This window comes from Ammospiza caudacuta, chromosome 15, assembly GCF_027887145.1.
Source record: "Ammospiza caudacuta isolate bAmmCau1 chromosome 15, bAmmCau1.pri, whole genome shotgun sequence".
Taxonomy (NCBI): Eukaryota; Metazoa; Chordata; class Aves; order Passeriformes; family Passerellidae; genus Ammospiza; species Ammospiza caudacuta.
Genome location: NC_080607.1, coordinates 5732495 through 5785104, shown reverse-complemented (window position 1 = coordinate 5785104; position 52610 = coordinate 5732495). Strand labels below are relative to the sequence as shown.

At 47.7% G+C, this 52610-nt stretch overlaps 1 protein-coding gene across 1 annotated transcript; it reads right to left on the bottom strand.

Moving 5' to 3' along the window:
• Positions 1 to 944: 944 nt before the first annotated feature.
• On the bottom strand, positions 945 to 41544 carry MMP24 (matrix metallopeptidase 24). The gene is made up of 9 exons (XM_058814646.1): positions 41370 to 41544; positions 38847 to 38995; positions 32846 to 32962; positions 30540 to 30844; positions 13625 to 13786; positions 5551 to 5765; positions 4113 to 4251; positions 2939 to 3205; positions 945 to 1664 (listed from the first exon to the last, which is right to left on the bottom strand). The coding sequence occupies exons 1-9, from the start codon at positions 41466 to 41468 to the stop codon at positions 1327 to 1329; spliced, it is 1791 nt and encodes a 596-aa protein (XP_058670629.1). The 5' UTR covers positions 41469 to 41544; the 3' UTR covers positions 945 to 1326.
• Between the last annotated feature and the right edge of the window lie 11066 nt (positions 41545 to 52610).

The window sequence follows — 52610 nt, the reverse complement described above, 5'->3', positions numbered from 1 at the left end:
ATGTCCTGAACCACTCACAACTAAGAGGGACAAGCAGAAGCTACTGTTGTAGGAAGAGATCTGTGGAAAGTCACTAGCTGAAAGTTAAGGTATTTTTCTTGCCTTTACCTGATTTTTATGGCTCTGTCAAACATGGTAAACTCATTCTACTGTGTGGCATGCTTCCTTTGGTCCTTGCCAAATATTTGCCTGTGAAGAAGTGGGCAAAACAAACCCCCAAATTCTGAAGGCGTACAATGTTTGTAACATCTACAGGGGTTGGATTTAGTTTTATAAACAGGCCTAATTCTTACCGAACCTTGATTATTTCACCAAAATATAATGACGACCTCACTCCAAACAAACATTTCCATTCTCCTGAAACCCAACATACAAATTCCACAATCTAGTTACACATGCCACGGAACAACAACTCATCTTTTCCCAGCGTCTGAACGGGCAGAGTGCAGTCTGTCTATACTCATTCCCCGTATTTTGGTAACCATTGGTTCCTGGGTTCTTGCTGGCGGGAGCTTAAACCAACTTACATGACATTTAAATATTTCTTTCATGAGTGGCTCCCAAAACAAAAACCATGATTGGTTTGGTTGTTTTTTAAGACCAAATTACTTTGTCTTCAGATTGTCCCAGTCTAGGGCTTAATGTTGCCAGGTGTCTGGTTTGGTGCTTCTTGAGCTTCTGCTCCGCACTCCGGTACCTCTTTGAGTGCTTGGTGGTTCCTCGTGCACTGTGCTGAGTGGCAGCATTGATTAGTTATGAATGTACAAAACATCTGACCAGCAGGTATTGGAAAATCGTATCCAGGTAGATCTCTGGATTTTTTAATAAACTAAGAAGATTTTTTAGAATGATTCAGCATCAGAATGTCTTCTGCTTATGACACTGAAATTGTTCTTGTTCATAGATTTCATGATCTTAATTCATTTATGAGAGAGCTATTAAAAAAATGGTTCTGTTCAGAGGTGGTTTAGCTACACTGGAGAATGCTGGGTTTAACAGGGAGCACTGGTGCAGGGAACTGAAGGAAGTTTCCCAGATCAGTTGAAACCTGTCTCAAAGACTCTGGTGCTGGCAGAGCGAGCCGGTGGATGGCACCGCGGCTGGCAGGTGACCAAAGCAGTACAAAGGAAAGAGGCTCCACACTGCAAGGCTGCCTGCCTGTATTTTTTCCAGTTTTCCTGCTTATTTCCATCCCAGGGTGTCCAAAACTTGTAGGTCACCGAAGTAGTTTTGTTTGGTAGGCTTTTCAATGCATTTTTTTCCACTTTTTTGTGTGTGTCCATAGTCCTCATCAGCTCAATGAGTTGAAATGTGCAGCAGGCTGTGTCATACCCATTCCTGGACAGGTCTTTTGTAGTACACGACATTTTGCTGCACCTCTTTGTTTTTAAACTGGAAAATTGTGTATACCAGGACAAGGATACACAGAGACAGGATGCAGGGGATCACCACTGCGATGGCATTGACAGTGCTGGGCACGTCATTTATTGTCACCATGATGTCCACGTCGTCGTGCGGGAGGCGCCGGTCCTTGCTCCGCTCAACTTCCTTCTGGTTACAGCCCATCCAGTCCTTGAGGATCGACCTGGGGTAGCCTGGCTCCACACTCAGCCTCTGGTTATCGAATTTCCAGTACTCCTTCCCTTTGTAAAAGTAGGTGTAAACTAGGAGACAAAACAGAGAGTATTACTCACTATTTCCTGTTGGTGAGCTGTGCTTGTGGGAGGACTTTAAGGGAGCCTGAAGACAGACACTACCTAAGTCAATAAAACACATTTATCCAGAACATTCTCCAGCCATTGGAAAGTGAAGGTGGTTTTGGAGGTGGGATTTAAAGGAGAAGCTGTAACCCTGGCAAGCATGTTCAACATTACCCATGGAACACCATTCCCCTTGGCCAAGACAAGCTGGGAATTAAAACTCTACAATCTTTAAAGGAAAGGTTCTGCAGTGAGGTATTTTTTAACTAAGGCATCTGTAAATATGTGCTCATCATTGCTAAGTGATAAACATCATCTGCAGGGTGCCAGCATGTGTCTGGGTATGACAGTGTTTGGAAGAACATCCTGTTTCTGTTCATTCAGCCTGAGGGAACAAATGCTAATGCTGAGTAAGATGAATCCTTTTGCCACAGAATCCCGAAGATTTGGCCTGTGTTAAGGAGGAGTGTTGTTCTACTGCTAATACAAGGGTGATGCTTTATGCTACATGTTGTTTGAAGCACCTCCCTCTCCCCAGATGACCCATTTTCTATTGACTTTCAAGTTATTAGAAAATAAGAGAACAGGAGAAGGGAGCTGTGGTCAAAGTGTTGGTCTCCTGCACTGTTCCCCAGCTTAGCTGACTCTCACTGCCATTCCCCAAAGCCTGGCCCAGCCCTACAGCCCTCCTCTCACACCACAGCTCCAAATTTGAACACAGCCTCAATGGCACAAACCCCTTCTGTTGGCTCTTTCCTTTACTGGAGGAGGAAATCTTCAAATGAGAGAAAGAAATGTGTTGGAAGGAGCCTCTGGAGCGCGAAGCCCCTACTCAGAGCATAACTTCAAGGCTAACTACTGACATCAGACAGGCTGGAGCCTTTAGCAGAGAGCCAGATCTCACTACAGGTAGATTAGGAGGAAATGTAAGTTCCAGCACCCCCAGAACCAGGGCCCAGGAAAAGTTGGGTAGGGTCTGTTGTGGCAGAAAAAGTCCCATTCCCACAGAGCTGGATTGTCCCAATTGTGGTTTAGCAGCTGAGGAAGTGTGTGGGTTGGGATGAGGGCCAGGAAGAATCTCAGACTGCTGCTGCTCACAAAGCCCAGGTGACCCCAGGTCTTCTGAGACTTGATTCCTGGATCAGAAAATACTCAAAATACTCCACATCCAACCACCCAGCTCCCAGCACAGACCAGCTCTTCCCGATCTAACAGGTGCAATGCCTGCAGACACATACAGCCTTCCTTGCTGATGAAAGCCCCCTGAGGAGCCTGAGGGATTCCTCTCCACACGGTGATGGGCTTGGGGTAGCCTGGGTCCGTTGCTCTCTTGTCCTCGTTGTACCTCCAGTACCTGTCCCCTTTGAAGAAGTAGGTTTTGCCCACGGGCTCCCAGCGCAGCGCGGTGTCGATGCCCTCGCGGGGCAGGCAGCTCCCCAGCTCCACCAGGCTGTGAGGGTACCCCGGCTCTGCTGTCACCTCCTTAAAAACCCAGTACTTATCTCCTAGAGATGAGCAGGGACACAACAACAAACACATTGGCCTGTTAGGAGTCGGATCGATATGAACCTAAACCAACCAGTGGACTGCAGCATCTTGAGGGCTTCCAGGCTTAACTGAAATCTGTGAAAAGCTGCTCCTCCACTTCATTTTGAATTTGAAACATCATTTCATCTGCTGCTTCTCAGCTCTTGTTTTGGGAGAGCTGCTAAACAGCCCTTTCCCATTTACCTTCTCATGCCAGTCATGATTTCAGACTTTCTCATCCCCTGTCTGCCATCTTTTGCTCAGGCTGAGCTGTTGATCAGCCCAAGCTTTTCAGACATTTCTGTTGCCTTTCCCTGAGCCTCTCAAGTTTTAGTACAGTTTAGAAAGCTGAGGTACTGCAGTTGCAGACACAAATGCAGAAGCCCAGGTTCTGTAGTTTTGTACCAGCCATGCTGTCCAGCCACTCTTCCTTGCTCACCATTTGCTCTCAAGGTACAGGATCCTGTTCAGGCACAGCCACCATACAAGGAGCTAAAGTGGGCCCCAGCATAAGGTTGGTCATTTTGTCTCTTTAGGAGACAATTGTCCAGAAATGAGGTTTGGGAGTGCCCTGCACCTGGAGAGGGCTCAATGCCCTGGCAAAAGGTGTTCAAGGAGATAAGCAGGGCACTGGCACTCGCTGGGAAATAGGAGCTGTTTCTTGTCACATGAAAGCCAACTTCCCCTAATTGATATTAACTCTATACAGAGATGGTCCTGGCAAGGCCAGCCCACACTGAACTGTATTTTAAGGATCAGTGGCTGCTTGAAGTGCCCCCTCAGAGAAGGGCAAGGGTGCAGCGTACCCGTTTTCCACATTTTCACGCCACAGAAGCAGCCAGAGCTGAGGCAGGAGTGTCTGGCTCGTGCTGAGCTGTACTGTACCTTTGAAGAAAACGAATTTGCCATCAGAGCGCTCATAGGCAGCGTCGATCTTGGCAGGGAGGCCCTTCCAGAACTGCTCAATCTGCATGGGGTACCCTTCCTGCACGCGGTTGTTGCGCAGACGCCAGAACCAGCGATCCTGAGGAAACCAGAAGCCTCTTGAGACTGAGCACTCTTGTCTTGCAGTCAGACCTGGCTGGGTCCAGCATCCAGCTCTGCTAATCCTTGCCCAGGCCCCACAACCATTACGGACACAAGTCCTGCCTCAGGTGACAGCTCCAACCCAGCCCAACACTGTCTCCAGTGTGGGAGGTGCTGTGGAGGGAAGATGGCAGCACAAAGGGGGAGATGTTGATTGATGGGGCTGTGGAAAAGGGTGGAAAGAAGGAGAGGGGAAAGGAGCAGGGGGAAGTGAGTCCACAGCTGTAAGCATTGTGACCTCTCCATGTCTTGTCACTGAGGTGTCATGCTTGTCCTGGTTCAGCTGAAGCTCCTGGAGCCCAGGAGAGCCAGACAGCCTGAACATCACCTGGTGACTGTGTGAAACACACAAGGTTTAAAGGCACAAAGGAGGCACGAAATATCCCTTTAGATATTCTATCATTGCTTAAAGCTGCAGGGGATGCTCTGGGATGAGCATGAGCAGGACAGAACCTTTGACATTCCTCCGAGATACCATCCCAACCTTCAACTAGTTTCATTTCAGAAATCTTCTGCAACTGATGTGGTTTGTCCATTTAATAACCTTCAATATGTCCCTTTCCACACTTCACACCCATTGGGCAGAGATAAAACTGCTGGTATTTTGGGAATGGTATAATGGATGTCCATATTCCATTGGTACTCTAATGGGTTATTGAGCAAGGGCTGTGCTGTACAAGAAAGGTTGACTCCAACACCCCAGGTAGACTGAGTGCTTCCAGAGCCCCAGTTCCATGCATGTCACCTCTGAGACAATGAGGCTGCTCCCAGAGAAGCTGTGGCTGCCCCATCCCTGAAAGTGTTTCAGGCCGGCTTGGACAGGGCATGGTGGACAGTGGAAGGTGTCCCTGTCCATGGCAGGGGGTGGGACAAGGTGATCTTTAATGTCCCTCCCAACCCAACCCCTCTAATGGTTACCCATGGTACTGGTATTGCTTCCTGGCTTTACAGGGGGCTCCTCTCAGGCTTGGTGGCATCTGAATTCTCTGCCAATGCACCCATTTCACATTTTGGAGCACAGGATGCCTGGGCATTCTGTAAATCCCATCAGGCATTGTTTCCAAATATTACAGAACCAATCTGTTCACATTTCCTTCCAATATTTCTCAGTCATCACCCTCAGAGGAACAGAGCTATTTTCACAGACGTTTCAAATCTCACTACCAAATACTTCTATTAACCTTTTCCAGCAATTAAATTAAGGGAAGACTCATGGGTAAGTGGGAATTCTCAGTACCTTGAAAACAAACATTTCTCCTCTAAAGAGAGCCACAGTGTTAAAGTTGCCATCACAGATGTTTGGTTTGGAGCCAGGGAGGGCTGGCCTGTCACCCAGGGGAGGGCTGGCGGGTCGTGGCTGCCTCTCGTGTTTTCTCTCTGAAGTGGAGTGAATTCTGCGAACAGGAAGAGTTGGTAAAGGCCTGGTTGGCTCCAGGGGCTCTATAGGAGGACCTAGAAGTGAAAAGGAATATATTTAGCAAAGTGGACAAGCTTGTGTTTTCTGTAAGCTTTAAAAGGCTCCAGGCTGGATGGACAGCACTGCCAGCTCCTGATGCAGAGCTCATTCCCTAGAAATGGGGAGCAGAACAAGATGCATCCACATGTGAAAACTGTCCCAAAACAGACAAGTGATAAGAACTGAAGAAGAGCCAGAATGTTTTTGTAGGTCTTCCCAAGGAGGCTGGAGCTAAAAGGAAGAAAGAGCCACACCAGTCACGTTCCCAACTGAAATGAAAGGTGGTAACCCTTGAATAGAACTGTTTAGTAGACCATAAAAAAAGGCAAGAAAAACCCTAGAAACCAAAGCAAAACTAGAAAAAAAAAAAAAAAAAGAGGGTGTGAAAACCAATGCTACATTGTAAGGAGAACTGCAGGGAGCCCTTCATTACACAGCAGTGACCAACCTGTGCTGTCCCTGGTGAGCAGCTGTGACAAGGGACCTCATCCCACCCAGCTGACAACCTCCCAGCACAGCTCTCCCTTTCCATCCTTCCCAAACTCAGCTCTGGGATCTGACAGGGCCAGAGAAATAAAAGTACAAGTGAGCTAGACTGGAGCAGAGGTCTTAAACAGCCTCTTGCCTTAGGATATTTTCATTAACTGTTAGCGGTAAATCTGGACCAAATTTCACTCAGAGAGTCACATTTCTTGTTGCTTCTCAGAGAAGGCCATGAGTTAAGATGGCAATAAACAGAAGGCCACTAGAGCAAGGGATTTTAGTGGGCTTGAGATGTGAAGATGGTTTATTTGCAAGGATCATGGTTTCAATTTCATTCTGAGCCTGTAGGATAAACCCCCACGATGGGGGCTGCTGTCATGGGTGCTGTTTCAGTGTCACACACTGGGGCCAAGGAGCTGCACCCCAGCTGGAGGTGAACACTGGCCCTGGACAAGGCTCATCCTCACAGCCTGGAAGAGTCACAGAACCTGCAACCCAGGGCACCAATGTAGAGGTTTTAATCAGCCCTAAAATGCCACTGAAGAACTGGCATGGCAGAAGCAGTTGTGCACACCGTGGTCAGGATGATGCCAAGCAGGAAAGATTCAGATGAACCAGGGATTTGCTTTAAGGAAAATGTTTGCTAGATCAGTGGAGAGATCTCAAGTCAGGCCCAACAAGGGAAGCTGGCCCTGTGTGTACTCAATGCTGGCCATGGCCAAACCAGCCCTGGCAAGGCTTCCCACACGTGCTGCAGGGGGTCTGCAACCTGCTTGGATCCAGACTTTGTCATTCCACTTCAAATATTCCTCTTACTGTCCTTCTCTGCTAGCCATGGATGTTTCCTTGCTACCTTTCACTCATTTTTGTTTTTATAACCTAGGCCTTCTAATTTATTCTGATTGAAGATTTGTCTCTCTAGACTGCCTTTTCATTTTTAGCTACTGCCTCCACTTAGTCCCTGAGTGTGGCTTAGGGTGAGAGGTGATCCCTCAGCTGTGCACATGCAAAGAGCAGAGGAGTGAAACATAAAAACATGGAAATCCTCAGGTGCAAGTGCCACTCAGGCAGAATTTGGTGCACAGCTATGGGGATGGGAAGCAGAAGCACAGCCTGTCCTTTGGTGGAGAAGTTGGTCCCTCATAAGGGAGGCACTGCAGAGTCCAACCTGGCACAAAAGCAGAATGAGCAGACCCCATCCATTGGGAAAGGCCACTGGTCGTTCCTATTTCCAGACTCCATCACAGTAACAGCTCAAGGCAGGATGGAACAGGTTCACCTGAGTGTGTGAACAAAGAGTCACTTAAGATGTGCTGGCACTGTGGTAATTAATGCAGTGACTGATCACATCCACCAGCCTGAGCAGGCAGCAGAGCACACAAACCACACCCTCTGCCACTACACTTCTGAGCAGCTTCAAAGAATCAGACAGAGGAAAAGTTTCTAATTAGAAAAATCTAAGTGAGAGAGGTTATTGCATGGGAGTGCAAATGGGCCTGAACAGAGTCACCTAGTTATCATGTGTGATCCCAGCAGCAGAGCCAAGTCCATGCCTGGGACTGGTCCTGCAGCCACTTCCCCATGGGAAGCAGGTAAGAAATCTCCTGGAGCTGGAAATCTCCATTCTGGAGGGAAGCAGCTTGCTGGGACTCTACAGACACTCTTTGGAGAAGAAGAGTTTCTTCCTCTCTATCAGAAGCAAGGCAAAGGATGTCAGAAAGCTTTTGGGTCACAGCAGATCACCTTTAGAGTGTGACTTCCACCACTGGCACTTAGCCTCCTCCCTTCATGCTTCCTCTGTCGCAGCCCATCTGAATACCAAGGTGACCTGTGAAGATAACACAGAGAGAGGAGGCATTTAGGAGCCACTGTGTCGATAGTTGAGGACAAAATATAATTGTACTGTCCTCCTGGCTATTGACAGAGTGTTCCCTCAGCTGCACAGCACCTGCCTGGCTCAGCCAGTCCCAGACAGCAGCTCCCAGGTCTGCCAGCACAGAGGAGGCTTTGGGTCAGCTCAGGGGAGAGAACCACTTGCAAACAAAGGCCTGTCCTTATCTTCTTCACTCTGAGAAGAAAACTCTCCTCCAAACGATTGTGATGGTTTGAATAACTCAAGGGAGGTTCTGGTTTGAAAAAGCTGAGCTGCCAGTGTGTTTGTGGAGCTGTCCAGGGACACAGGCAAGGCTCCTCAGCCTATGATCCAAGGGAGCCAGGGAGAGCAAGAGAAACCACCTGGAGCTGCTCTGCAGGCTCCAGGGCAGTGGAGAGAGGCCCCTGCTCACACCACATGATGTAGCTGCCAACAAGCTGCCTCAGGGGCCAGAGATTGTCCACAGAACTCCAAGTGCAGGAAGGGCTCCTCGTCCCTTGACAAACTCACCTACAGAGCACTTTGCACCTCTGGGTTCAGCCTTCAGGGCTGAAGTGAGCTAAGATGTCCCAGTTAGCCTGGGACCATGCCACAGTGCAGAACAGGCCACAGCACCCACAGAACAAGGGGGGCACAGTCAAGGCCCCCATGATCATCACTGGGTGGCAGGAAGGTTTTTCTCAAGCCCTTCTCACAAAGACATTCTCCTCTGGATGACAGCTGCCACCCAGGTGACAGAACTTTCACCTGGGAGACAGGTGAATGCTCTGTCCAGAGCAGAGTCCAGAGCAGACATTCTTGCTCTGAGCTAAAGGAATGCTTTCCTGGGCTCTGGATTCACCCTGCACTTGGGTGCCAGAAAACTGGGTCAGAAACTCCCAGGCTTAGGTAGGCAAATGATGAGAGGTTAGGGCTCTGCAAGATGCTTCAGTTTCCTTCTGGAAAAGCTTTCAGAAGCCTGACATCTGCTCCACAGAAAAACAGAACATTTTTCTATACTCAGAAGAATCTGTAGGATGAGAACAGTATTTTCTGCCCAGCCATAACACACACCAGTGTTTTTCCACCAGCTGAGAAACCTCCCAGGAGAGATGGGCTCCCTCTCAGCCTCCCCTCTGGCAGAGTCATCCAGGTGAGCCCAAGGACAGCACTGGGAGCCAGGCAGCTGCTCCCTGTGTTTCAGAGGAGTGGGAATGAAGATCTGGCATTTGGCAGGTGAGGGAGGCTCTGTGGATGCACCACAGCTGGAGTCTGGTGTTTCCTGCTGGGTCTAACAGAGTCTGTGGACAGGAGGAAAGGTGCAAATTAAGTGATGCAACATAGAGAGGGTGTCAGGTATCTCTGCAATGTGCCAGAGATGCGGCACCAGGGCACATCCCTCCAGATTCCTGATTGCCAAGCATTTTCCTTCTTCTCTCCTCCTGGGAGCACAGGACCATGGGGCACGGATCCACAAGTCCCAATCCTGCAGCTTCTACAGATGAGGTCTTGGATGTTACTCTGTTTCCTCCCCATGTCCAAGAGGACATTACCAGAGAACATTTCCAGGTCCCACATGACAGCAAAGCTTGCTCTGATGGTCCCACTCACAGCGCATATCACCACATGGAAATTCTCCACCAGGTCTTTCTGCTGTTCCCTCACAAGCCATCTCACACGTGTGTGCAGCTCACAAGTGCCCTGGGATGGTCACAAGGGTCTGCAGGTTACAAGAATCTCCATGGCTGCCACTGGAAAAGGGGAGGTGATGGAAGGGCTGCACTGAGGGGGTGAGGCCGGCAGAAGGCCCTGGTTGCACATGGACACTGTGCCCTGATGATCCAGGATGTCAGAGCTGGTGCTGTCCAGTTCCTCAGGCAGGGCCTGCAGTGGTTTCATGTCCCCTCTGGACCTCAGCCCTCAGCATGTGCCATGAGTGGGATCTCCACCTGAAGATGTATGAGGCTGGGAGTTCCTCAGTGAGGTTTGGGATGTCCCAGATCTTTGAGGCTGTCTCCAGGGTTAATGGCCAGGTCTACCTCTGAGTGATTAGGAGACCTCCCCTTTGAGACCTCAGGCTCTGACAGGCCTGGAAGGCTGGCCAGGCCAACCAGCCCTGTGCACATCATGAGCTTTCCCTCTACCTCAGGCCAGGCCCTCAGACAGGGCCACTCCCATGGGAGGCTCCCTTGTCACCCCCTGCAGACCAGTACAGAGAGCAGCATGTGAAAATCATGGAATCACAGGATCATTCAGGCTGAAAAGCCCTCTGAGGTGATCGAGTCCAACCCTTAACCCAGAACTGCCAAGCTCACCACCAAACCGTGTCACCAAGTGCCACATCCACACATTTTCTAAGTGGGATGTGGCTCCACCACTGTCCTGGGCAGCTGTTCCCATGCCTGACCACCCTTCTAGTGAATAAATTCTTCCTAATACCCAGGCTGAAACTGCCCTGACACAACTGGAGGCTGTTTCCTTTTGTCCTGCCAGTTGTCACTTGGGAGAGCCCTGAGCCCCTCCTGCCAGGACAGGGCTGCAGAGGGACCAGCTCAGGCCCTGTCACACAGCCACAGCTCTGCCCTCTCCACCTGCAGCCCCAGCTCCAGCAAAGGAAAGGCAGCTCAGCAGGACATCCAGGGGACCTCCAAACTGGTGTCACTTCCAGTTTAATTCCCTCCTGGGCATGTCACTTGTGACACAGGCACATAAATGCAGAGGGGGAAACCCTTCTGAAAAACACACACAAAGTAGAGCCCCGCTATTTCCTTGTTTTGCCAAACAATGTGCTGCAGGAAGGAGCTCTCAGGAGATGGGAATGTTGCTGACTGGTGTCACAGCTCTGTCACACTGGGAGCTGCTGGCCTTGCTCTCAGCAGCTCAAAATGGAATTATCATTTTAAACATTGATCTTATACTGATCAGCATGAAGCACAAACAAGAGTTCACATCACCTACTGGCTCTGAGAGTGAGTTTTGAAATAAATTCAGCAGAAAATAAATTAAAAATTCAAGAAGTCATTATATGACAGATCTGGACATGTTTCTTTTTTAATGGATAAACACAGACACAATATAAACCACATTTGAAATGCATCATTTTCAAAAGGCAGCAAAATGGACTTCAGCTTTAGCAGAGCCTCTGTTCTTTGTTCTAGGAACTTCAGTGGAATTAAAAATTGGAAGTTTTGATTATAACTATTTTTTTAAAAGGACCCTACAGGCAAGACAGTGGCTCTTGTCTGACTTTCCAGAGTAGGTAACTAAATAATACATATTGAGCACATGCTGCTGTGTTAGAGAATGTCAAAGCAGCAGGAAAGCAGGAGATTTTGGGTTCTGGAGAGGTTCTCTGGTAGATGGGCTTTTGGTATTCCCAAGGCACAACAAAGCAGAGTGGCACTGTGGAAATAAAATACATTAGTTGAATGTTCCTGCTAAAGCTACAGAAAGGATATTTCAGCAGGCCCTTCTCAGTTTTGAGATCAGATGAAGGGTTCTGTTCTTTCACCATTAGTTCCAGGGAGAAACATCACATTTTCCAAATTTCTTTGTGAACCATAAGTGGAAAACCTAATTTTAAATTCAACTTTGATTTTTGGACAGTAACTCTGTACCAAGGGCTGAAATCTCTCCCTGGGGAAGGAAAGCTCCTGCTGCAGAAGTTGCTCCTTCTTCTCCCCACAGGATGAGTTATCTCTACAACCCCCAACACCATCCCCAGCCCATCCCAGCTCCAGGGCCTCAGAGCCCCATTCTGGGGAGTGCTGGTCCCAGCTCAGCCCCTGCTGATCTTGGTTTGAATCCCAAAAGTAAAGCAGGAAGGCTGTCAGCTCCTTATCTGCTCCCTTTCCAAAAACATGTCTGAAAACAGAGAAACCAGTCATTTTTTCTTGATTGTACTTCCACTGTCTGCAATAAATTGCAGTTTTTTTTCTTTCTGATTAATCAAAGTTCACAGGAACTAAATCAACATTTCAAAATAGAAACAGCATAATGGCATTTTGGCAGCTTTCAAAAATTAACACTTAGATCTATTACTTAATGAAAGTTTAACACTGACTACCCCAGCACTTTATTTCAAAACTCTCCAGAGCCTCTGCTATCCTGAGCACCAGAACATGTAACTGTGTTTAACTGTGTTACAGTAGTCATAATTAAACAATACCACAGGACAATTAACATGCAACTTCACCTGGTAATGATCAATAAGAAGATGCAGCAATGAGATGAGATAGTTATCCTGGGTGTATTTTAAGCCATCTTATTTTAGATGTTGGACCTTACTTGGATATGTGCCTCACACTGAGGCTGGACTGCTCTCTACAAATGCCTGGTTTTCCCCACTGCCCTCACAAGTCAGAGAAATTAGCCCAGAAAAAGACTTTTCCAGGCATCTGCACTTAAACAATGAATCTCAATCCAGTCACAGAAATCAAACACCAAATCTGACTCAAACAGCTGAGATGCAATTTAGATGTCTAAAGTCTTGCTACGCTGCTTTAGAGTCTCACAGGTCTTGGCACACATTTTATTAGCAGCAATCTCAAATTCACTGGCAGACCATGGATGGAAACATTGAGTGCCAGGCCTGCCACCAAGCTCTGCAGCAAGCCCTGAGAAACACCAGCTTTCCCAGTGACCACCACCTCACAAGTATTTTTTTCACCTTTAATTCACACCCTGCTGCTTCTGGGAGCTGATGTTTGACTCCACCTGCACAGTTACACAGCACAACTGCTCTGGGCTGCATTTATTAGGTAATCTCTCTGTCAAACTTGTACTTTCCACTAAGAATGAAATCAGGGATGTTTGATGAAACCTATTTATCACAGGTTGCCACAGACTGTGGCTATCAGTCTCAGTCTCCCCTTGTGTTCCTAAAACCTGGATTTCTCTTTGCTCTCAGAGTCTCCTTCAGCCAATAATTCTGTGAATTCCTGTCCTCACACCCTGGTATCCATGATCCAATCACATGGCACCATATCACATGCAGCCTCTAGGCTTTCTCCCATAATCTCTCTGCTCCTTTTCTATTTCCCTTGAGTCCAATATCTTTGTGGCACATGCTGTACAACATGTTCAGCTGGAGATTGAAACAAGCAAAGTGTTCCCTAAGCAGATCCAAACTTAATTTCCCTTACCTTATAAATAATGAGAAAAAAAGAAGAGCAAAAATACTTTTTACCTTTCCTTGATGTTCCAGGCTCTTTGCATTCTTTTCCTTTATTTGCACTGGTTGTTCCTAATGGACAAACCTTGGGTACAGCAAACCCTCTGCAGCAGGGGGGCACAGTGAGGGAGGGAGCAGCAGGGGAATCACAGAGGTTTGGTTCTCCTGACCTGTGCAGTCATCTGGCACTTAGTCCTGGATGAAGGGCTTTAAGCAGGGCTTTAAGCAGTTTCCCACTCAGCTCTGGCAGGAAATGCAGCCCCCATCTGCAGCACGCAGGGGTGAGTTGTAAAACACACCCTAGGCTTAAGGCTGGTGTAAGGAAAGAAGTAGGTAGGGTTACTCACCATAGATTTTCTGAATCCCTTGGAGGTCGTCTTGGGGCAGTTTGAAGTTGTGTGTCTCCATGTACTGGTAGAAAGGAGCCATGATAGCGCTGGGATCGTTGGAGTGCTCCAGCCCCAGCGCGTGCCCCAGCTCGTGGACAGCAACCAGGAAAAGATCGTTCCCTGTGGGGGGAAGGCACAGCCCGGTCAGCACCACACAGCCAACCCTCAGCCCATCCCAAGCGCCTCTTGCCCATAAAGCCAGAAGCAAATGCTTTGCTCTCCTACTGCACAGCAGGTCACAGTGGCAGGGTTAGCTCCTGGAGATGGGTTTAGTCCCAAAAGCCTGCACAGCCTTTAGCCACTGTCAAAGAATGGGCCAGAGGCTGCCAGCCCCAGAGCAGGTAAAACAGGCAGTGCCTGGAGTGAAGGGATACTGACTGTAGACTCCTTTGTAGAGAGATTACAGAAAATGGCCATCAAAATGGTCACTGACACCACTGGCTCCTTATCAGAGTGCTGCCAGGAGAGGTGAGAGCACAGTCAGCTATTCAGTGGTGGGGTGAGTGCCTTGTGCCCCTTCTGGGTCCTCTGGTGCCATTCTCTGATCAGCTCTGGACCAACAAATGGCAGGGGAGGTCTGCAGGCACCTGGCAAGGCAGGAGGAAGGACAGAGAAGAGCAGGGTAACATTCACTGTCCCACATGGGCAGCCCCATCCCCTCCAGCAAGGGCTTTCACTCTGCTGGACCCCTGGCACTGCCACGTGTGCACGAGCTGAGCACAGGCAGCTCCATCCTGCCCCACTCCCACACAGGGAGCAGGCTGGGTTGGATCCCAGTGGCAGAGGACAGAAGGAAGAAGGGGGAGAGAAGGGTCAGGACTCTTCCTGGCAGGAGGCAGGAGGGATGAGGAGCCCTGTGTGGGGCAAAGCTGGGAGCAGTGCCACGTGGGGGTACCTTCAACTCTACAGGCACACATTCCTCTTCAGCCCCACGGGCCTGGACCCTCATCCCTTTGATCCAGAGCGGTCCCTGGGTGTCCTGCTCCATAAGGGCACTGGGAAGTGGCCCAGCAGTGCTATGCAGGGATGAAGACACAGCCAACAAGAACGGATGTAAGGGTCTCCTCACGGCAGTAAAATGTCTGAGCCCTCAATTCTGCCTGAATTTGGGCTCCTCTGGTTTTGGGTTTTTATGGCAAGGCAGAAACCAAGAGCATTTGCAATCAGTTGTCAATGTCTCCAAAGAGCTTCCTCATGCCTCCAGCTGAACAAAGCTCAGTTCTGTGCTAAGCTCTGCCTGAGACAGGAGTTGCAACAGTGACACACACAGAACCATCCCCACTTTTTAAACAGTTACTGCTTCACTGTTACCCATAAAAACATGACAAAGCAGTTTCAGGGGTCTGTGAGCCTCCTCAGCAGGGAGCTTTGCCAGCAGATGAAGATACCTGAAGTCAGTACCAAGCAGTGCTCCCCAGCCACACATACCACCCCAAAATGGTTAAATGCTCTAAACATTTGAGTTGGATGGTTAAAGCATCTGAATATGCAAGACGCATTAAAATATACAAATGCATTCCAAATAAATTTTCAAATACAATTGTCCAAAAACATATAAAGCCTAAAATTTAGCCACACATTTATGGGGAATTTTAGAATTTCTGTATTTGGGAAATTCAAGTAAATACCTACTTAGTAATTTTTTTCTCATCTGTTGCTGAAAACTCTGGTGTGTGCAGAACAGGTTAATACAATGTCCAACAGCACAATATAAAATCCATGAAGTAGTTTTATGGTAAAGGTTGGAGGACTGATCATTCCTCACAGGTTTTCAAAAACACTCAAGCTTCAAAGATGCACCCAGATTCCAAATGGGATTCAGAGAATCAATGTCCTTTTGCAAAACTGAATGGACTTAGTCTCCTGTATCAGGTAAATGCCAGTGAAAGCATAATTTTCACTGCTGCCACAACTATTCACATGTGGAAGCCCACAGCAAAGGTTACTCAGTACAGAGCTGACCTCATGAGACTGCTCAGCACAGGCTCACAGGCTCTGCCCGTGCTCAGGGACATCTTCCCTCACCTTCCCTTGGTGGCATTTTCCTCCTTGCTGAAGTACCTGCAGTACTGGTGCTGCCAGCAGATCTAGAACCTGTCTCTGTGTAAGTCTACATATAAATCTATGGAAGTGACTTGCCTCTGTGTGCTAATCCTTCACTAGGAGCACAAGATCAAACACTAACTTAAGTTAAATTAGTTTAAAATAGCTTTCAATCATTTGTTTCTGCCCAAAGTAAATGCCAGCCCACTTTATAGGTGTAAAATGAATCCCACAGATTCACAGGATGGTTGAGGGTGGAAGGCACCTCTGGAGATTGTCTGGTCCAATGCCCAGCTCAAGCAAGCTCAGGTAAAGCCAATTGTCTGGTCAGGTTTGAGTGTCAAGTTTCTCATACTGGGGTGCACAGGGCTCTCCAGGTGTGTCAGGTGGAAAGGAAGGATCATCTCCTTGCTCATGACTCATGTTCCACCTGCTGCCAACCAAGAGCCCCAGGTCCTTCTCTGCAAAGCTGCTTCCAGGCCCTGGGCCACCAGCAGTCCAGGGGCAGGGCTGTGCATTCCTCACCTTCCCATGGCTCCTGTCAGGCTGCTCCTCCAGCCTCTCGAGGTCTCTGAACGAAGGCATCACCGGGCAGTGTTATCAAACACTCCTCCAAAGTTCCTGTCATCTTCTGTGGTATTTTCTGGGGTCCTCCATGGCAGGAAGGAAATTATGAATGACTCCATGTTCTTAGAAGGTTAATTTATCATTTTATGATATTATATTAAAGAATGCTATACTAAACTATACTAAAGATTAGAGAAAGGATTCTTACAGAAGGCTTGACAAGATACTTATGAAAAACCTGTGACTCGCCAGAGTCCCAACACAGCTGGACCATGATTGGTCATTAAGTCAAAACAATTCACATGTTGGATAAACAATCTCCAAAGCACATTCCAAAGCAGCAAACACAGGAGAAGCAAATGAGATAAAATTGTTTTCCCTTTTCACTGAGACTTCTCAGCTTCCCAGGAGAAGAAATCCTGGCGAAGGTATTTTTCAGAAAATATCACAGTGACAATCTTCAAAGTCACTGAATGTGCACTCTGCTGCATCACTGATCTAATTCCATCAAGGTATTAGTCAGCACTGATCTCATGCAGCTCCTCTGACACAAATCCTGAACTTGTCTGTTGCGGTGTGCTGTAATGTCTCATTTTAGACTTCCAGGTCACCTCCCAGGTGTGCCTATACCTCTTCCCCCTCGCCCCCTTGCTGAGTGAGTCCTGTCAATCAGGCTTAACATTCCAGCAAGGCGTTGTGTGGTTGGTCAAGTTCAAAGGATGCCCCTCAGGCCTGGGGGTCATTGGCCTGTCTGGGTGTCATCCCCCCCTGAGACCCTGCCCCTCTCACCTGGTTGGTGGCTCACCTGTACCTCCCCTCCCCCTGTCCCTGAGCTTAAAAGGTGAATCAAGCCATGCGGTCAAGATTCTGTTGGAGCAGTTGCCCATATTCAGACCTCTGTAACCATGGAATAAACCTCTGGACATTAAACCCTCCAGCAGAATCCATCTCCTTTTTCTCTTCACCATCGCCTGAAGCCTTTCTCCTGAGGTAAACGGAGTTCCTAACAAGCCTGGACTTGTTCAGTGCCCAGCTGCAATCTCCAGCAAGCCAAGGTATCTCTGGGGTGATACACCGCAGTTGCTGCCTTTGGCCCAGCAGCGAGGGTCAGACTGGCCCAGGCACAATCTAACTGGTAATATTGGGATTCATATTCCAATACTTGTCCATCTCGTGGTTACCACAGCCCAGGATGCAACCCACACTTCCTCAGCTGTCAGGTCCAGCAGATCATTGTTTGTTCTTTGATCACCAGTGAGATAACCAGTAAGAGTTCTGTGATGATCAGCAAGATGAAGGCTCATTTCTGAGGAAGTACCTCAACCACCACGGTGGTCAGGCCAGCTCCTCCCCTATGGAACACATACACACCTTTTCCCAGCTATGCTTAGGAAATATTCCTGGAAAAACAGCTGTGGAAAACAGCTGCTGCTGTCCAGTTTTAAACCACCATTCTGGCTGGCAGTTGTGTGTGAGGATGTCACAGAACACAGAAAATGTTGGCTGGGAAGCCTTGTTGCAACTAGAGATAAGAAACTCCAAGAAATAAACTGTCCCAGTTCCAGCACACCACAGCAGACAGGTCAGCAGTGGAGTGGAAAAGTTCTCCTCCTCCATGGCCAGGATGCCACCCAAACCAAAGCAGGGATAAACCCTGGGCAATGGCTGGAGCAGAGGAAGTAGAGCTCAAGAGAATTCCTAGGAAGTGAACTGATCTCCACAGAAAGCAGGACAAGAAGCTCCCCTTAGCTCTCTCCAAGTGCCCTGATTCTCACTGCTGTGGTTGCTTCTCATCTACTTTTGCTGAAAGGCAGCCGTGGCAGAAGCACACACAGCTCCCTCTCCTTCTGCTCCCTGCCCTGGCCAAAAATCTCTCACCTCTGTTTAATCCCCTCATATTTCTTTTCTGGCCTCCTCCCAGACACATCTGTTGATCTTTTCCTTCCACCATGCCCCTGTTATCTCCTTTCTCCATCCTGCTGCACACTCTAAGGGGGTCCCGGGTCTGAGACAACCACATCATTCTCAGAGAACAAGTGAAACAGCATTTCATGGGAGGAGGAGATGGGAGAGAGAAGCCTTAAGACCATTTCAGAAGCCCAGAGTTCTCAAAAATCCAGCTCTGGATTCATCATCCTGTTTTCTCTTGAAGGGTCACTCAATCAATAACATTGTTAAGGAACAAATTCCTTTTAATTTGCTAATGGGAGTAAATTTCATAGCATGGAAGAGAACACGTTGCTCCTTTTGAAGGGGTAGGCTAGGATTTGCTCTGAAAAGAAAATACTGAGGTATAAAACCACCAGTGTAGTTCTTTCTCTCCTTCCACAGAACTCGGCCTGGGGCTCTGAGGGCTCTCTGTGTTCTCACCCACTGCTGAGCTGGACAAGTCTGGAAAGGAGCTTGTACCTCCCACATTGTTTCCGTTGGTTCTTGAATGTACAGGAAGGTTTCTGACCTTCCAGTTCTCCACATTTCTTATCCAAAAGCATTCCCTATAGTGTCCATCCTCTTGGAGAAAGATTCAGATGGATGCTAGGCTAGCATCAGCCTAGCTTGATGCTTTGCCATGGAAACATGGTCAAGCAATGGGATACAGCTCCTTAATTTCCTGCTCAACCCACTCAAGTAACAAGAAAAACTTCCACTCAGAGTATCTCAGGACCTGGGTAAAACAGCAGGGTTAGGAAGGATCTGTACTTGGAGGAAACAGTCCCAAGAGGAATACAACAACTTTTGCTCATTTGCACCATCTGTACAAAACAAACAGGTCTGGTCAGAGACCTGCCTGAGCTTCCCCTTCCCAGCTCTCAGGAGGCAGCCAAAAGTCCACCAGTGAGCACCAGAGAGAGGATGACTCTGTAAAACTGGAGGGGTAAATTGGCTCATTGAATGTAACAGTTTGACCTGCTATACCAAACACAAAGAAACACAGCTAATTCAGTTTTGAAGCTGCTGATGTGTTTTCCTTACCAGCACGTTATCACCACAGAAAATGACAACTGAGGACACACCTATAGCACTATAAAAGCATCCTGGGATGACATACAGGTGAATACACTGCTTACCTTACATCCAGCTCAATGGCTCTATACAACTCGAAACATAGGTTTAAGTTTAATTTTCTTAAGTAAAAACAATCTGTGTGCACACCTCATTAGCTGGTGTGCTCCTAGATGAGCTACCTTACTTTAGATAAACTGCAATATAATCCCACATTAAACCCAGATCTTTGGTGAAAGGCCTCTCAAATTGTTTGTAACATTCTATTTTTCCCTGCAGAATAAAGAAAGACATGGTTTTATTACAACAGAGAACACTGGAATCATAGATAAACTATTTATGTATTAACTTCCTGTAACTCTCAAACTCCACCTTCCTGATTCTTTGATTTTAATCTTCCTCTGGAAAAACCATTCAATAGGTAACAGAGACACCTTGAGACAGCTGTTCTTTGTGAAGTTGCCAGCACATGCCTTCCTGTACAGTGTCATTCCTTTAAAATATGGAAATCCATACCAAAACAATTCATTTGGCTATGTAACTCACTGAATAATTCCTGTAGGCTGCTGAAATGCCTGTCAGCACACAGCAGCAGGTCACAGACTCCATCAGGGCAGTGCTATCAGCCACTGCCATCAGTGTTTATCCTTCAGCTGTGCATGTGGGTAGGCTCTGGAGAGCGCACTGCACTGGGGACTGTAAATCCAGGACACAGCTTCTAAGACAACAGAAGTACCAACAATATTGCATATCTGATTAACAGCAGAAAAGAGACTGAATCTCTGCTCCTTGTCATGTTAGTTTTATCCTTTATGAACTGTATCACTCTTCCAACAAATCTACATATTGCAGTGTACTCGGACACAAAAAGACATATGAGGGTTATATTTTGAAATTTTATTAAAGTAAGAATGATACTTAAGAAGTCAGAGGATCGATTGTGTGTGACAATAGCATGCCTCAGGTAATTACAGAAGAGATGGTGTGAACTAAACATGCTTATGTTCCTTCCACCCCAACAGCCACGCAGAGACAATTGTTTCCCAAGCACAACTTAAAGAAGCTTTAGGGCTACTCTAAGCTGTGCATTGGTTCTTCCATCTTCAGACCTGGCAGGTCTGACCTGTCCAAGAGAAGATGTGATTTGTCTGTGCTCCTCCATTCACCTCCACAACACGCTCTGCTCAAGGAAAGCTTTCCAATCTTCTGAAGACCCTGAAGAAGGGGTGATACTGCTCTGTGGAATCCTGTGGAAAACAGCTTTTCTATCTAGAAAGGAAGAAAATACATGTTAAAATGAAATACAGGCGTTCCTCTGTTCATAAGCAATTATTGTTATGTGTTGCTTCTTAAGGAATTACTGAAAACTCTGAAAAATGTCTGAACAGCTTCCCTGCAGGAAGAAGGAGTGATCTGCAGTTTTAACACCAATTGCACCACAGCCATATTAAACTGATCCCCACGAGACCAAGGGACTGCAGAAGGACAAGAACCACATCACGTTACCATCGTGAAAGCTAATTTGCCTTTACTGCCCAAAGGCAGTGTGCAAATCAGGGCTGGTAGCTGTGCTATACACCTTACTAATGGTGCAAGCTGTGCTTTATTTGACATGCACAGAGGGGACTATGAGCACAACCTCCTGTAGAAACTCAAGAGGAAAAATACAAACTAATGGTCTGGAATGGTGAGACCAATATTGACAGAGGGGGCAGCCAGAGGGAGGGGCAGTTGTGCCATTTCTGCTGCTCAGCAGCCTGACAGTCAGTGGAGCCAGCGTGTTCTGCTGAAAAATTAAAGTCATCTTTCACAAATGTAGGTTGTAGTTCCATAAACAATTCAATATCAAAGAATTACTAATCCCAAAATGAAAATTCCTATTTGCCTATACCAGCAGAGAATTTGGTAGAACAGATGGTAAAGCAGTAAAGAAAAAAAAAATCATAGAAACACAAAAAAATGTAGGTATGACCTTCATTCCATCAGTCTTGAAAATGAGCTATTGTTTGTATTTTAAAAGTATTTAAACAGCAGAATCTACTGACAGAATTCAGTTCTGAGCCAGCTGTGGAAACACTGGAAGGTAACTAAAAAATCCCAGGCCTTGGCATAGGCAGTATGGACAATCCAGTCTGTGACATTTGGAATCCTTTTTTGCCCATCAGGTTGAAATGATATTTAATTCCTGATGCTGGCAACAGAGCAAGTGTTGCTCTGGAGGCTGTAAGAGCAGCTCTGTGCCACAGCCAGGGTGTTCTCTAGAGCAGGAGACTTTCTGTCTTTGTCCTCCCCTAACACAGACGTTCCTGATGGGGCTGTGAGGCTGAGTAGGACTGAGACACAAGAGAGCTGGGATGGAAGAGATCTCGCCCTCAGAATGATATTCTGGTGGATTTGGGTAGAGAAGGCAATGCTAGTCAAACTGTTTTCACACTGTGAGCTCTCCTTCAGAAACAGCAAAGAAAAAAGTAATTTAAGCACCTCCCAAGTCTGCTGCTTGTGTGTGATGTCAAAATCCAGAGTACTAGGTGTCATTTCCCTGCTGATGCTACAATCTGCCTCTGATGACTCACAAACTCTTTTCAAGAATTCCTCTATTTTTATTTTCTTTTCTTCCTGTTGTTTTTCTCCTCTGCCCTTCAGCAAGTGGAATGACACAACTTTATTAAAGACACGGCTCTGTTTTGGCTCATTTCACATCATCAGTTTCTGCTTTACAAAAGGAAAGTGATAAAAAGAGAATTTTTGTTGGCTCACCTTGATTCTTGTGACTTGTTTTTTTCCACAGTTTTGTTTTTCTTCTTCTTCCTTTTTAAGGGAATGACACACCATTTTGGTCCTTACTGGCTCTTTACTGTGAATCCCAGAGTATTTGATTCTCTGTGAAAAGAAGTAAAATATTTAATTTTGGTTATACATAAATTAATAGGACTCCAAATACTTACATAACTATATTCGTACTCTGTGTATTGAAAGACTAGTAACAAATGCAATGGGCTAACATTTTTCTTTAAAGAACACTGTGAACCTCAGGTATTGACAAGTACAGTGTTTTGAACATTTGGAATTTGGAGGTGACCCTTATTAATGAATCTCAGCTGTAATCAATAACTAGCACTGCCAAGCTTTAAAATCCAGCCTGCATTGTGAAGCCACTGCCATGTTTATAAAATGACAGCAAACACACCAAAAGAAAGCATTACTTACAGAGAAGCTGTCCAGGGGTGGAGAGGAGAATCTGAAGACACAAATCTTCCCCAAGTGCTGATGGGCTTCCTCTCTTCTCCTTCAGGTTGACAGAACAGGAGTATAATCTCAAACTGCTGCTGATTTAAGCTGCCTGATTTGATTTCTTTTTACTGTGGCTGGCTGTCTGGAAATCATGTGTTTATATCCTTGCTCAAATCTGTTCAACATTAGCACAGGATGTGAGAGAGCTCTGGCTTATGGGAAGGAGTCTCTCTCCAAGCAGCTAAAGGATGAAACCAGTGTTAAATAGGTATGTCCTGGAGATTAAACACTGAACTGGTCTTCAGTGAACAAAATACCAAGCAACAGCATGACCTGGTGATGTATCATCAAAAGGCATGAGAGAATAAATTGAAATTTTAATACAATTTATGCCCCACTTGACTTCCAACGTGTACATGAAAGTCTTCCAGGTCTTCTGTGTTAAGGTACTTGTGAGTAACTTCAAAGCAGCTCTGGTTTTTGCTCTGGAAAACGCTGATGCTCATTTTCAACAACAGTGTCAAAAGTCTGAAAAATAATGATGGATTCAAAATGCCATTTGTTAGAACAAAACTCTTTAGATGTGAACATGTTCTGTATCTGAGAAATCAAAGAAAGAAAATTAAAAATCTACTTAGCAGCCAAACAGCACAAAAATTACACATGTTCTCTGTAGATTGCCAATCTCAGTACCTCCGTAGAAAATGAACATGAGAAAAAGTGGTAAAATAAGTAAGAAATGAGAGAAAGCGAGGCAAGACACAGAGGAAACAGGAATTAATCAAGGAGAGAAGACTGCCAAGTTCTGGCAATTTGCTGGGTGAAGGCACAGGGGTTAAGGTGCATTTCCTTTTTCGAGCAGGCACTGCACTTGCACAAGTCAGGTAAGTGGGAAGCAAGCAGAGAGTAGAGAGTCAATCTAGGAAAATGGATACCAACACAAATCTCAAACACAACAAGAAAGCTACAGCTGGATACTCTGCATTCCTCTTAGTTCCCTCCCCCCACATAAAATATCACAACTGTAATCAAACAAAACAAATAGGATAAATCATGTTTAGCCAGCAGTGTTTCCAAAGTGACTGGAAACACCTGGAAGTCTTTGATAAAGAAGAATTGTATGACTAGTTTTTACCTAGAAAAAGCCAAACCTACTGATACATCCCCCCCTAAATACCAGAGAATCTGTTGGATATTCTAACATACATTCTATGTTTATAGGATTAGTCTAGTCAATGCTCCAGAAACCTTGTACATTCAGGCATGGAAAAAAGAAAAAAAGAAAAAGGATCAGTCAGAGGTGTTTCTTCAAAATGATCAAGCAGCTGGCAAAAAATATTGCCAGCTACCTTTTCATGCACCTGTGAGCATCACCAGTCCTCCCTCATGAGCAATTTCAATGTTAAACAGTCCTGTTTTTAGAAGGGAACTAGCTGCTAGAAACAGAGAATTTTATGAGCTGAATACCTTGTTATGGCTCAGAACTGCCATGGGAAATAACTACAATTTGCTTTCAAGTTCTAGGAACTCAAATTCTGTCTATGGCAGCACTAAAGAATTATGGAAAAATGTAGATTGAAAGGCATGGCTGGAAGCCACCAAGTTTATCTTTCTGCTTCAAGCAGGACTAATCCCAAAACTACATCAGGTTGCTCAGGACATCATCCAGCCATGTTCCAAAAGTCTCAAAGGATGGAGTCCCCACAGCCTCTCCAGGTGCAGCCTCTGAGTTCTACCACTCTGCAGCTGAAGAAGTTTTCACCTTACAGCCCAGGTGCAGCTTGTGCCCCTTGCCTTTTGTTCCTTTTTCTGTTCCTCCATCTCCAAGAGAGTGTGCCTCCCTCCTCTTCCTAATATCTCCTCAGGTAAAAGAGGACTTTTATTAGATGCTTCCTCCCCATCCTCCTCACTAGGCTGACCAAGCCCATCTCCCCTGGTTTCATCTTGTTTACAGGGATACAAATGTCCAAAGAATCAAGGAGGTCTGTGATGTTAATACTGACAGGACAGAAAACAGCAAACCTCTAGTGAGACAGTGCTTTGAACACACTGATCAGCATATGTTGGCTTAAAGCTCTGCATTCCCCAAACAGGCCTGTCATGATCACTGGCTGTCAGTAAGCTCCAAAATTAGCTATCCTAATCAAAATTTTCTCCTTCAGATCCTTGTTGAATATTCACATTCGTCAGCCCAGACAATATTTGGCTGTCCTGAAAAACCTGGTCAGGTTCCTGAACATATGCCATGTCCAGATGGTGACTCCAGGAGTGCTTGCTCTGCTGTGTCCACTGAAACAATGCTTCTCCTTGTGGCAGAATCACAGGGAAAAAGCTCTCCAGTTCCTCTGCTCTGTGGCTGACAGAACCTTCCCAAAGGTGCTTCAGGCCCTTTTCCTCCAGAGCTCCTGTGCTGAATTAGCACTGAATTAATTGAAGGTGACCTGGGAAATCTCATCTCCTGTACTGCTTCTGCCAGTGTCCTGCAAACTCTGGCAGTATTTTTGGTTGGCTTTCTCTCAGAAGCCATGAACAGGAAGCTTTCCAAAGAAGTCTCTGCAGGAACCCACTGGGATCTGTGGGGGACACAATCAGTTGGAATAATTATAAGATTTGTTTACTTGCTGTTAGCAAAGCTCAGCATTTCTTGCCAACATCTAAAAAGCCGCCACAGTGGTCATCCAACATTTACCGAGAAAACTTGGTACAAGTGTGGAAGAGAGGCACTGGAAGATGAACCCTGTGGTCTGTACAGTGACCACACAATGTGAAGCTGAGCACACTGGAGTTGGTACAGAAATAATTCATCAGCTGTGGGTATTTGCTGAAGGAGCTGAAGTGGCTGCCCTGGGCACACTCCCAGCCACAATGCCACATGACAACACATGACAGGGAGGCTCTTAGAGGCCAACTGTGGGCATGGTGAAATAAATAAAATCTAGTGATCCCTGGCAGAGTATGGATACCCCAGGTCTTACCTCACCTTAGTATTAAAAAGACTAATCTACATGCAGGGCGTTGACAGACACCACAGATTTAGTGGTATGGTGTTAGTGACATGCATAACAGCAATGTATTTTTGGTTTTAAAACACTAGGAGGGAGATTTGCCTGGGATTATTATTAATACTGTTTGTAATGTTAAACTGGAGATAAAAATTTACTTTCTGTAATTAATCTGGATTAAAATAATATTTGAATTGTCAGAGGTGTGTAAGAGCTGCTATGTGTCATGTGGATATTTAAACTGACAGAACTCACTTTCAGTCACTCAGGATTCCTTTTCAACTTTGGAGCTACATACATCTATAATTATTATTTCCATATAAAGCCCAGCAAGTGTTCAATTTGGCCAGTTAATAATGTATTCCATGCATCTCCTCTATGCTTGGGCCAAGTTAGGAGCCAAGGGAGAGAGACCCCAGCCCTGCCAAGTCTGTTCATCAGTGTTGTGGTTTGAGAGGAAGTGAATTTTTTGGTGGGGGGGGAGGAGGAAATGTTTTTGGAAGGTTTTCATTCTTTCTGTGTGCTTCTTTTTACATATAGTTGTAAGTTAATAAAGTTTTCTCTTCTTTATTTCTAAGTGAGAGCCTGTTTTGCTCTATTTCTGGTCCCATCTCACTGCAGACACCAGGGAGAAGTTATTTTCATGGAGACACTCACATTGCACCAGCGTCAAACCGTGACAATCCCCTTTCAGGCTTTCGCTGCCTGAGCAACGCGCTGGTGCTGTGAGTCTTGAGGTGAGCAGTTCAAAGCCTGCTTGGCTGTTTCTACAGCGCATTTCAAGTAAAAAATGCCCAAAACCTCAAGAAAGGAGAGGAAAGTCTGGTGTTCTTTTGATAAAACCAGCACTGGGAACTGAGGCTGTGCTGACACGTGCAGGTTCCAAATGCTGCATGTGAGCAGCCAAGAGGGGCCCCGTGGGCAGGGAGCAGCTGCACCCCAGGTCCTGCTGAGGGACAGGGACTCAAACACAGCCTCACCTGCCTCCAGCTGCCAGGCACCAAAGCCCAACAGGGCTGGGGCCAGCTAAGCAGCCAACAGCTGCTTTCATCCCTATTGAAGAGCACATTCCAGGAAAATCACAAGGTCAGCCCCCACCACTGTGACCGTGCCAGCTGCTCCTCATGTGGGGTTCTGTAGATGATTTATCTCTGAATGTGCCCTCTCTTTTTCAGTTGCATCTTGTTTGCTGCATGACTTCTCTGATTTCCCTTGTTTCCTCCAAATTCCAATGTTCTGCTTCATGCTTCCAGCTGCTCTCATCAACATTTTCATGGGAAAACAAACAAATTCTTTATCCCATGGTCCCAGTTAATAAGAGCCACTCCAGGAGTTCAACCTCCTACCTGGTTTTGCCCATCTTCATCGTAAGATTATCTAAATTAATCTTCCAGAGCTTACTTATGAGAATGCCAGAGAAGGCAGTACAATTATGAAGATAAATCAGCAACCATAAATTGAAAGTACAGTCTTACTTGGCTAACGAAACTGAATGTCTGAGTGGAACTGTAATATCCAGGGGGAAGGAAACTTTGCATTCACTTTGAAAGCCTATGCAGGGGTCATTCTTCACAGCAGAAGAAAACAGAAGGGTTGGTGCATGTGCCCCTGTTACCAAGGGCTCAAGAGGACAAGCAACCGCATCACAGCTATTATGATTACACCAATAATTTTAAGGGATGTGGTAGTGGACATGCTGTCCACAAGGGCAAAATCAGTATAATAATAAGAATGCAAAGTGATAATGAGTATATAAATCCCAACTAACTATATCCTAGCTGGGATGATAAAGTTGTCAATAACCCCAGTGGATTACCACAAGGCCTCTTTACAAGACAGAAGCTTTCATCAACAGGATATACCACATTCTCCATGTACAAATTGGAGATGGCTGTTTGCATAGAAAGATCTGCTCAAATCAAATAATTCTTATTTTTCCTGAGTGGATGAAATTTCATGTGAAACATTTCACTTCTATCCATATAATTTGTACTGCTAGTGAAGACTGCAAAGCAGCTCTTCTGTGGGGTGAGAGGTGCTTCCAAACACAGATGCACTGGATCTCTGCAGGTGCCACAATACAGTGAAACAGATGCAGACTCAGAAAAGCAAGGATTCAGACTGGAATAATTGTAATACAACTTTATGGGTGAGAGGTCAGCAAAATGTTCTAAGGATCTATGGCAGCAGTTTCAACATTCTGCTCTGCTGACAGGAGATTTACCTTCCCAAGTGCAAGGCTAAGAGAGCTCTAAGGTAGATGGCTCAACTTTTCCCTCCAACTAAGACACATTCTTGTCAGGAGTGAACATTTTACACTGTGGTATTTTGTGGGTTGATGAAAAGATACCACTGTTACTTCAATCTTATTTCAAGACTCTTATAATCATTGAACAGATACTGAATGGCCAAACCAGTTCCTCTTTTGCATGTGAATAGATGAGAGCTTTGCTAATGATTTTTGGTTGGGCTTTTCTTGTTCTTTTACTGAGGCTTCTTCAATTCCAGACTGATCAACCCTGTTGTCAGAAAATACATATCTTAAGGACAAGCAAGATCATATTTGAAGAAACACTTCCTGTTAAACAGATTATATTGTCCCCTCTAATAACTTATTTTCAATGAAAATTGGCAGTGAACTGAGCAGGAAACCTCTGACCAAAAAGAAACTCTTCAAAGCCCTCCTAAAAGCATTTCAAATAGAACACATCAGAGCTGAGAACCTGAAGCTAGTGAGTGCTCCAGTGACAAGGAACAGTGAAACAGAAGGAAACTCCTCCCTAAAGAGGCCTGGACCACCCAGGGAGGAAGCAGGACACCTTCACAACTGCACACCAAAAATAAGGATGCAGGCAAAACCAAAAACAAAATGTCTATAATGCTCTGACTACAGCCTTACCCCTGTCACCTTCAAAACATCAAATTCTCCTACCACCAACACCTCCCCCACATGGAAGGGTCAAATACAACCCCACCATTCTCAGCTTCCTCACTGGTGACTTCTGAAAAGAGCCTGTGCAGCCCAGTCTGTGCAGCACAGTAAATGCACAGGTGACATCCTCTGAAAAGGAAATCTCAATTCCTCTATCAATTCTTACACAAAGAGTACACCAGCCCATCAAATACCAATTCATGAACTTTGAGGACACCACTCATGACAGTCACTCAGAACAGCAGAGAAATACAGCATGTTTTTGAAAGAGCCACATGGATAAGAATAGCATAAAAAAGCTTTTATAAAAAGAGAGACACTCTACTCATTGTATGCATTGCACTCAAACATCATCCTAAAAACTGCATTAAAGAAATCCTCAAAGAAGTGACCACCTATGGTGGAACATCGTACCAAGGGATGGAATATTTTCTGCAGAGCCATCCCTGCCAGCCTTTAAGCTGGCACCCAACCTTGCTAAGCTTATCTCAAAAGGAAGCATTTTGTGCAGAAAATGAGAATAGAAAAAAGCAAGAACAACTTGTCAAAACCTTCCCTTCCACCTTCCTGCAAGGACCTTCCACCCCAGACACCAGCACTCCCAGGTCTCATACAGGAGCTTTCCTAGGAAGTCATACCCAATACCTGGGGCTCCCACACTGCCACAGCTGAGCTCAAATAACTGCTGAGACCAGACTGAAGTGGCACAGAGCACTGGCACACACAAACACACCTCACTGCTGCAGCTCTCACACAGAAACCACCCAGTCGCTGCCTGTCTGTCACTCCTGATCCTGGAGGGAGCCCTCCAGCCACAAACCTAGGAATAAAACTTGCTAACATTGCAAGACAGCAAAACACAGCTTTTCTCAGCCACATTATAATTTCCCACAGTCTCCACATTCTCCCACTCACCACACCCCACCTCCCTTTCTCAGCCTACACCTTCTGTAGTCATTTGCACATGCCAGGAAACATTGCTCCTCTTTCCCTACAAAGACAAGTATTGTCTCATTTCTGCTTTCCTACGAATCAGCACTCCCGCGCTGAACCTGACAGCTCCATTTCCTGGCAGAGATGATCTGACACCAACTCTCAACTCTGAGGGATTTTCCCCATTTGCAACCCAGTCTGAAAGCAAGCTGTCACTTTTAAGCCAGGCCTGAAAGTGGCTTGTGTGCCTGAAAGCTTTTTCTTTTAAAACAACACTTTTTGGTCTAAAGAAAGACATCACCTCTGCCTATGTCCTTAGGCATCATGAGCACAATACTGCTGCTTTTATATGGTTGAAAAATCAAGACATATTTACAGTCCAAGTAAACTTTTAGTCCTTATCAAAATTTAAAACATAATTTTGAATCCCCAAAGGCTTAAAGACACCTCGTTCTTCCCAAACCATTAGGACTGTGAAAAATGGAGAGATATTTGGTGAGGCCACTGTGAAATTCTGATTATCAGCTTAAACTTTTTACAAGACATCACTACCCTCAATCAAAGGTTTGAAAATAGAACAGAAAGAGCTCATTGCCTTTAGAGAGTAAGATAAAGCTAGAAAGACGCAGACTCTTCATGCTTAATAAGATAAAAAGAGTTGTCCCAATCATCAGCCTCCCTTAACTGATCAGCCAGCCTCAAACTGTGACAGAATAAAGGAATTCCAGAGTGTAAGAAAACAAATATGGATCAAAACAAATTGGCAATTCAAAATGTCTTCACTCTCAACTTTCTATTCACCTTTACAACTAACTTTATTTGCCCTTGGAAAGTATTCCATTTGATACAATTTCAACACCATTTTATTAATCTTTTCCCTCCCAGAGTTGTGGTTTTTGTAGCAATTAAGGCTCAAATCTTGAGAGATGTAAGAACCCAGCAGACACACTCTTCTCTTCACTCCTAAAATTCACACCATGCACAGCCACAAACAAATAAATACTATCATTTTCCCATTTAAGATAGAATATGTATTTAGAAAGCACCTGAACCACTGTATGAGAGGTGAAAGCTCCACCAAGCAAATACTTTCTAGTTGAAAGCCTGTCAGTGTGTCTGCATCCAACTTATCCTTGCTGGGAAAGATGACCTGCACTCTTACCATCATGGTTAGAATTTCCCAGGGTCCATGGCTCATCTGAGTCAAAGTGAGTGTCTCCTCCAATTCCTGGTCCAGGAAAGTAAGCATGAGCCAGGAAGCCACCTTCTCCATCAAACGGAGAACTGTCTCCATGGAAACCAGAAGCAAAAAAGATCATAATATCTGCCTCCTTTCTGTCATTTTTAATTTCATGGTAAGGGACCTCTTCAAAGGTAAGTGGTGTCACTCTCTGCCAAACATCAAAGGCCTGACGAATGGCTCTCCTGGTATCGATCTCGCCAACCTTGGGGGTGTAGTTGTGTACACTGTGGGAATGAGAAAGAAGGAATGTTTCAATTTGCAGAACACATCTGAGACTTATCAATACATAACCAAACAGTTTCAACTTCCCACAGGAAGTTTTTTTACTCTGTGCATGCAAAGTTTGGCTGTTACAAAGAAAGTTACCAACAGAACTACCACCCTGATCTGAATTCTACATTTATTAACAAGAACCTTCATAATGCTTTGGTTGATTTTGGATCACTTCCTAAAAACCTTTCAAATCTGGGTGTAGACAGCTGAGTAACTTTTTTTAAAATGTAAATTACTTCAGATTTTGTCTGAAGTTGTGCTAAGACGGAATCTACTACATGAAAAAAATGGATCACTAAAATACATTTTGAGAAACAAACTTGCAGTAAACTACACAACCTTACTTATATGACCTGCTTCATTCTCCAAACTACTTAAAATATTCTAGAGGTCATAAGGGTGATGGATCTGCCAGTTTTGTGCAGCCCAAGTCCATGAGAGCTAAAGATACAGAGTTTGGGGAGAGTAAGGGGCATTTAACTGCACCTAAATGTCCCATAATTCTAAACCTTATGTTAAAAATATTGTTCATGAGATGTTTTGTGCATGTGCACATAATAGCCTCATGATCTACTAAACTTGACTTGGGGAATATAAAGTAACTATGCCATGGGAACAATTTTCAGTCTTTAATGAAGCTGGCTCAATTTAATATAAACACACTGTAACACATTCAGTGGTGAATCAAGACACCCATCACTTGAATGCACACAACAAATACTGAAATTGGAAAGCCAAACAACTACTGGTATGACAAGGGCAGCAGTGCAGTCATCTACCAAGCTGCTTCTCTTGCTTATGCATATGCTTAAGACTTATTTTATTTATATGACTCCATACCACTTTCCCCTACGATCCAGAAAAAGGTTAGAAGAAGGATCTGATTCTCAGACCTTTGCATACAGAAGGTGTCCCTTTACAATTTGAGTTAAAGCAATTATTATTGGTGGAAGCTTTGAACTAGTGCCCAGAACTAGTCCTTCCTCCCAGTCTCTGTAGCCCCTCACTGTGACTTGAAGCATCCTCCTCCTTTCTCAGAATTCTTTGCAGAAGAGACAGAGGGCCCCAGTCCCTGATCCTCTTTCCCTTCACACCATCATGTTCTTTCCTACACATTCTGGTACTTTTCCTGTGCTGGTCACTCACATTTCTACCTCTTCACTACACACCTTCTTTCTGTCTTAGTCTTACCCAGATCTTCTTAATGACTACATCTCTAATTTTCACTTTTTTGCAATCTCCTTTCTCCCTCCAAACAATTTAAAAGGCTGCAATTTCAACTAGAGGGTGGGTTAGTTTTAATTTGAAGTGACATTCCTATTGCCAGAAACCTCCACTGACCATCTTTCAGCAACTGCCTTCCAAAAGCTCACAGCCTGACTGACTCAGAACACCCCTCTGGGAAACAACTGCCCCTCTGCAACACTCCCCTGACACCTGTAGCTCACCCCAGCTGGCCTAACCTCAGCTGGCCTAAGTCTGGATAAAAGCAAGAGTTCTACTACAGGAGCAAAAATAAAACCTCTGCAAAAGTAAATGTTGCAAATCAGGAGAAAGAGAAAGCATCTCATCCCTAAACAGTGATGTTCCTTTTGCTTTAATGGTTTGTTAAAGGTGACACATGATCTAAAGGCTGGAGCTTTAGATTTCTAACAGAAGAAAAAGGGCCTTTTACTAAGATTTTTCTACCAAAATGACACATCTGATGGCTGCAATTCAGGTGCCTTTACTGATCAGTTATTTTCTAATAAATAATAACAGACTTGATAACACTCTTCAGTTACTCCAGTGCTCTAACAGTATTCTCCCCCATCACATTGTGAGAACCAAAGCCCAGACTAGACATAACAGGGAGGATCCAGCTTCAATTTAAAAGTGCTTACAAACTCTGCATGCCAAACCAGTCCAGACCATTTTTTCCCCATCCAGAAGGGGGAGGGAGGGGGCTGTACCTGTAGGTTATGTGCTTCTGTCTCCACTTCTGGCCAGTGAGCGCGTACCGCTTTTTCCTCCGGCTGCGACGCAGGTGGGGATGATCCGGAACTCCGCATCGAGGCTTCTTCATCCACCTGCAAGTAAAGGGAACAAAACAACAAGCTACACTAAGAGTTTGGAAAAGAGATTCCAAACACCTCAGGGGGTGACTGGAAGACCTCTGAGAGATGGCCAGTGCTGACAGCAAGAAGGGTTCAGTCCTCCCTTTGTCAGGTTTGTCCTCTGCACCGGGCTGTGCTACCCACCTCTGCTGGCAATCCACACACCAAAGCCACTTCACTTTTCCTTGTGGAAACACAGAGCCCAGATCAGGCAGTCCCTATGTTCAACAAGAGCTCAATCACGATAATGCCACAAGAGATCCAAATCAAAATTGCAGGTGGGATCAAACTCACCTATCACCCACTGGATCCACTCTTCTTTTGGTAAAGTGTCCTGTGCCACTGAAAAAAAATCCAGTTCATACCTCACTAGGTAAAACTGAACAAGTGCAAACACAGCCCTCCCAGATAATAACTAAGGCTTTCACCTGGAATGACCAGAACAGGTCTTCCATAACCCCTGACTCTTGATGTCACTCATGATGCAGGAAACTCTAGTCTCTATTGCCAAGTGAACTGCAAGAGCAAAGTCCCTTGCACAGGGATCCAGGCAGTATTATCACAGAAGTCCACTCTCCTTCCCTACCTCCTTTACCTCTGGCCTTGACAGATCTTTTGTTTCTTTCTTACAGCAGCTTGGGGATGGTCAAACACTCGCAGAGGTTGCCCAGAGAAGTGGCAGAATCTCCATCCTTGAAAATATTCATGACCCAACTGGAGATGGTCCTGGGCAGCCTGCTTTAGACATCCCTGTTTCAGCAGAGGGTCAGAGTAGATGAACTCAAGACCCTCCTTCAATGATTCTCTGACAGAATCAAGGAGAAATAGACTGTTCCTCAAATTACACTTGCTCATGTGGACACACTCCAGAGAAGCCAGAAGTGGCTTATGGAGGAACAAATCTGCCCATCACTGCATGTGGCAGCTGGGGAAGAAGGAGACAAAGGCAGAGGCTGAGGAACTACAAGCACTAGTCTCCACAGGTGCCCAGTCACATCCTCTGAGACTCTGCAGTGCATCCCAGGAGAGCAGAGCCCAGGCACAACACAAGCAATCTCTGGCCAGAGCCTCCCCCTAAGCAGACTGGCACTGCCTCAGCCACTGGACTTCTTCAGGCATTTCATACATTTGATCCACTCACTCTGATGGCAAAGACAAGTGACACAAAGCTCTTAAGAACACTTTGCAGGACATGCCACGGAAAAGCATTCTAGCCAGCGCTGGCCCATTTCTCACAGGATACCAAATTCTCTCCCCCCTCCTCAATAAAGTTTCTCCCACATCCTTGGTTATCCAGGGGACAATTTTTGGCCTCCAAATGCAGACACTCCTCCATCAACTGCAGCCAGCCAATGGCAAGCAGTCCACACTTGTGCCTAAACAATGTACATCTTATTCACCAAAAAATATTAATCCCAGACCTTCAGGAAGGGAGAGTCTCCCATCACCAGTAGATGGTTTACAAGACTTTTGGACACCTTTTAAATTAAAACCAACCAGACACACAGACACTGTGCCTCAGCAGCAAATTCTTTCGGAACACACACACCTGCTCCCTATTCAGGCAGCCATGCAGCCCTTTCCTGATTCCACTTCCTGTATGTCATTCTGGTTGCTTATAAATTTCAATGCTGTCATCTGTCATCGTCTCCCCACCAAGAACAGAGCAAATGAGAGCTGTTATACACATTGCACTGTACCTGACAAGAACCCAAGCTGTGTATATAAAGCCAGCACAGATCTTCCCCACTTACATCACCTCACATTTATCAGCACTGTACATCTTTCAGAAATCCAGGCAACCTGTGGAAATTGGATCTGTCTTGCCCACACAACTGCTGCCACCTTCAAATAAAATCAGTACATCTAAGATTTGCTTTTAGAAATATCAATTCAACCTGAACACACTGTGTTTTTCCAAGTGTCCTTTATTTGTGCTCTTTTGCATTGCTTCTAGCACTTTCCTAAAGAGACCTCAAGCTTTCTGTCACCCGTATTCTCCTAGATTACCTCCTGAGTTGTCAGGGTCTTTTCCAGTTCCACTCATATGTTATGATACAATGTTTTCATCATAACCTTACACAAGCCATAGTCTGAATCAGGTTTTCCCCTCTTGAGCTTCATGGGAACTCCAGTAGCCTGAACACCACCATCATCAGGCCCTGACTACAGTCAGAAAACGACCCTCTGTTTTATACTTACCAGTATCATCTAGAAGATAAAGAATTAACAAAGCAGTACTACCAAACTAGCCTGCATGTGTAGAGAAGTCGCTGGGGCTGTCCAGGGCAGTGCTGACACACCAGCAGGACCTCACACCTCAGCATCTGTTTCCTGTAACAACACCTTGCCAAGCTCCCAACACTTGCCCTGTGCCCAGCTGGCCACATGAATTCACCCCCACACGGCTCAGCCCATTGTTATCAAAGCCAGAACTGCCCAGAGACCCCACAGAAAGTGAATTCCCTCCAACAGCCAAATTCCCTGCCTGTCTGCCAGCTCCAGGTACAGGCACAAGAGCATGGGGCTGCTCCACAGGAAGCTGCAATACCAACCCCTGGGCCTTCAAGGACTTCTTGAGTCAAAGCTTCCAAGGTAGAGCTACTGAGACTCATGCCGCCCATGGCCCCTAACTCCTCATTTAAACTATATAAATACCCTACTTAACTTAGGCCTGTCTGAACCCCCATATTCCCCCACAGTTTGTTCCAGAGCTCAGATATTGCCTGTGTGAAGCCAAGGAACAGAGCTCAGCTACCTGGTTGGAGCTCAGCAGCACCCGAGCTGTCGTCAGCCTGAGCTAATGTCAAGCTGAGAATGTTTATCTGGATCAGTTCCCTGCTTCAACTTACTTCCCAGACATATGGGCCCTGCTCTCATCACATGGTACAAATGCAGCCATCTCTCCTCCTCTCAGCAGAGCAGGTCTGTGGCAAAATATCCACAAAGCTGTAGCTGCTGCTGCCAATCATCTGTAGCTGAGCTTTATGATAGTCATTCTCTACTGAGCAGTTTGGATACCCCACTCTATTTCCAGGGGAAATCATCACATCAGAAACAACAAAAGACAATTACTTGAAGCAAGATTCAGATACTTATGGTTGATTCCCCTCTATTTTTTTAAATGGGAACACCACTAACACTGGATCATCAAAATTTATACTTGGCACTCTTGAGGCACAGACTACTGCATTCCTCCAGCTGCTTGGCATCAGGAAACAAGCAATTTCCAAAAGCAGTGACATCCAGTTCTTGTCCAGATACAGCTGCTCTCCCCAGCTCAGGCTCCAAGCCTTTCACAAGACTCTCCTAAAGAGAGGGAGCTGTCACTCTCAATCCCCTACTCTTAAGCTGGTGGGAGTGGTATCTTTAAACAGCTGTGGTGCACCCCAAGGTGACAGACCTACACAACAGGCTCTAGACAAAGCACAAGATGCTTCCAACAGAAGTAAGATAATTTCTTGGTTCCTTCTAAGGTCATGTGATTGACCATGACAGAGACAAATCACCACTTTTGTTCAGCACTATTGTGCCTTCTCTCCAGCATGCTCAAGGATTATTTCCTTGCCCAGCTGCTCACAAAACCACAGTTCAGCCCACCAGCTGTAGGCAGACACAAGATCTGCTGAGGCATCATCAGTTGCAGGGTCTGGGGAAGCTGTTTTATGCGTTCTCCCTGCTCTCTTTACAGGAAACTACTTATCTTCTGCTGAATGGACCCCCACTCAAACTTCCTTTTGGGTATTAAAAAGCATCACCTGTGGTGATGCTTCTTCTCATCTCCCACTAGCAGCACCTGCATGGTGGCTTCCACATGCTTGGGTACCAATCTTGGAGGAAAAAACAAGCTCCAGATTTGAGGGCATGTGTGAAAGGAGATAAGAAACTTTAGGCTTCCATAGTAAGTGTAAATAACTCTGATTCTTAAAGTCACTTTTAAGAGACAGAACTTATGACACTGACAGAAGTGACAGAAAAATTCCTAATTGCAATCTCAAAACTCCTAACACAGACTGTAACAACGGCTCAGTGAATGCTTGAGTAATTCAGAGCCCTTGGAGGCAGGCTGCCTTGCCAGCTCTCTTCCTCCTGCTCAGCTTCCACAGCCAGGTCTGAGGAAGTGACAGCCCAACACAGCCCAGGCAGATGCCCCTCCAGCTCAAACGACAGGCTCACTGCTAACAGCAATCTGGACCTCTTTTCCCCTTCATCCAAATTCTAGGCAAATTCCACCCTGCCATACAACATATGGACCCACTGACTCAGGACAGATGGAGGCAGAGCAACCCAACATGCCTCCAAAGCACACCAGTGTTTGGTTGGAGCTGAGGTCTCAAGCTTTCGATACTTGAGTTTCAGAAGAGGGAACCATCTGGGTTTTCCACTCATCAGCCTTTGGGTGTTCATGCACTGATCAAGCCCTGCCCATAAATACAAAGTCTTAAAATGTGGGCAATACCTTCCTTTCTTTCAGAAAAACTTTTACTTATTAAAGCAGGGACTCCCACTCGCAGTTTGCACCCTTCCCCTGTCACCCACAAGACAGCAGAAGCAGCTCCTTAACTTTCCAAACTATTACCCCAGTATCACAGCCCCTTCTTTCCCTATCCCTTTCCAAATCATCAGCATCCCAAATCCAAGCTTCGACACACTAACTGCACACACAGAGCATTGCTCGATGGCTCTGCTTCAGCATTCACCTACAAACCATGTTATAAATAGCAAAGAGATCTCAGAGGAAAATCCCCACCTTTAAAAAGCACTTTGTTTTCAAGTAATTTGAAAAGCATACAGGATTCTCTCTGTTCCTCAATGGAGAACAAGGGGCTTTTCCTGTGAGCTAAAGGAGGGAATGCTACATTCACTAGAGAGGTAGTCCCAGCCCAGAATGATCCCCTCCTGTCCAACTCACTGATTTCTTCTATTTCTCCCTCTTCTTGCAGTCTGGAAGGCATAAAACCAAGCCACTTTGTTCTTTACTTTGGTTACTTTTAATTTGGTTACTTTATGGCCCTTTCTTTTGGGCTACCACATCCCTTTTGCCAGCAGGACGCCCACTGAGGAGAGATGAAGAACCAGGCAGAGCATGCTCTGAAAGGGTCTCCGAAGGTAGCAAGGCAGGGCCCAAGCAAGTTCCATCGGACTTTCTCTTTTTGCTCACCATGAGATGCTTTTTTCCCCAGAGAGCCTCAGTAAGACCTTCTCTGCATTCTGCTGTAGTTAGCAGATGCTCCCCAGACCAACAGCAGATGGATCCAGCCGCTACACAACACCTGGCAGCCAGACAAGGAGCCACTTCCACACCACCCTTTGGAGCCCACATTGAAGAGAAGATGAAAAAACAAATTCCCTCCAGCCCTGGCAATTTACACCAATGCATCTGAGCTATCAAAACCCTGACCACCACCACCAACACATGGCCAACACACAGCAGAGAACATCTAATGTCCAACAAAGGGCAACTGTGGGCAGCTAAGCAGCCTTGACTACCATCATCAGACTACAATACTCACTTCAGTTCAAACTATGGATCTCCACAAATAACATCTATGGAGATGCACAAATCCATTAATTAGGAAATAGATTAGAAGCCATTTCTGGAGCCAGAATTTTAACCTAAATTCAGACAGAGATGGAAGTAAATTAAACCCTTGATGTCTTCCACTTTCAAAAGCTCACAGGATTCACGCTTTGATTGTGCACCAGCAATGGGGATCTGTGCTCAAAGAACAACAGTAACAAGAGCTTCTCCTCACACTCACAAAAAAATACTGTCAGTATGAAATACATATTTCATACTGAAATATGACAGTGCATTAAGAAAGAGAAAGACAAAAGTAGCCTATATTAATCTTACTCAAGAGTTGTCTGGTCCAAAACTCCTGTTACTGGGATTCCATAAAACTGTTGCATAGTGGCAACTGCAGACTGCACAGCTTTTCCTGACTGCAAGGGAGACATTTGGCTGTCAGATGGAAGTAAGTAGCCATAAGTTTTTAACCAACCCTGAAAAAGAAAGAAACAGATGGTAAGATGCCACAGTAATTTTTCAACATAACAGTTCAGAACATTTCCTCAAAAGAAAAAGTGACAAACTAGCCCAAAATATTCAGTCATCTCTCTTTTTTTGGTTAGATTTGGTAATATCAGATGATTCCTAGGAAGGGCTGAAGACCCAGCTTAATATCACCTGTCCTGACAGGACAGGCATACCTGCCACTTAAAAATGAGCATCATCTGTACTGAGCAATTGGGGCAGACTTAAATCTTTGGAGCACCAGAAATGCCCAAGAAGCTTTGTTGTTGTTCCAGGGACTTCCTGTGCACCCTGTCCTCTTGCCACCATGAGACTCCTCAGTCCCCACAGCAGCAAGCTCCCAAGAGCCCACTACACACTGCTGTCTCTGGAGCATCATTCCAAGAAAACAGCTTAACAGTCCTGAGAAATCCCTGGAAACACATGTTCACCTTTGCATTTGCAAACGAACACAGGAGTAATTCTAAAAAAAACCAAATGAACCAAAACAAACAAACAAACAACAGCAACAAAATCCCCAAAAAACATAAAACACACACAAAAAAATGAAACAACCTGATTAGGTGGGTGTTTCCTCAACTAATAGCTAATACTAGCCAACTGTCAGAACAGGAAAATAGCCAACTCTCCTCAAGGAGTTATGTCCCTTTTCCCTGTCTCCACCTAAAATGCAGCCTTAGATAAAACTGAATATCAAACTTGTCAAAATGCTAAGGACAGCATTTTCGAAAACATACAATTATTCAGGAGTTTTTTCCTCTCCTGTCATCCCCTCCCTCACTTTGATAAGAGGAGAAACCAGAACATTAAGTAACAATAACAACAACAACAAAAATAGCAGTAGTAGAATAAAAACTTGTTTTCATGAACTTTTCTCCATAACTTTTCATGCACACTCTCTAGTGCTTCATCCTTCTGGTTGATTCAATTCTTAGACCAGGATTATTATGAGAGCAGCATATATCCTGTAGGCTTTTCCCCAATCAATGTGACCCACAGGACAGTCCTCACCACATCAGCACTGGTAAATCATCTGCCTGACCTGCTCTCCCACTGACAGCATGATCGCTCAGGGAAGGGGGAGGGAAGATGCTTGCTCTCCCTTAACATTACATAGCAGGAGGAAAGGGGCTCAAGTCAGGAGAAGCAGAAGTGGGAGAACAATCCCTGTTTCTTTGTAGCAACAAGGAGATGCCAGAAGCCATTAGGGAGAGGGAAGGGTCCTGCTTCCAAAGCAGGAGAAAGAATCATAGAAGGGCTAGAAGCCCATCTCATTCCACTCCCCTGCTGTAGGCAGGGACATCTGCCACTATGGTCTTGTTGGTTGTTCCAAGCCCTGTCCAACCTGGCCTTGGACACTTCCAGGGATGGGGCAGCCACAGCTGCTCTGGGCACCCTGTACCTCCTCACCCTCACGTTCCTTCCCAATATCCCATCTAACCCTGCCTGCTGGCAGTAGGAAGCCAGTCCCTGTGTCTGTCCCTCCAGACCCTTGTCCAAAGTCCCTCTCCAGCTCTCTTGGAGCCCCTTTGGGTACTGGAAGGGGCTGTACTGTCTCCTCGGAGCCTTTTCGTCTCCAGGTGAACATCCTCAGCTCTCCCGGCCTGGCTCAGAGCAGTGGAGCTCCAGCTCTCAGAACATCTCCATGGCCTCCTCTGGCCTTGCACCAGCAGCTCCTGAATGGTCTTGTGTTAGGAGCCCCAGAGCCGGAGGCAGTGCTCTAGGTGGGGCAGGGAAGCGACACGAGAGCACGGACCGGGCATGCCCAAGTCCACCAAGGGCACATACAACGCTACTAAACACAGACATCACCAATGGCTTCAGACAAAGCCAAGCTGCAAAACTGCTCCAAGACCATCTGCTATCCCTACCTCGGCCTCTGACAAGCACAACAATGCTGGGACACTCCATTATAACCAACATTAGCTCGCCTGGAGCAGCGAGAGAACAGTAACCAAAACAGCTCGGAGCGGGGCTGCCCTCGCGTATACCCCTTCGCTCCCGGCCGCACTCGGAGGCGGCAGCGGGAACGGGGCACCACACGATGGCCACTCGGACACCCCGAGAAGCTGCTCCCGGAGACTGAAGCTTATGATCACACAGGAGGAGTACGGCTGCTTCTCCGGCCGGTCCCAACCTGCCGAGGCGCGGCCGGAGGAGCTGTGCCCGCATACCCGAGCTCAGCCCGGCCCTGCGGGAGATGATGGAAGGCTTCTGGCGGAGGAGGCGGAGGAACCGCTGCCCGCCCAGCTTTCCGGCCCACCCCGAGACACCTGGCGCACATCGCGGCCCCGAGACGCCGGTGGCAGCGGCGGCCCCGCCCGGACCCGCTCGCGGACCTACCCGGCCGGTGCTGGTGTCAGCGGCGGCGCGGAGCAGCGCGCAGAGCAGCGGCAGCAGCGGCCCCGCCGCGCCCAGCGCCCGGCGCGGGCAGCGCGCCATGGCCCCGGCGGGGCCCGGGCCCGGCTCGGCACCAGCGCGGCTCGGAGCGCTCCGGCCCCGGCGCCGCGGCTGCGGCTGCGCGGCTGCCCGGAAGGAGAAGGGGGAAGGGGGACGGCGAAAGAGGAAAGGGAAAGGGAAGGCGGGCAGCAGAATCCGCTGCTTCCTCTGCCGGTCGGCCGGGGGCTGCCCCGCGCAGAGTGCGGCCGCGGGTCGCCGTGACCGGCCGGCGTGTTGCAAGGAATATGCAGAGTTTTCTTAAGAAAGGCTGTTATTCGGTGTGACCGTCTCCGGAGAGAATGTGATACCGGCTGCGGGTAGCCGACAGCGGGACAGCTGGACGGGCGGTCAGCAGGGACATTCCTCAGGGAATGAGGGCTGTGTCGTGCAGATATTTACTAGCTCTAGCTTGTGGAAGGCCTTCCCAGATGAACTGCTATGTACCAGAGGTAGCGGGCGGCGGATCAAGCTCAGCCACGAACTTCACCAGTCTCTCTCCTTCCAATTGCACCCCATTTCCCAAGACAATTCCAGCACATCAGGATCAGCAGGACTCCCCTTGACACCTACACAACCAGCCCCATCTCTCACAGGCTACAGGAGCCCTTCCCTCCTGCCAGGCCAAATCATAGCTCCCTTCTGTTCCCCCGCAGTTCGGTCTGCTTGCAGGGAGGGAATTGCTTGCTGCAGGCAGCCAGTTCTGCCCCGGAGCAGCTTGGCACCTTGGAGCCTCTTCTCAGCCAGGTAAGCACTGAACAGTACCAGCAGCCAGAAGATCTTCCCTCTGCTGCTTCAGCCCAGCAAAATCACTCTTGGTTCTGTTCTGAGTTTTCTTTTTTTCCTGCCCTCTCCTGGAATACGAATGACAAGCCCACATTCCATTTGGGCCATACTGTGTAAACAGAGGGACTGTGAGGATGGAGGCAGGCAGCAGTCTGTTCCTCTGTCCCCTCTGACCACCAGCCCCTGCCAGGACTTTGGGCAGAGAACTCCTTCCTCCCACTCTCCCTGAGCTCCTACAGTTCTGCTCTGTAAACTTCATTGTATTTCTCTGCAGGGACAACCCTATGCTCTCAACAACACAGTCTATGCCAGATGACATGGAGCTTTTAGACGCTTCTGAGAATCCTTACTGTGACCCTAATGTACTACAAAGCTGAACTGATCTTTTTTTTTCAAAATTCTAGAACTACAGTGGTCTGGTTAAACCTTCCTGGGGGTGTGAGTTAAACTCGTTTCTGCTCAGCAAGAAATGAGTGTGCCCTGTGGGGGCTCCTCAGGGCAGCACTCTGTCCTGTCTGCAAAAAACGAGGTGTTACGACGTGTTTGGATTGGCAACACAAGGGACAGTTGTTCACAGCTCAATGGGCCCATGGTGCCTCAGGCCATCAGGGCAGAGATGCCACCTCCAGGTAGGCACGAGAGCCAGGGGTGGATGTAAGCATGGGCAGCATCTCCCAGGTTATCCATGACTCTGAGACGGGAGCTGCCATCAAGCAAGCTGAGCGGATGAAGCCCCTGTGGTATGGGGGCCATGGTTCCAACAGAAGTATGGCCAGGCCTGGCAGATTGACTACATCAGGCTGCCTCCAACCCACCAAGGCAAGTGCTACATGCTCCCAATGGCGGAAGCCAGCACGGGATGGTTGGAGACCTACCCTGTGCCTCATGGCACTGCCCAGAACACCATGATGGGCCTTGAAAAGCAGCTCCTTTGGAGGCATGGCACCTGTAAGAGAATTGAGTCCAACAAAGGGACTCATCTCAAGGACAGCCTTATCAACACCTGGGCTAGAGAACCTGGCATGGAGTGGGTGTGTCACATTCCCAACCGTGCACCAGCGGCCAGGAAAGGTCAGCAGTGCAATGAACTCTTCAAAAACACATTGAAGGCAATGGGGGGATGGGACCCTCAAGCAGTGGGAGCTGCATTTAGCAAAGGCTGCATGGTTAGTTAATAGCAGAGATTCCACCAACCAAGCTGGCCATGCCCAATGCAAACCCCTGTGCACAGCAGGTGGAGACAAAGTTCTGGTGGTGCACATGAGAGGGGTGCTAGGAAAGACTGTTGGGATTAATTCTGCCTCGAGCAAAGACAAACGCACCTGTGGAGTTGCCTTTGCTCAGGGACTGGACTGCACTTGGTGGGTGATGCAGAAAGATGGATAAACACAATGCATATCTCCAGGGGACCTTGTTTTTGGGGTGAATTGCCCAAAACACTGTGCCTGTATCCATATCTGCATGTTATGTATGTACGTATATAATTAGGATAATACATCGATGTATATAGTTTAAAAATCAAAGTTTGATGTAGCATGTTGGTATGGAAAGAATTCAGGGTGGAAAATGTTGTGTGATTGGGGTGTTTTTTATTGGTGAATTTTCTCTCATTTCTTACTTGAAAAGTGGGATGTGGTGAGGAAAGAGCAGTTAATGCCTGTGGGGAATGAATTGCCTGTGGGGCAATTGAGATGCAAAAGAACTGGCCAATGACTCTCCCATTTCACTGGAAACTTCCAGGCAGGGAGGGCAGGGTTGGGCACTGGCTTGCTGAGGGAAGAACCAGCTGGCCATGCTAGGAGCAGGGCACTTTGGACAGTTTTTGATGCTTGATCCGGCACTGCTTCAGAATTCTTCTTGCCATCCATAGGTGAGCCCATTGCTTGCTGCAGCTGCTGGTTGATGGGGATTTTTCAACACTCGCCATCGCCAAGGAAGATTCTCACCATCTGTGTGGGTGCTTCATGGGAAATGGGACCACCTCCCACCTCCCTGGAGAGAGGGAGCCCCAGGGGCTGCTTGACTGGAACCAGAGCAGAGCTGCCATCACCAGGATACTGCAAGAGGCAGGTGAGAAGCTGGGAAAAGCAGAGCCCCAGCTTCCCTGTGTCCCCGAGGCTGCCGTTAACCCCGGGGCTGGCTCAGGACTCGCAGCCGTGGCCCCTGAGGCCGCCGGGGCCGACAGCGCCCCCTGGAGCCAGGGCAGAGTCACTGCAGCCCCTCTGCCCCGCCTCAGCTCACAGCGCCCTCTGCCGGGTGTGCTCAGAACTACAGCAAAGGCAGAACTGCTCAACGGGTGGGAAGAGTCTGGCATTGCTTTGGGGGCGCTGCTGCTTGTTCTCTCCTCTTCACCTATACATACATATCTTTATATTCTAGTGAAGAACTGATATTTCTCTTCCCATATCTTTGCCTGGAGGCCCAGAATTTTCAAGTTAGAATGATTTGGAGGGAGGGGCCTATCTCTCCATTCCAGGAAGATTCCCAGCTTCCTTGGAAGACATCTGTCTTTTCAACCAGGACAATCTGCTATCATTAACGGAGAAATTGACCTAAGAGGTAAAGGAACTCACAGATGTATGCAGCTTCAGCCCTTGCCTAGGAATTGTTCCTGATCTGCACAAAACTGGGCCTTCTATGGCTTGAAGAAGAGTCTTGGAATGATCTCTACAGCCCAGCTTTTGCCTTCCTCAGAGTGCTCCTTCCCACAGTATGTCACACCAGTCTGGCACAGTTCCTGTGCAGGTGACATCCACTGCCACCAACAATAGGACCACTTTACCCACCACCAGTGAGAGGGAGCGTGGATCATTCCATTTTTCCCACATAAGATATGGAGCAGAAATCCCTGTTGTAAATCCTGCCTATTCTTTCTGAATAAGTACATACAAGCAAAGATGCCTTGTACAGACTCTACCTTGTTGGAACCCTGGTGATCAGTGGCACAGAGTCTAGCGGAGGATGCTGGAAGGACAATGCTGAGCCCAGTCCTTCCTGACACCTTTGTTACTGAACTGGGTGAGGGGACAGGCTGTGCCCTCCCACACACCAGGAGCAGTGGCTGATCTGCCAGAGAGAAGTGCTGCCATGCAGAGGGACAGTTCAACAAGGGAGACAGTTCAATGACAAGTGCTGAGTCCTGTCCTTGGCATGGAACAACCACAGGCAGCGGTGACTGCTGGGGGCCACCCAGTTGGAAACGTGAAGATTGGCAGGGTTCTGCTGGACACCAGGATGCCCATGGGGCAGCAATGTGCTCCTGCAGCAATGCAGAACAGCGTCCTGGGCTGCACTGGGAGCTGTGTCACAGCTGGCAGAGGGAGGGGACCCTTTCCCTCTGCTCCACAGCAGTGAGGCAGCCCTGGAGTGCTGGGCCCAGAGCTGGGCTGCCCAGGACGGGACACAGGGACAGACTGGACAGAGTCCAGCACAGGGCCATGAAGCTGATAGAGGGACTGCAGCGTCTCTGCCATGAGGAGAGGCTGAGAGAGCTGGCACTGCCCAGCCTGGAGCAGAGCAGGCTCAGGGCATCTCATCCCTGGGCATGAAAAGCCAGGGGGAGGCTGCAGAGGGGACGGGGCCAGGGACAGCCCCGGGGGCCTTGGGCACAGAGTGACCCAAAGGAGGGGCCCTCCGAGCTCAGGAGATGCTGCTGAACTGGGAGGGTGGCCGAGCACTGACGCAGGTGCCCAGGGAGCTGGGGGAGTCTCCATCCCTGCAGAGACTCAAAGGCACCTGGACACATCCTGGGCAGCCGGCTCTGGCTGGCCCTGATGGAGCAGGGGCTGGGTCAGGTGACCTCCAGAGGTGCCTCCAGCCTCCCCCAGCCTGAGATTCTGTCACTCTGACAACAAACAGGCTGCAGCTTCCTAAAGACAAATGAAAAAGCTCCACACATGGCAGCTTTCTCCTGCCTTCACCAAAGTGCTTCATGGCACATGTCTCCCTTCTGCAGATTCCTCCCTGGAGTGAGGATGCTCCTCAAGGTCACGCCTTGAGCCTGAGAGAAATGTTTGCCCATGGTCATTGGTTTTGGTGACTGGCATCAATCTTTAATTAAGACTTGGTTTTGCTGGCTGGACTGGAATTGCTTCAATGTCGCTTCAGATATAATGCACTATAATGGAATTTATTGTTCTGCACTGGGTAGTAAATAGCCCTGACAAAGATCGTTTACTTTATTCATGATCATAATAAACTCTTTATTTTCCTATAAATATATCCTTAATCCTATGGAACAGAGTTGTATAAAGGTTCAATTACACCTATACTATCCTTTAAACATAAACTACTGACTAAGTCTAAAACTATATCCAGCTGCAGCCTGGCTCCTCTCTGAGACGTTCAGGAAGCAAGGAGATCCCTTCTGCACCTTGTGTCTCCTGCCTGCTCCCTGCACAGCTCTCCAGGTGGTGCTGTCGCTCTTGGGCCAGCTGTGACTGCAGCAGGGACACCTGAAAGAGGCACAAGGCCCCGCTCAGACAAGCCCACGCTGGCAGGAGCACCTGCAGCCCCACGGTACCGGCTCTCGGGGCACACACAGCCTCCAACTCCAGCCTCACCAACACTCTGCCCTTGGGCAAGGGGAAAGGAACAGGCTTCCACACACAACAGAGCTCAGAGCATCAACAAGTCCAGCTCAAGGCTGCCAAACCCTTCCCACCTACATCCCTCAGCCACCACAGGTCTATTACAGAGACTCCCAAAGGGATTTAGGAATCCAGCTCTGATTTCCAGAGGAGATATTTGGGCCACTGACCCCTTTCTCCACAGGCTGTGCCTCAACACAGAGGCTGCTGCTCCCCTGAGCTACTGGAGGACTCTTCTATTTCACAAGTCGACCAATTTCTATCGGTAGAGTCATGGACAGGCAAGGTATAGTAGTCTGGAGGGAACACTCTCCTAAAAGTTCTGATTCTTCTCCTTTCAGGGTCCACCTGCACATTGGATGGGAGAGAGGGTCACAGAAAGCTGTCAGCAAACATGGAGCAAAAGCACCTCTGGACATCAAGGAAGGAGATCCCTGCTCTGAGACCCTGAACTGCACCAGACCACACTGGGGGCAAAAAGCTCTCGCTGGAAGCTGTGCAAGAGAGGCCAGTGTGTGTGTGCAGGGACACGGGGCCAGGGAGGGAGGCAGCGCAGTGAAAGCCCTTGTGAAAGCCATGGGCTGCCACAAGAGAGAGAGCAAACAAAGGGCTGGGCCACAGCAGGGACAGGGAGAGGCAACGGAGCAAGCAGAGGTCTCCAAAGCACTGCCTGGCCTAAGGTGCCAAGTTCCAGAGGAGCCTGAGGCTGTGCAGAGGCAGTCAAAGCCCAATTTACCTGCTCACCACTTCTCCTGTGCACAGTGGATAATTCAGGCCTCTCTCTCCTCTCCTTCTCTGCTGATGCAAGTGGTTTCTTAGATTCCAGGCTGGTCCTTGGGCCAGGTAACAGCTGCTCCTCTTGTGCTGCAACAGCCTGCTGGGTGTTTAGAGAGGAGATGATTCCCATATTTCAAAAACCACAGAAGATGTCCCTCAGAAATCTCCATCTCATGAAGCATCCTCGAAGCAGCAGCAGTGCAGCTGCTGTTGAGCTCTCTTGGTACAATACTCAGCTGGGTTTAGTTCATCACTCTGCTCACCTGCTCCATTCCTTCCCACACCAATTCCAAACCCCTACATGTTGCCTCCCCTTTTGTGGGCACAGGAGAAGCAGCTCCCCATGCCCAGCTTTGGCCTGGAGATGTTTGAACAGCAAGCTCCTGCACAGGCAGCCCAGGGTCAGGGAGCAAATTCTCCCTCTCCGAAACATCAGAGCATTCCACATGGGATCCGATCACAATGTGGGCAACCAAGCCCAGGGGAAAAATGAGCCTTGAAGCAATGCCGAGGACTTGAAACTCCTCTAACTCTTCTTTCCTGACACCACAGGCTTCTGTTCCAGAGGAGCCTGAGGCTCTGCAGAGGCAGTGAAATCCCAATTTACCTGCTCACCACTTCTCCTGTGCACAGTGGATAATTCAGGCCTCTCTCTCCTCTCCTTCTCTGCTGATGCAAGCGTTTTCTTAGATTCCAGGCTGGTCCTTGAGCCACATAACAGGTGCTTCTCTTGTGCTGCAACAGCCTGCTGGGTGTTTAGAGAGGAGATGATTCCCATATTTCAAACACCACAGAAGCTGTCCCTCAGAAATCTCCATCTCATGAAGCATCCTTGAAGCACCAGCAGTGCAGCTGCTGTTGAGCCCTCTTGGTACAATACTTAGCTGGGTTTAGTTCATCACTCTGCTCACCTGCTCTGTTCCCTCCCACACCAATTCCAAACCCCTACATGTTGCCTCCCCTTTTGTGGGCACAGGAGAAGACGAAGCTGCCCAACCCAGCTTTGGCCTGGAGATGTTTGAACAGCAAGCTCCAGAGCTGGATCAGTCATTCCGGGTGTGCCAGGAAACAATCTGGCAGTCAGTGGCCTCTGGCTGGAGTCAGGCACACAGACAAGGCTGCCTGCTGCAGCCCAGGCTGCTTTACCCAAGCAGGCCTGGACTGACAGGGATAGAGACCCACCTCTTCATGGGAAACATCTCTGGAATAAATCAGGGACACTGGAGTGGACTGAAGGTCAATGCCAGTGCCTGACTGGATAGAAGACTTTCCCTTCAGGAAGGCCAAGTGTTTCTGCAGAGCCCCTTTGGCAATTTTAAACTTGGTCAGTGCAGCAGTCAGCGTGCTCCCTCTTTCATTCAAAGCAGCAGCACTATGCTCCAAATATTCCTGCATGGTTTCCTTTTCACTATCCAAGTGTTGAAATCTTTCCTGCTGACTTGGTATGTTGAGTGAATGCATTTCATTCTTCTTTTCCAGATCTCTCATCTGCTGCTGGTACAATTCCCGTTCATGCTGCCAAAACAGGGAGAAAAAGGGTCCCTCATTCCCTCTCTCCCTTTGCTTTTCATACCAGATCTGGACTCCTGCTGCAGGGGCAGGCACAGGCTGCCCCTCTCTCTCTGCCCCTCGGGATGCTGCAGAGCTTTGCTGGGCCCCCCTTGATGCTGCATCTTTCCCAGCTCACTCAGCCTGTCCCAGCTTCCCTTCTGCCCTTCCCTGACCTCCTGCAGCTCCACTCCAGTGCTCCTTTGGGCAGGAGCTGCCAGAACTGCAGCCAGGATTGCAAGTGCACGCTAAGCAGGATTCAGGCAGTGCCACGAGGATGTGCTCTCCATCAGGGACAAAGGGAAGAGCAAACAGCCCCAGCCTTTCATTCCCTGCCCTTGGGCTGACAGCAGTGGTTTTCCACCTCTCCTGTGTAGAGTTTCCATGGCTCCATCCCCCAGAGCCCCACTGCCCTCTCTGGCAGCAGCAATGGCCACATCAGTCTGTCATTCTCTGCTGCCACTCAGGACGAGTTCTCCCCTTGCAGGCACACATCCTGCTGGGGATCAGCACTTGCCTTTCCCCTCCTCTCTCCCCACTGGCTGCTCTCCGATGGCCAAGGACAAACACCTTTCTCTTAACAGCAAACTTGGGACTCTCCCCCCTCCTTCCAGATCCAGATATTTAGAAATCTGGACATGGGATTGGACACCAGGAGTTCCCCAAACCATGCAATGTCAATGGGGACACTGAGGACATGGAGAACTAAAGGTCCTAGGGCACAGAAGCCCAGAATGGAGGAAAATCAGCAGCAGCCTCAGCATTAACTGGCTTTGCCATGACTACAACATCTCCTCCTTATTCAGAGGAATGCAATTACAAAAGTTAAACTGAGAAAAGGTGCTCTTTAGAACTATGAACACAAGGCCCAACCATAGCTAGGAAATGGCACTTTGTGGCATCTGCCAATCTCACCAGCACATTCTTCCTTTCCTTCTCCAGCTTTTCGAGTTTCGTCCTCAGAGATGCCACCTCCCGACGGAGAGCCACAGCCTCTTCCTGCCTTTCAGTGGCCTCTTTCTCCAGGGCAGTTTCTCGAGAGGTGTGCTTGGCTTCCTCCTTCCACCAATCTGCAGAAGGAAAGGGGAAAGGAGAAGGAGAAAGACACAAGCAAAGGAAAGGCAAACTGATGTGTACTCTGCAGAGACAACAGCACTGTCTTCTCTACCTGCCTGTGTTTGCCAGGCCCTAAGCCCACAAAGACTCCAAAGCTGACAGAAATGAAGAAAATTTCTAAGCAGAGAAAAAGGCAGGAAGGAAAGGGACAAGGTTCATAGGGATAGGAAAGTGTGTTTGCCCTTGGCCTTGTGCAGAGTGAGCAATTCAATAGAGACGAAGGAGAGGAGATGCCTGTGCAGCCCTGCTCCAGAGAGGCCACTCGCCTGGAGACTCTGGCAGGGCCTGGAGTTTGGGGGAATGGAGCTGAGGCCTCCAGCTACAGCTCCTCAGCTGGTGAGACAGCATGGGGCAGTGAGTGGGAAAGGAGAAGCTGTACCTTGCTCAATTTCCTCCAACTCCTTCTGCAGCTCCAGGTTGCGGGCTCTGAGATTTTCACTCTGAACTTTTGTCTTCCTCAGCTCCTGCTCCACAGCCTTAGACTGTATGGCCAAGGCAAGAGCTTTGTCATCAGATCTCTGGAGCTTCACACGCAGCTCAGACACCTCAGCCTCCAGCACGTGCACAGAGTCCCTCAAAGAGCGTCCTCCTGCTTGGGACTCCTCCAGCTCCTTCAGCAGCTGCTTCTGCCGAGTTGCCTGGGAAGCCTCCATCTGCAGCACTGCATCCTGTAGGGCCTGGATCTGAAAGATGGATGAACACAGCCTCAGGGACACGGCTGCTCCTGAGGCCACAGAGTGGGCTGCAGGGAGAGCAACGGAGGGGAAATGACTTCAAGCCAAACCCAGAAGGCACAGAAGCAAGGATTGCAAAGGAGACAAATGGAGAGAAAACAGGGATAGGGAGGCAATGGGCATCCTTGGGCTACAGCTCTGAACAGCGGCTGAACTGGCTGTGCTGGAAGTGCCCTGCCCAGCCTGCCACAGCCACCTCTGTGTCCCCACATTGCCCAGTGCCTGGCACAGGCACCCACTCTGTCTGGGACAACACAGCTAACAGAGGGACAGAGAAGCTCCAGAGGAGTCTGCTGCTGCTTCTCCTCCCACATTTCCTGCTGGGACCCGGGAGAGGATGGGGGAAAACTTCTGCAGCTGACACCAGATCCAGCCTCAGGCTCAGGGTGCAGCAGCAGCCCCGTGCAGAACACGGCAGCTGTGGATGCTGCTGGCAGGGGAAAGAGGTTGGGGCCTCCAAGGCAAAGGTGCTGTTGTGTGTCCCTGGAGAAGAGGATGCCACTGCACAGCTTACCTGTGTGTTGAGCTCCCGCAGTTGTCCAGCACGGTTTGAAGAGAGCCGTTCGGCATGCTGAAGAGCAGATTGACACTGAGACACCTGACTGTTAAGTGTCAGATTCTGTTCTTCCAGTGTCCTAAGGCACACATTCTTTTCCTCCAGAGACAGAATCAGCCTGGAAGGGAAGCAGGTGACTCATTACTAAATTATATCACTTTTTAGCAACTCTTAGGACTTGCACCACACCTCGGAGAAAACCTGCTCTGTCTGATGAGGTTTGTCTAAACAACTTGGCTCTTTGTTCCCCCTGCAGTCTCAGCCCAGAATGTGCCTGCTCTGCTTTTGTCCCTGAAAGAACAGTGAGTTCCTGCCTCCATGCTCTACCTTGTTTTTGAGATGGGAATGTGAATACAAACCTAACAAAGTCTTGCAATGAAGACATTAGGGGAGAGGAACAATTTCCTTCTGACTAAACAGGCTCCAAAGCAGGGAGGCTTGGTCAGCATGGAAGAGACATTTCCTTCCCTCATCTTACACATCCAGGTAGGAAGAGCAGCACCCTAGAGCCAGGGCATCTCTGGAAACTTCCCTAACATTTACCAGCACCCATCCTACTTTCAGCTGGAGAAACAAAGGCCAAAGTGGCAACCGAGGCTTGGAGCACAACCTCATGGAAGATGCAGACAGCTCAAGCCAAGCAGGAGTGCCCTGCCTTTCCTTTGTCTCCTTCTTGGATGAAGAATCCTGTGGCACTGAAGCCTGGCAGGACTTGATCAGCTGCAGGAGCCCCCCATACCTTGGTCCTGTTTCTTGCATTCTTTGCACAGTCAGAAATGCCTGTGACTGTGCAGGGTGGCAGGGACCCTGCTTGACCCCCTGCAGGCACCGGGGGACATTTGATGAGGAACGATGCAACAGAGACATTCTTGTTTCTGGGCTGCCTCCGAGGCCAATCTGGCCTAGAGCAGCAATCAGGGCCTTAAGATGGTTCTGCCCAGAAAAAGCATCAGATGCCAGGCTGATCCAGACCCCAAAGGCTTCAAGTTACAGGCCCCAAGGTGGAGCTGATGGATGGATCCAGCTCCTTACAGTGCAGCTT

Excerpts from the sequence above, each read along its gene's own strand:
- MMP24 (XM_058814646.1), bottom strand. The coding sequence starts at position 41,468 with ATGGCGCGCTGCCCGCGCCGGGCGCTGGGCGCGGCGGGGCCGCTGCTG. Across the intron at positions 30,845-32,845 it reads CAGAAGCACATAACCTACAG|TGTACACAACTACACCCCCA; the intron begins GTACAGCCCCCT and ends TCATTCCCACAG. Across the intron at positions 4,252-5,550 it reads GAGAAATGTTTGTTTTCAAG|GATCGCTGGTTCTGGCGTCT; the intron begins GTACTGAGAATT and ends TGGTTTCCTCAG.